General features: G+C 45.4%; 3 protein-coding genes across 14 annotated transcripts in view; 2 read left to right on the top strand and 1 right to left on the bottom strand.

The window, feature by feature from the left end:
- Window positions 1–12,962: 12,962 nt before the first annotated feature.
- LOC137534474 (zinc finger protein 154-like) lies at window positions 12,963–24,491 on the bottom strand. 3 transcript variants are annotated; one of them, XM_068255983.1, is made up of 9 exons: window positions 24,329–24,491; window positions 23,760–24,058; window positions 22,188–22,337; window positions 21,077–21,256; window positions 19,871–20,050; window positions 19,576–19,773; window positions 18,346–18,528; window positions 16,736–16,847; window positions 12,963–14,774 (listed from the first exon to the last, which is right to left on the bottom strand). In XM_068255983.1, the coding sequence occupies exons 3-9, from the start codon at window positions 22,263–22,265 to the stop codon at window positions 13,825–13,827; spliced, it is 1,881 nt and encodes a 626-aa protein (XP_068112084.1). In that variant the 5' UTR covers window positions 22,266–22,337; window positions 23,760–24,058; window positions 24,329–24,491; the 3' UTR covers window positions 12,963–13,824. The 3 variants fall into 3 exon arrangements, with proteins under 3 accessions (XP_068112084.1, XP_068112085.1, XP_068112083.1); XM_068255982.1 differs by having other exon boundaries at window positions 12,964–14,774; window positions 23,788–24,058; XM_068255984.1 differs by lacking the exon at window positions 23,760–24,058.
- LOC137534493 (oocyte zinc finger protein XlCOF7.2-like) lies at window positions 23,889–42,758 on the top strand. Of its 8 annotated transcripts, none has more exons than XM_068256013.1 (7): window positions 23,889–24,016; window positions 32,516–32,653; window positions 35,092–35,265; window positions 35,351–35,474; window positions 35,598–35,695; window positions 39,835–39,955; window positions 41,827–42,758. In XM_068256013.1, the coding sequence occupies exons 2-7, from the start codon at window positions 32,570–32,572 to the stop codon at window positions 42,588–42,590; spliced, it is 1,365 nt and encodes a 454-aa protein (XP_068112114.1). In that variant the 5' UTR covers window positions 23,889–24,016; window positions 32,516–32,569; the 3' UTR covers window positions 42,591–42,758. The 8 variants fall into 8 exon arrangements, with proteins under 8 accessions (XP_068112114.1, XP_068112116.1, XP_068112120.1 ...); XM_068256015.1 differs by having other exon boundaries at window positions 23,900–23,983; XM_068256019.1 differs by lacking the exon at window positions 23,889–24,016 and adding an exon at window positions 24,026–24,074.
- An 8,620-nt stretch (window positions 42,759–51,378) lies between these two features.
- The window catches only part of LOC137534486 (gastrula zinc finger protein XlCGF53.1-like), a 22,970-nt gene continuing 3,086 nt past the window's right edge, over window positions 51,379–71,262 (top strand). The window contains exons 1-10 of one of the 3 annotated variants that reach the window (XM_068256001.1): window positions 51,379–51,436; window positions 51,927–52,073; window positions 52,681–52,842; window positions 52,927–53,050; window positions 57,654–57,751; window positions 57,839–57,953; window positions 58,035–58,129; window positions 58,860–58,968; window positions 61,221–61,307; window positions 66,953–67,599. In XM_068256001.1, the coding sequence (XP_068112102.1) occupies window positions 51,389–51,436; window positions 51,927–52,073; window positions 52,681–52,842; window positions 52,927–53,050; window positions 57,654–57,751; window positions 57,839–57,953; window positions 58,035–58,129; window positions 58,860–58,968; window positions 61,221–61,307; window positions 66,953–67,599 (1,632 nt within the window). In that variant the 5' untranslated portion in view covers window positions 51,379–51,388. Of the gene's footprint in view, window positions 51,491–51,926; window positions 52,074–52,680; window positions 52,843–52,926; window positions 53,051–57,653; window positions 57,752–57,838; window positions 57,954–58,034; window positions 58,130–58,859; window positions 58,969–61,220; window positions 61,308–66,952; window positions 67,600–71,262 lie in introns of all 3 variants that reach the window. The other 2 variants (XM_068256002.1, XM_068256003.1) reach the window with 2 other exon arrangements.

A 71,262-nucleotide genomic window follows, 5' to 3' on the forward strand; every position in this document is an offset into this window, starting at 1 on the left:
CTCTGCACCGTCACTTTTTGCTCTTGGGGCGTGTGGTCATTCCTACATACATCTTCCAGCATGGGCATTTTAAGCTGTAAAAGACGTGTGCTGGAACATGAACATCTGCCTCTAATCTTTACAGGTGTACCAGCGTGTAGATGGGAGACTGTGCTTCCTTAAGGGATGGTTCACACGGATGCTTGGTGGCATCCGCTTGGAGCGGCGCCAGGCTTCCTGTGGCGATTGTCGGCATCCCGTCTGATCGGCGGTTTTTATCCCCACAAAGAGACATGAAGGCGCGGCGGTGGATCGACCCGCTTCTAGGGTCGCCTGAAACGACGCAGTAAATCGGGATCGTAACCAGAGCTATGGAGTACCCAAATTGGCTCTGACTCCTCGACTCCCGACTCCTTAGTCTAATACTTAACAGGGCTGTGGATTTTGTACAAAAATCATCCAACTCCCAACTCCGACTCCTCAGCTTATGAAACTCCGACTGCCCAAATTTGCCCCGACTCCTCGACTCCGACTCCAATTCCGACTCCACAGCCCTGATTGGAATGCCGCGTTTGCACAATCAGCGGTAAACGCACGCTCCCATTCACTTGAATGGGAACGTTTAGCCAACGAGGCCTGAACGCTTAGCGGTAATCGCCGCCAAGCATCCGTGTGAACCGGCCCTAAATGATACCACTGCACACGCTGTGATTGCAGCAAGCAACAGTGCCTCCTCTCACTGGAGCTTTCTTCGCTTTCTCACTGCCTATGTCAACTTTTCTTACCAAATTTTGAATAGTTTTGCCTCTATCGATGGCGAATAGGGGGCCATCCTGGCCGAGTGTTGTGGCCAAAACTGGAATCAAAAGAGATGCGTCTTTTGCTACACAGCAGAATGTTTTCAAAGCGAACTTCTCTCAATCCTGCATCATCCATTATTTTTAACATCTGATAGTGATTATTTCCCAGCCAGGTATACACTTTCAATTATGATTGGCCAATCACTGTCCAATTTTACCTTCATGTTGTATGAGGGTTTATCAACACAATCTGCTCATAATATTCAATATCTGTTGGCCCTCATATTGTATGGAGGTGGTAAAATTGGTCAGTGATTGGCCAATCATAATTGAAAGTGTGTACCAGGCCTTAGCCAAGTACACACTTCCAATTTTGATTGGCCAGTGATTGGGCAATGTTACCACTTCCATGTAGTATGAAAGCTTACCTGAAGAATCTGTTCAATTAATTTAGAATCTATGTGCCCTTGTACTACTTGGATGTGCTAAAATTGGTCAGTGATGAATTTTCTGTGTCCAGCAGCTAGTGATGGATCAGCTGCACTTTGCAATATTAGGGTAACCACTCCCTCACTGCACAGGTACAATATAAGGAATTGACTTAAACTGCGCTGTGGGACAATTGCCCACCTAATGTGCTGATATTTCTCAAGTGGCGTGGAAAGTATAGTGTTTAAACACCTAGTTTCTGTAAGGTGTACATATTACACTCTTATAATTGCTATGAATGAGCAATGTACAATACAGACATATTTCATAGTTTCGCAATAATGAATACTCCGTTTCCAACCCTCTGTAGTATTTTTGTGACGTACCTTAGAAGTTGAAGACCGATGTGCTGAGGACAGCGACTCTTGCAATTTACTAGCTGAGTACCCTGGAATGAGGACAGGGCCCTGCAGCTAATACAGGGCAGGAGCGCTAGCAGAACCAATAGGGTGACACCTCAGTGCGTGAGCAGGAAGGAACCAAAGTGCTCCCACGTACTGAGTCTAGAGGTGCAATGACCCCAGGCTGGCACTGAGATGATGAGTTGGGTTCCTTGACAGACTGGAATCGGTACAGAAACAGATCCTTAAACAAGCAGGAGGTCGGCAGTAGATCGGGTTCTCGGACAGGCAGAGGTCGGCAACAAATTGGGTAGTCGTAAGTAGCAGAGGTCAGCAGCAAGTCGTAAAGTCAGCCAGGCCAAGGTCAGTAACATGGAATCAGGAAAAGGCAGATACTGGATCAAGCACATGACCACACACTAAACTAGCTGCAATACTACAGCACCGAATGGTGGCATTCTCCAGACTAAATAGGCAGTTTGGCGGGAACACGCGTACGTCCGCACGCAATGATACACAGGACCATACACGATGACGTGGACAACCAGCCGCAATCAAACACACGCTTGCGCACAGCATCATACTAGCGTCCCATGGCGCCAATGCCTCCGCTGCCATTCACGATACCCAGTGTACACACCGCCAGGTCCCTGCACATAAGGACCGGCGATATGCAACAGGACACCTGCCAGCATCAGTGTATACCAGCCGCCTTGTTCGGACAGGTAAGTGACCATGACAATGTCATGATGGAGCATCTAACACTCCTCAGATCAGATAAGAGGAATTTTTCATTTCTTGAAAAGTATACTATGGGAGAAGAGTGTGTGTGTGTGCGGGGGGGTATCTAGGTCCTCCATCATAAGATATAGCAACAGTTAATATTAATCTGAATAACCTATTCTATGTCCACTAGAGGTTGTTGAGACTGTAAGTTTGTAAAGGTTGGAGCAGGGCCCAGGGCATAACTACAGATTATGGTTGCCCTCCCCAACCATGGTCGATATTCTGATCCCGGTTGGGAGGCTTCTAGGACTAAGGTCTTCAGCTTAAGGTCTGCTTATTTTTTTATACAATATTCATTTATAGATGATTTAGTCATTGTAAAATCTTTCCTCTCCCTGATTTACATTCTGAGATGTATCACTGGGGGTGACATCTTTAGTTCTGCCAGGTGATCTTTGCAGAATGTTCATTACTTAGAGTTCTATGCACAGAGGGAGATGCTGCTTGCTTGGCAGTTGGAAAAAGCTGTTATTTCCCACAATGCAATGAGATTTACAGACAGCAAACTGTCAGGACCATGGTCATGATATCACAGTGTGGGAGGGGGTTTCACTCCATACTGTGCATGCTTAGCAAGATGAAGACACTCGTGCACAGTTATATTCTACTGGGCATGCGCAGACTAAATGTGCATGCCCTCTTTACAGAAGCTCAAACTCAGATAGGAGTGCAGCCACAAGAAGCATATTCGACAAGTATGTCTAATGGGACCTAGCGCTGGAATGGTGTGGCATAGCTAATTTTACCATTTGTATAGCACGTTACTCTTGTGCTTGAGAGTTGAAGCCACTAAGGGCATGATCAGTGAGCCACCCTGGGGTGTAAGGGAGTCTTGCCCAATGACTCCTTACTGAATAGGTAAGAGGAACAGGACTATCTGGCAATGGCCGTTTTACATCCCTACAGACGCTGGGTCATCCTATTGCCCCACCACCCACCTCCGCACCGATGTTAAAGGCGCTGTGACACAAGCACATGTACAACTGTCTGGATTTTCCTGGACTGACACTAGAGTACATTATTGTTTTGCATTGGATGGTGCCCACATTCTGCTTCTGTGTATCGCATGTTCTGCCTTCCTTCTACCCACATGGCTGAAGCACACCAATAAGCCATTTCAGCAAAAAGAGCGGAGACAGCACCTATACACGGTGAGATCATCTCCAACCTTTATCTCGTTCGCCTTTAACCTCCCTGGCGGTATGATATGTGCGGCTGCGCGGCCGCGGGAGGGTTTTTTTCACTTTTTTTTTTAAGCATGTAGCTAGCCTAGCGCTAGTACATGCTTCCCCCCTCCCTGCGGTGTCCCCCCGTACTCGCCGATTGCCGCCGCTTGCCCATAAGGAAATCCCGTTCTGAACGGGATTTCCTTGAGGGCTTCCCCCGTCGCCATGGCGACGAACGTCGTGACGTCATCGACGTAGTCGACGTCGTGACGTCACAGGGAATCCCGATTCACCCCATAGTGCAGCCTGGCGGCGATTGGCCAGGCTGCGCAAGGGGTATGCGGGGGGGGCCTGTATCGCGACGGGTAGCGGTGCATTGGCGGTGGGCGGCGGCGATCAGACCAATCACGCAGCTAGCAAAGTGCTAACTGCGTGTTTGGAAAAAAAATTATGTAAAACGGCCCAGCAGGGCCTGAGCGGCACCCTCCGGTGGCTTACCCCATGTCACACATGGGGTTACCGCCAAGGAGGTTAAACATAGTGGGGAACATTTATCAATGCATAACCAACAGTTTTTTTCTTCTTAATATGTTCTAACCAGCAGGGAGAACAGTTCTGCATAATAATAATAACCTTCTTAAAGGGGCACTACAGAGAAAAACTGTAAAATTTAAAATATGTGCAAACATATACAAATAAGAAGTAAGTTTCTTCCAGAGTAAAATGAGCCATAAATTACTTTTCTCCTATGTTGCTGTCACTTACAGTAGGCAGTAGAGATCTGACAGACGTGACAGGTTTTAAACTAGTCCATCTCTTCATAGGGGATTCTCAGCAGGGCTTTTATTCTTTATAAATATATTCCCGAAAAAGGGTTTAAACAATGATGCTGGCCAGCTTCCCTGCTTCCTACACAGTTTTTTGGCAGATGGACAGAGCAACTGCCATTCACTAAGTGCTTTTATAAATAAATCCCTAAGAATCCCCCATGAAGAGATGGACCTATCCAAAACCAGTTGCTTCTATCAGATTTGTACTACCTACTGTAAGTGACAGCAACATAGGAAAAAAGTTATTTATGGCTCATTTTACTCTGGAAAAAATGTACTTATTTGTATATGTTTGCACATATTTTAAATTTTACATTTTTTTTGCCACAGTGCCCCTTTAACTCCTGTTCGACTGGTGAGCCTTCAACACTGCACATGGGCATGAGAGGGGGGAGCAGCTGTTACGGTAACTTTTCAACGCTGAAATCTGTTGGAAATCGCTAGGCGCTGTGTGTGAGTGGGCAAGAGATCCCTATCTGATCAGATTTCATCAGGGAGGGCTCTATCCACTGGACGTTATGGTGGCAGATTGAACAATGGTGCTGGCCAGCTTCCCTGCTCGCTACACAGTTTTTTGGCAGTTGGACAGAGCAACTGCCATTCACTAAGTGCTTTTGAAAATAAATATATCCCTGAGAATCCCCTATAAAGAGATGGACTAGTCCAAAACCTGTCACTTCTGTCAGATTTCTACAACCTACTGTAAGTGATAGCAACATAGGAAAAAAGTAATTTATGGCTCATTTTACTCTGGAAAAAAATGCACTTATTTGTATATGTTTGCACATATTTTAAATTTTACAGTTTTTCGCTGTAGTGCCCCTTTAAATCCTATGTAATAGTGGCATTTTAGCATGAATTTCTAGAGCTGCACTACAGTTAAGAAAAGTGCAAATCCATTCCTAAACTGGCGCAGATTAAGAAGTGCTTGATAGCAGTTCTACAGATGTAGAACTGCAGGCTAGACATGATTGCAGAGTGCAGGCGAGACATGATTTGTGATGTGCTCCTCCCCCCTGCTGAATTCCTCCTCAAAGCCTGCTGCTATCAATACAGCAGGTGTGTTGGTTACCTCAGCAACAGCAATTCCCCTCACACACTGCATTGTCTGAGAGCCCTTCCTAGCTTCTCCTATTTTACAACAGTTTTAGAAGCATTCTGCACTATCTAATGATTTCTTAAGATGCCTGAGACAGTTCTGCACGGATTTCTAAAAACCTACCAATGTTTTGTCTCAGACACTGTTGATAAATCTGGCCCAGTGAGTGTCGCACTGACCACACTCTGTTTCACAACTCGGTCCTCAAGGGCCCGTTTTGCAAAAAAAACATAAACATTCAGAGGTGGGGTAATTAGTGTCTCAGCAAAGCTCATTAACTACCTCTGTGGTTTTCTGCAAAGCAGGCACTGTTGGATGTACTTGAGGACAAGGTTGGAAAGTCCTGAGCTACAGTACATTCTACAGATATGCCAAGGGGGAGGTGAAGTAAGAAATCACCTCAGGAAAAACGCACAGGGACAACAGGAGCCCAATAAGGAAGGTGTCATTATTAACTGGAATAAATGAATCAACGACAGGAAATATACCCACAAAGGTGGGTTGCAGTGAGGGACAACCCACCACTTGAAGCAGGTGGAGAGAATCAGCCCGTCTCCACTTGGGCAACCAACAATTTTGTTGTTTATCATTGTTAATGTCATTAGAGAGACAAGCCACCTCCTATTTTTCATTTTATTGTGTTCTTAACAAAGTTTTATTTATTCTGGGCGCCTCTTCTCCTTTTTTATTCTACAGATATGTAAGTCTCTGATTTTCTAGTGATGATCATGTACAAAAGCAGGATGTGTTCTGTTCACAGCAAATCTATCAGCTGATCAAACAAATCACTTGCTTCTCCATGAGTTCTCCTAGACATAACCATCATTAGTTAAAGGACAACTGTAGCAAGAGGGATATGGAGGCTAACCTATTTATTTCCTTTAGGGCCCTTTCACACTGGGGCGGTGCGTCAAACTGACGCACTGCTACCGCAGCCTAAAGACAGTCTATGGGGAAGTTCATACTTCCTACATTGCAGTACGCTGCGCCAGAAGTTCCCGACTTAAAGTGGTATAAAACCCTGACATAATATTCAATAAAAACATGTTTTCCAATGTTTTTTATACCATAACATATCATATCTCATCATATTTGCATTTGTGCATGAGTATTATTATTCATTTAGAAATTACAAGTTCCCAAAAGTACAGTTTTTTTGCTTTGAGAGCTGACTTTGCATTTTATTTATAAATGGTTTTATTCATTATGTATTGAAGGCAGAAATGCTTTGAGTCTGAGTTTGAGTCTGTGTCCAGGAGCTTCTGCACAGTCAGAGAATGTGTCACATTCCTCACTTGATACAATTAGGTAAACACAAGATAACATTATCTACACTTCAGATGCGTCCAAATTTCTCTGCACTGAACTTATAAGTACTGTGTGTAACTCTTTGAATGCTGTTCTAGTAAAAAATTAATGCTGGTTGTATATAATATGCTGTAAATAATTTTTTAGAGCAAAGAAGAAATGCTAGGTTTCATTCCGCTTTAATGCTAGCACATACCTGCGTTACTGTGCGGCTCCTGCATCGATCTGTGTCGACCCAGAAGTCAGGTTAGTCTATGGCGAAACAGTTCATTTTAGCATGTTGGCGTTGTCGATGCCGCGGCGCGCATGCGTTGAAGCATCTTTTTACAATACGTTTCCATGCACTTCTGCATAACCGAAACAGGAAGTGACCGCAAGCGTGCGTCACTTCCTGTTTGGACGGATGCCAGACAGGGAACAGCGTGTACTAATGCGGTGTTCCCTGAAAACCTGTTTTTGGCAGTGCGCAACGCTAAAGCCAATTCGTAGTGTGAAACCAACATGAAGCAATCCTAGTTACCTGTCTATCCTGCTGATCCTCTGCTTCTAATATTTTTAGCCATAGTCCTGGAACAAACATGCAGCAGATCAGGTGGTTCTGACATTATTGTCAGATCTGAGAAGATTAGTAGAGATGGCCCGAACGGTTCGCATGCGAACTTATTCGTGCGAACTTCGGTGATTGGCGTTCGAACGCGAACTCTATGGCGGTTCGACCAGCCCCTTATACTACATCATTAGGGTCAACTTTGACCCTCTACATCACAGTCAGCAGGCACAGGGTAGCCAACCAGGCTATACTCCCTCCTGGTGCCCCCCCTTATAAAACACAGGCAGCATCAGCCATTTCACTCACTCGTGTGGCAGCAGTAATTAGAGAAGGGAGAGAACCTAGCTGCTGACAGGGAAAGCTTAGTTAGGCTCTTGTGTTAGGCTTGTTAGGTTGCTCCTTCTTGCACTGCAAGGCCCAGCACATTCAGTGACAGTGACTACTTTGTGTGTGACAGCTGCACAATTGTAATACAATCACTGCATACCCACCTGTTGTTCAGTGCATCTACCTACCTACCTACCTACAAAACCACACGCAGTGTCACTGCACCTCTTCACGGTACCTGTGTGTGTGTGTGTGACAGGTGCACATTTGTAATACCAATCACTGCATACCCACCTGTTGTTCAGTGCACCTACCTACCTACGTGATCGCATGCAGTGTCACTGCACCTGTTCACGGTACCTGTGTGTGTGTGACAGCTACACATTTGTAATACCAGTCACTGCATACCAGTTCACTGCACCTGTGTGACCGCACATTGTTGCACCAGCAGTCACTGCAACCTGTTCACTGAACCTGTGTAACCGCACATTGTTGTACCAGCAGTCACTGCAACCTGTTCACTGCACCTGTGTAACCGTACATTGTATTAGTCAAGTCAGTGCATACCTTTCACTTCATCCCCCCCAATATGGACAACGCAAGAGGCAGAGCCAGAGGCAGGCCACCTGGCAGGTCTGTTCGAGGTCGCGCTGTCGTGATTTCACGCGGCCCTCAACCAAAGTACAGTGTTCAGAAGAAGACACATGCCATCAACCCCCAATATTGTCAGGACGTAGTTGACTATTTAACACAAAACACCTCATCTTCCTCAGTTTCCGCACGGAAGCGTGACATATCTTCCTCCTCCTGCTCTGATTCTGGCACCCCACTTAACACTCTGTCGGCAGCAATCACCAAAGTGCCATCATCACAGGGCTCAGCGGTGTGGAAATTTATTTTGTGTCTGCCTCAGATGAGAGCAATGCCATCTGTACTCTCTGCCACCGAAAATTGAGCCGTTGAAAGACCAAGACTCACGTAGGGACAACTACCTTACGAAGGCACATGATTACAAAGCACAAACTGCAATGGGATGACCACCTGAGGAAAAGCAGCACACAAAAGCAAAGCCGCACACCGCAGTGTAAGATACCAGGCCACAATTATTTCTCAAAAAAGGCGATACCTAAACTGTACCGTGATGTTGAAAGGCAAGTGGTGACATCTCTCGCACACAGCGTTGGGTCAAGGGTCCATCTGACCACGGATGCCTGGTCTTCAAACGTCAAAGCACGGTCAGGCCTGCCCGAAGACTAAGAGACCACACCTTGAGAAAGAACCTGGGCGGTTTGAAACGCGTCGGTGGGCGGAGCTTCGCTCAGCTGTGTCTCTCAGCAGCGTGTGTCCGCCATCACCTCAAGCCCGATGTACTCCTTCCCCGCTGCCAGTGAACTTCCACTAGGAGATCCCCTGCCATGGTAGAGCAGGTGTGACGGGATTTCTGGGATCAGCTGGACCCCTGTGGAGCGGCATTGTCGGGGTAAACGGAGATTGTCAGCGCCAGTGTGGGTGAGATCTCCCTATATGATGCATAAACAGGATGAGACTGTCATCATTACCAATATCCAAGTGAATTGAGCTCGGATTCCTGTCGGTTTATGTTTTGAAAGGGGGCCCCCAACACTACAAATAAGCCAATAGGCACGGTGCAATTGGAGGTGGATCCGCGGGCGAGTGGTGGATGTATGTTTGATGTCACGCCATACACGTATTGCAATTATTGCAATTGTAGCAGACATATAACATTCTTCAACAGCTGGTTTATGAAGCAATCTGCTATGCTTTTGTTTTTAAACTCTATGTACTGTTGGCAATGATCAGTGGCTAAGTATGGTTCCTGAGGAGAACCTGTCAGTTTTGTATTCAATAAAGTTTTGTATTCCTTGATGACACGTGGAGCCCAAGCTTGCTTTGTTTTTCTATCTGCCCGAAGACTAAGTCAGTCCCCACACACAGCATCTCTGCCTGCACGCCGTGTGACTTCCTGCCCCAAGATTAAGTCGCTCCCCACACAGCATCTCTGCCTGCAGGCCGCTTGACTGCCTTCTCCGCCTCCACCAACAGGGTCCAGGACTCCAGGCGGATTCCTGAATTTTTAAGGCCGCTGCTAGCAGCGGTCACTATAATAATTTTACTGGTGCGTGTACATGCCTGCCTAATTTTTCTGGCTGCAGTGCAGCTGCAACAACAAAACAAAAGGCATGCACATGTGCCCATTCCCCTTCATGATCATTACCTTGCCGCGGTGAAGGGGCTTGCGTATCACAATGAAGCAATGACCGTCAGCTATATGAGTGTCTCAGGGAGGGGGCACACCCAAGATAATAAGGTTGTTGCTTCATTGTGGACAGACCAAATTCGATCAGCTGGACAGTCACTGTTATTCTGTCATTGAGCTACCTCAGCCCGGCGACCATATGGGCTTGAAAACCGCCATGGCCTGCACTCTCGCCATGGTGCGCACCAGACCAGCTCGGCCGTCACTACACAAACAGCTGTGTGCGGTGCGTTACACAGTGAGTTTGGTGTGTCAGTGTGAAGCAGTACTCTAATTACACTCCCTGATTGATGTATACACATAAGATGTTTTAAAGCACTTTAGGCCTCCAATTTAGCATGCAATGTGATTTCTGCCTTTAAAACGCTGCTTTGCGTCAAATCCAGATTTTTCCCCGGGACTTTTGGCATCTACCCCACTCATCCATGCAAAATCTCAGATGTTAGACCCCTTGAAACATCTTTTCCATCACTTTTGTGGCCAGCATAAATGTTTCTAGTTCTCAAAGTTCGCCTCCCCATTGAAGTCTATTGCGGTTCGCGGAAGTTTGCGCAAACCGAACTTTTGCGCAAACCGAAAATCGGAGGTTCGAGCCATCACTAAAGTTTAGCTGCATGCTTATTTCTGGTGTGTAATGCGAACACTACTGCAACCAAGGAAATCAGCAGGGCTGCAAGGCAACTGGTATTGTTTAATAGGAAACAATATATGGCAGCCTCTATATTCTCACTTCAGTTCTCCTTTAAGACCAGATATCAGTAAGGGAATTTTCATTGAATGAGAAGGTATGGTTTAAAGCTAATGGGTACCGTTTTAAAAATAAAAAAGTCAGATACTCACCTAAGGAGAGGGAAGGCTCGGTCCTAATGAGCCTTCCCTCTCCTCTCCCGGTGCCCGGTCCTGCGCAGGATCCCCCGTAGCAGTATTCGACCAGTTCGGTCAAATACTGCCACTTCCACCGCCGAAGGGAGGTTTCTGAAGTCTTCGAGAGCACTCGGGCTCCCAAAAAAAGGCTGCTCCATACTACGCATCCGCGAGCACCCTCTATGACGCACTCGCAGGTGCGTAGTATGGAGCGGCCCGTCTTCGGGAGCCCGAGTGCTCCCTAAGACTTCCGAAGTCCCCGCGGTGGGGGATTTGAGCAGAGGATCCACCGGGCACCCGGAGAGGAGAGGGAAGGCTCATTAGGACTGAGCCTTCCCTCTCCTTAGGTGAGTATCTGACTTTTTTTATTTTTAAAACGGTATCCATTCACTTTAAGTAAAGCGGAAACCACTAATAAAATCAGCGCTGCAAAGAATGATCCCAAGCCAAGTTGCTAAACTACAATTCCAGGGCCAGTACTACTGCATATTGCCCCATCATTTTATGAGCTCCCATAGTCATTGCAGTCATCCAGGCTCCCAAATTCACCTATTTGAGCTCCCTTCACTCCCAAGGGTGAGGGTGAGCATGGCGACTGCAGGGTTATGTAGTGGGCAGGACCTCCAAGGATTGAGCAGGGGGTTTCTGGGATACACTGCAGCGGCTGTGGGAGGGGCCACGGTCAACATGCCACTTAGTTTCCCTCCCATCCTTTTTTATGAAAGGAAGGTGTAGCCTAGTAACTGTAATTGCCTGCAGAGGACCCAGGCAGTCAACACAGAAGGGGAGACATATGACCCTCTAAAGTCCATGACTGCCATGGTTGAATGTGTGTGTCGGGGGGGAGGGGGGGGGGAGTTTGAAGGTGTTGGAGGAACATCTTTAGGTTAGGTGGTGGGGGAAGAAGGGAAAACAACATTTCTGGACTTGAGCTCTAAGTTGCGAATAAAGCTTTATTAAAAAAAAAAAACAGATGTGGAAAATTGAAGAGGGTTTATTTATTCAGCTTTTTTATCTGAAATATGGGAATATAATAATCAGACATAAATAGATCTGTAAGGATCAGTACACTGGTGTTTCAGTCAAGCAGAACATACTGTTCCTTAGAGAGTAGAGGAGGGAGACAGAGCAGAAAGACTCTTGTTGTGGACCAGTACAGGTGAGTGTATCAGCAATCAGCCAAAGAAATCCAATATTACATGCCTGACTTCAGAAGCGGCAGCAGCATAGGATGGGGATTCCAGCACTGACATAAAATGGTTTGGCTTACAGAAGTTACAAGGTTGTACAAAACTTGTTTTGACATTTATAGATTCTTTAATAAAGATGGGGTTTTAAGGGATAAGTGCATTTATATAAGGTACTTACATAAATATAACAGCTCATAATCCATAATGCAATTTTGATACTTTGCTGGCTTTACCCATCAAGAGATCTGAGAATTTCTTGGCTGACTTTCATTTGATGCACATTTCACTCCAGATAAAAAACAGAACAAAAAAACCTGCTTACCATGGCTGTGTGCGACAACAATACTCACATATCAGGAATACCGCAGATATTTACCCCTTGCCTCTCCATAGGACGGTACATACCTCTCAGTCTCAAATGTTCCAAAACTGCATGAACCGCCCTACCTCCAAGCACTCAGTCTGTTGGTCAAAACGAGTGGATAGCAAATGAGGATTTTAGTTGGAAAAAGTAGAATGCCTATACAAGTTTACCTATATGATCAATTAAAAGTAAAAAAAAAAATTCTGACTTGTTACTAAGAAAATGGAGGGGTTGACTTCTAGCTACCCCGTTTTATTAAAATCAAGTCAGCTTTTTGGTTTCAAGCCATCCACTGCTCTTCTATGTGCCATCCCCATGCATCAAATGCACAGAGGTACAGAGAAGGACTCTGAAAAGTATATTTACCTGTTCTCCATGGCTCCTTCCATTTAACTTTGGCAGGTGTGCCTGCTGCCAAATCCCAGTAGTCATGTGATATAATATGGCAGAGATGAGAAAATAGTGATGGTAGATGCAAATAACTTCAAGTTGATGTAAATGTATGCAAATTGTTATGCAAGTTTATGCAGCTTGAAAATGAAACAATCGAATTTTACCTCAGCAGGTTTTGATTGGTTCATTTTAAAGCTGCATACATTTGCATAAAAATGTGCATACATTTGCATCAACTGGAAGTTATTTGCATCTACTTGATCATCACTATGAGAAAACACACATGATGGAGGAAGAGATGAAGGGTGGGGGCAGGACTATACTTGTTTTGGCTGTACTGTTGTGTTGATGTTCTAATTTACAAATTAAGAGGGGCAAACACTAGGGGTGACTTATACCATGGGCACTAATACATATGTGCAGGAGTTGTACAAATGCAGGAGGAAGCCCAACAGCAGTCCTAGGGCCTGATTCACAAAGCGGTGATAACTCAGTTATCACGCCTAAAAGACTTTAGGAGTGATAACCTTTGCACCGCTGAGTTAGCACCGCTTTGTGCTGATTATCGCGCGCAAAGCGCGCACATGCAAAGTCCCATAGGGCTTAATGGGCGCGAAGCACGGTGCGCTGCCCGCGCGTGCAAAACTTTGCGCGAGTTTCTTCTTATCATGCCTAAACTGAGTTTAGGCCTGATAAAGGGCTTTTCACTGGCGTGCAAACAGTTTGCACCGCTTTGTGAATCAGGCCCCTAGTGTGCAATGGTGTATGTGTGCAGGCTGCCGTTGTTTGGGAAATGTTCATCAATAATAGCCAGCTAGTGGCTTCCCAGAACTCTTCAGAATGGCAAAACCAGTAATGAATTGCAATTACATTACTGATCCAGAGGCAATTTTGGGCTGATCAGACATATTTGCAAAAACATGCACTCTTCTGATCCATTTTCTTACAGTCTGGAAATGTTGAGTATTTCATAGTTTTTATAGTCTTCAGTTTAGCCAACTAGCTTCTGGGAAGCTAGCAGTACTCTTAGGCCATATTAGCAATGGAGTTGTGGCTATCATCATTTTCTACAGATTGCCCCAGTGTTTATGGTTGCAGAAGATGCCCCACTAGGTAAATATTGGTAGTTAGCTTGATGGACCCTTTCATGTAGAGCAAGAAGAAAGTCTGATGGGAACAGCTTGCCACACTGAGGGCAGGAACGTGGCTTCTGGTTCTGGTGGACCCTTTGGTGTTTGGCCAGAGCAGAGCCCTGTGTAAAGCACTTGCCACATTCTGCACAAGCATAAGGTCTCTCTCCCGTGTGGACTCGTTGATGTTCTGCGTAAGCTGACTTCTGTGCAAAGCACTTCCCACAGTGAGTGCAAGCATAAGGCTTTTCCCCTGTGTGAATTCGTACATGCTCATCAAGAGCGGCCTTCTGGGTAAATGCTTTCTCACAAATTGAGCACGCATAGGGCTTTACCCCTGAATGCATCCTCAGGTGTCGGGCGAGATTAGTCTTCTTGGCAAATGACTTTCCACATTCGGGACAAGGATAAGGCTTCTCTCCTGTATGAATTCGCTCATGTTCAGCAAGGTCAGACTTCTGCGCAAAACTCTTCCCACACTGAGAACATTCATAGGGCTTTTCCCCAGTATGGACCTTCTCATGTCGAATCAGAACAGACTTCACCCTGAACGACTTGCCACAAATGGAACACGAATACGGCTTTGCTTCGCCCTCCCAGTTTTGATCTTGATGTGACTTCTGAGTAAAGCCTTCTTCACCTTCAGACCAGGAGAACGTGTCTTCACCAGTAGGAGTTGTTTGGTATGACAGTGGCTCTTCAGTTTTGCTAAAACGCTCCTGTGGGGATATTTTATACGTTGGAGTTTCCAGCGATGATTGACAAGATGACAGGTTTGGATGACAAAGACCTGCAGAATCTAATATGGTGTCATCTTTTGCTTCACCAACTTGGAAGGCCACTGGACGTTTGTGCATGTTACCCAAGCTGTACCTTCCATCTGCAAGAAATAACATACAAAAGGCAAGGGAAACAGTATAAATATGCTGTAAAATTATACATAACTAAACTGAACTCCCAAGTTCACTTTTCTGGATTTTTCCTTAGTAAAGGGAAATAATGAATTATGCCATTTCTCAAACAGTCACCATATGCAGCTGTTCCAAAAAAAATTCCCTTTGGAAAAGTCAGTCATGTGACTTAGCATTGTGCTGGCAGAATTGGGGTTCCCCAGCTAGGCAGCAGCACCAAAGAAATTGCTGTGGCATTTTTATCTAAAGTGTTCTAAAGTTCTGTGCCTTTGGATAAAATTGGCCTCTAATATTTTATGGATGAGTGGGTGAGCTACTGCCGCTGACACTCGCCGATCCTTGCAACTCTGAGATAGAGCTACACTTTGAACGTTTTATAACATTTGTATAGCACTTTTCTCCTGTTGAACCTAAAGGATACCCGAACTGACATGTGACATAATGAGATAGACATGTGTATGTACAGTGCCTAGCACACAAATAACTATGCTGTGTTCCTTTTTTTCTTTCTCTGTCTGAAAGAGTTAAATATCAGGTATGTAAGTGGCTGACTGAGTCCTGACTCAGACTTGAAGTGACTACAGTGTGACCCTCACTGATAAGAAATTCCCCTTTTTATCTCTTTCTTGCTCTCAAAAGCCATTTTCTGCTAGGAAAGTGTTTTAATGTTTGACATTTCTTATCAGTGAGGGTCACACTGTAGTCACTTCCTGTCTGAGTCAGGACTGAGTCAGCCACTTACATACCTGATATTTAACGCTTTCAGACAGAGAAAGAAAAAAAGGAACACAGCATAGTTATTTATGTGCTAGGCACTGTACATACACATGTTTATCTCATCATGTCACATGTCAGTTCGGGTATCCTTTAAAGGAAACCAGAGCTGTAAAAAAATACAAGAATTGATACTTACCCAGGGCTTCCTCCAGCCCCATAAACACATGTGAGTCCCTCGCCATCCTCCTGCGGTCTGCCGTTCAGCCTCGATCAACCCCGGAAACTGGCTCAGTCACGCCAGGCGTGGTTTTCTGGGCATGTGTGGGAGGTCCGTGCATGCCCAGAAGACCACGAACGGACGCAACTGAGCCAGTTACTGGGGATGATCGCGGCTGAACAGCAGACCACAGGAGGATGGCGAGGGACTCACGCGTGTTTATGGGGCTGGTGGAAGCCCCGGGTAAGTATCAATTCTTTGCTTTTTGACAGGTCTAGTACACTTTAAAGGACTTCTGTCACAAGAGAAAGAAAATAAAGATGATTTTTTTGAATAATTTAAAATTGTTTTCATGAATAGTGCTATTTAATAGAAAAAATGACTGGGCATCATAAAATTATAGAAGAATGTCAATGTATTTAAACACTGATGACTAATGGACTAGGAATAAACTAAGTAAATAAGAGAGTTTGTTTTTACCTTCTACCACACATAAAATAAGGCCTCTTATTTTAGTATATCCCTGGATCTAGTTTTATGAGCAATAGCCGTCACTGCCTAAGGGTTCATGGAAGTCATGTGCTCTAGGTATGAGAGAAGCTTATATTCACCAAATAGGGAAGGAATCTATACATACAGATACTAGGGGTGGGTGTGGCCTTTGGAAACTAACATTGGGTGCATGATTGGCATATATTTACAGTGGACACCCATAGGCAAGTCTATAGGCAGTGGTACTGGAAAGCGTGAATATTAGAATGGGTGGAGTCTATGTTCTACATTTTGACACTGGTAATAAGTTTGGATGCAAACAAACTAGACATGGGTGGGGACTTCATGCATCAGTACTAAATAAGAAAGAGGTCTGTAGGTGCAGACCCTGGACATGGGTGGAACCTGTATGCATCAACATTGGGGTGGGCGGGGTCTGAGTAGGATGACCAGGAGGCATCAGTACAGAGTGATACTTTCCTGTATTTAGTGCTTCTCACTCACCTGAACCAATGTAAGTGGAAACTTGCTCCTCCCCTTCAGTCTGCTCATGACACCTCCCATATTCCTCTTCATCATCCATATCTTCCACTTTGACAACAAGCAAGGCTTCACTCTGCAGAAAGTATAAAACACTACAACCCATTAGACTATATTATAATGAATAGTCCTATCAATATAACATAATTAAGGTACTGGAGTTGAAAGTGGATTTATGTGGGATGGCAGGAAGAGAAAAACACTGGGGCACATTCCAGCCCATGCAGTGTGGTTTAATTATTGGTAAATGAATCACAACAGTAGCTCAGAAGTATTGCAAACATTTTGGTGGGAGTGTGTATATTATGCATTATTCTAGAGTACTGAGGGATATGGGGGGTTCTCACTGGCAGGGCAAGAGACGGTTAACTCCTATCCTCTGCCAGTTTGGACAACAGCCGAGGCCTAGACTGCCAGGATGGTAGGATTATGGGAAAGAAGACAAGGGCTGGACTTGAGGACCCTTTATTCTGCTAAGGTGTAAATGTACTTTAAATTGTATGACCCTCATCGTATGATCAGAGATTTATGTAGATTTATCCCTACCTGCGCATATCACTGCGATAAGCTGAGAAAACACAGCTTTCAGTCTGAATATCCCATGGGTATGCCCAAGTTCTAAAGGGGGAGGTGCTGGCATCAGCCTTTAGGCCTCTTTCACAGTGCGACGTTAAAGTCAAACGTTATAAAATACTTTAACGCAGAGTAACGCACAGCAATGCAAAGTCTGTGCGACAGTCACGGTGCACGCGTTGCGTTAGTGTGTAACATGTAGCGTTATTAAAAAGTGCTGCATGCTGTGCGTTTAGCAATGTATCTGTGTATGGGTGTTGCACATGCTCAGTAATGTTTTTTTTTTTTTAAATAATGCATGCGCCGTTTTCATTCCATCAGTATGCGACGAAAACGGCGCACCAAGAGACACATAACGCAGCGCAAAATAACGTCCAATTTCATAACCTACATGCACTGCGTTAGGGGCACGTTGTGCGACTTTAAGGTCGCATCAAACGCAACATCCCACTGTGAAAGAGGCCTTAGGAGTGTGGTTGGTAAGGTTTCCTGCTTCTGTAATGGTCAAAACATCACCAAGAAAACCCATAGGCTTCTTTACAGTGCGGCGTTAAAGTCGCACGTTAGAAAATGTTCCAACGCAGACTAACGCACAGCAATGCAAAGTCTGTGCGACATTCACAGTGCACACGTTGCGTTGTGTGTAACGTGTAGCAATATTTAGAAAGTGCTGCATGCTGTGCGTTTAGCAATACAATTGCTGCGTTATGTGTGTTGCACATGCTGAGTAATATTTTTTTTTTTAAATGTAATGCATGCGCCGTTTTCTTCCATCAGTATGCAATGAAAACGGCGCACCAAGAGACACATAACGTAGTACAAAATAACGTCCAATTTTATAACCTATATGCTCTGCCTTAGGGGCACGTTGTGCGACCTTAACGTCACATCAAACGCAACATCTTAGTGTGAAAGAGCCCTGAATCATAAATTCTAACCCTTATTCTGACAATATTGTTCCTATGCAAAGACATCTTCCGGGACATCTCAGGGATACTTGCCTGGGTGGTCTGTGAGATCTTCTGAAGTTCTTGTGCAGAATCTGGAGAACAAGGACGATTCTGACACGTCTGTGGCAGATCTCCGTCTCCAGATCCATTAGTGGGGACTTTCTTCTTCTTACACTGCACATTATTCCTCGCTTCCTCTGGGACTTCAACTTCAACATCGGATAGGCCTTCACCCTGAGGAAGACCAAAGAGTTATTACTGAGTGTCCACGTGGCCGTGGCCTGGAAATTAATCTTAGAGCACATTCAAAATGACTAAAAACAACTATTAAAGTTAAATTTCTAAATGCTTCATATATTTTCAGTAATTACTAGCGAATAGCAATACAAAGGCTTTTTTTCATTTTTTCATGTTTTATTTGAAGAAAATGAAATTTACGGAGAACAGTTCTTACTGTAGGCATTACTATGGAGGACTGGCTCTAATACTGTTACTGGAATCTGTTCAGAATGATAGAAAGCAGAAATATAGCTTGTGTGTAAATAATCATTAGCTGAAGTTCCAGTCTGTATGTCTCTCTCAGCTACGCAGTGTAAACAGTTTACAGCCAGGTTACAGTTCAGCTCTGCCTCCCCCTTTTCCCAGATGCAGACACAAATTGTTACAAACAGCTGGTAAACACAGCTTTTTTCACACAGGCTGCGCTGAGACCTCTGAAAAGCATTTTAGATGGCTAAAAGCTCTATAGGAATGTGGGGTTAACAGAAAAACAATTTCTTTGATAGTTGTTCTTTAAAGCGGATCCGGGATTAAAAAATAACTATAACAAGTAACATGTCAATATATCTTATCTAAAATTTAGATACTTTACACAGCATATCTAGCTACAAACAGCTTCAAAAGTTTATGGTTATTTATTCCTGTGATACAATGAGGGCAGCCATGTTCTGTTTGTCACAGGCTAAGGGCTGGAGATGCTATCAGCTTGCCTGTGTGTAAATTCAGTCCTCTCTCCTCCTCCCTCCTCCCCTCTGCCTCTGAAATCAATGGCTAGTAACCTCCTCCTCCTCCTGCCCAGACTGAGCTCCCGTATGCCCTTGCTACAGTGCCAAGGCACAAAAGGAGCCGTGGGCGAGGCTTGTTTCGTTTATAGGGAATTAAAGTATTAAAACAAAACAAACAAAGTATTTGGCTTGAGGAATGCCCTATAAACTATATGAAAGGAACACAATTATGCAACGAGTAAAAGTTTATCTCGGATCCACTTTAAGTTTCCTCTACCTGATCACTATATGTGCTATTGTGATGTTCCTGTGCAGGATCTGGGGAATATAGAGGATCTGTACAAATCTCTGGTGGACTTTTGTCTCTGGATCTCTCAGCAGGAGCTGCCTCCTCCTTAGCCAGCACATCGGACATCAAAGACATCTGTTTTTTTTCCGTTTGGGTTTCTCCTTTAACAATAATCTGGTGTTTGTCCTGAAAAGAAAAAAAAAGGAAAAAAAGGTAAGAACGTATGTCCACCAGGTCTATGGATCCACCAGGTCTATGGATGAGGACACTCAGTTCACTGTACCTGATTATCACATAAGCTCCTGTTATGTTCTTGTGCAAAGCCCTGGCACAAAGGAGGACTGGGGCATTTCTCCATTGGACTTCTGTTTGTGGATCCACACATAGAACTTGTCTCCTCATCCTCTGTCACATGTGTCTCTTCATCTCCTCCTGTGATCTCAACGTTTACATGATGCTGAGCCTGGACAATGCAAGACAGTTTAATGAAAGAGTTAGTTTACTCCTCCTTGAATGTGTTTAAAGTGGGGTTGTCAGCCACAAAATCAAATTCCATTTACCCACTACTCTGTGTTTATTATGCATCCTGCAACCTAACCCTGCATTGCAAGCATTCCAATCTAATCATAAATGTTTCTGCTGTAATAAATCCTATCTCAGTCAGCCTTGCTCTATTTGGTACATTCCTGTCCAGAAGGAAGCTTGTCATCTCTCCTACCACATTCCTGTTCCTCACTGATTGACTGAGTGCAGTTCAGTGTGACATGAGGCTGAGAAGAAAGAAGCAGCTGAAATCTGACCTATGCTGTACTCACAGCATAGTGAGAGTAAGGGAGGAACTGATATCAGGATTGGCTTCGGCCAAAATAAGTAAAAATTAAAAAATTTAAGGAACAGTTTTCTCTTAACCACTTAAGTACCAGCGGTCTCTACCCCCTTAAGGACCAGAGACCGCTGGTACAAGAAACTGCCGGATACAGCCAAATTGACAAAAATACCCGCCGCAATCGCCATCCACGTCGCACGCCGGGAACCTCAGGCCACCCACTCTGTCATCTCTTATGACACCAGAGCTCTGAGAGCCGGTCAGGAGCTGCTTTCATTGGTTCCTGAACGTGTGATCAATGAGACAAGATCATCAGAAGTGGCAGAATCGGCGAGAACGTGCGGTGGCGGTGAAGTGAAACCTGCCAGCGCTCACTATGCTACTCTGATAAGGCATGTTAACTCTGATAAGACGTGTTAACTCGGATAAGGCATGGTATTTGTCTTAGTGAATCAAGCCCAATCAGTTGGTATGCATTTTGTTTTTCTTCTTCATAGCAGTGTATTGTGAAAAAGATTTCAGTTAAAACGTGTTAAGTGTGAACTATGCAATAGGAAAACATGGGCATTACTTTGAAAATCAGCTGTCCTTTCAGTTATAACTGAGAGCAACTGATTAAGAGTAAACGGGGCCTTACTGGAACCTTCTGTAGGGAACACTCACCTCTCTTGTAAGCAGCTCAATAATTTTATTGGCGATTTCTAGGATCTTCTTGCCATTGTTTTTCTGGTGGTTTTCTGGTGTCAGGAATGGAGAAAAAGGCTCTGTAAAACATCTCTTCTTAAATCCTCTTTGTGAATGAGGTGTGTTGACGTTACTGGTCTCCTTCACAGGTTTGTAATTCTAAGAGATAAAATAAGTTCATAATAAATAAAATGTAGACCTTTATTAGTCTGCAGGTGCCTTAACTATGAAGGTTACAACAGTGATGTTGCTCCCAGAATCGTGTCCACCTCTTTCAAGGCAGGTTTTTTTTTTTTTTTTTTTAAGTAACAGAGATAAGAGAAATGTCCTATGACACTTCCAAAATCCAAATCATCTCTCCAGTTAGGTCTGGGTTTTGGTAATACAGAGAAGTGTGATGTCAAGTGACAATCTTGACAATCTCAGAATCCTCCTCACCTCTCCAGTCAGGCCTGTGTTTTATTAATAGACAGAAGTGTGATGTCAAGTGACACTCTCAGAATCCTCCTCAGCTCTCAAGTCAGGTCTGTTTTATTAAAAGAGAGAAGTGTGATGTCATGTGACACTCCCATAATCCTCCTCACCTCTCCATTCAGGTCTGTATTTTATTACTAGAGAGAAGTGTGATGTCAAGAGGCACTCCCAGAATCCTCCTCACCTGTCCAGTCAGGTCTGTGTTTTATTAACAGAGAGAAGTGTGATGTCATGTGGCACTCCCAGAATCCTTCTCACCTCTACAGTCAGGTCTGTGTTTTATTAATAGAGAAAAGTGTGATGTCATGTGACACTCCCAGAATCCTCCTCACCTCTCCATTCAGGTCTGTGTTTTATTAACCTCCCTGGCATTATGATTATTATATCCAGATTTAGGGTCTAAAAGCCGTGCAATATTTAAATAAGCTTAGACCCTAAAAACAAGAAAAAAAAACATACCACGGAGAGACCTGCAGCAGCTCCTGCATAAAACTCACTCAGGCACGGGATTACCACTCTGAGCTGCAGATTTCCGGCCCGAGCCTGACTCGGGATTACTAAGGAGATTAATAGAGAGAAGTGTCATGTTATGTGACCTTCCCAGAATCCTCCTCACCTCTCCAGTCAACAGGAAGATGATCTCCAGGGCAAGTTGCAATATCCTCTCAGTAACGTGACTTCTCTCATTTTCCATACTCAGTGATGAGACTGGGAATGGAGCCCGCTGCTCCACATAGGAAAGGCTACCGTAATCCCATTGATACTTCTGTAAAGATGAACATAGAAGCAATCTTAAATGAATCCTGAATATAGAGAATAGAATACATAAATACACTATACATTATCTGGAGACTAAAGGAGGACTTAGGTCTGCTAGGTAATATGGCTTCATTTCTGCAGATCGTCGCTAGATGGTACAGAGAGGAGGACTTCTATGCTTTATTTCATCTCTCTGCCTCTGGCCCTGTGGGTGAGGACAAGGCCTGACAGCTGACTCTCTGAATGAAGGATCAACTGCAGAAAATGAATTAGATTAATGCAATGAAATGTTGCTACTTATGTTGCCCATCAAAGTAGAGTTTGCTCTAGACTAGAGGAAGTGCCTTCTAGACACCGATGTGTGAGTGTGTAGGAGAGACAGGTGCTGCTTCCTGTGTAAGACAGTAATGGCAGAGGGAGACAAAAAAGAAAAAAGCATACACTGTAACAGCAGTCATATGGATGGGGTAATGCCCTATTTGGATCGGTCTCATTTTTATTAGCCATGCATTATGCAGGGGCCCTCAATGCCTTTTTAAACTGATATCAGCTTTAATGCTTGGCTAATAAAAAATAAAAGTATCAGATGTGAATAAAAGAAGAGAAATGGGGGGAGCAGGCATATACTATCACCTGTGCTGATGCCCACCGCTCCCCCCCCCCCCCCGTCTCCTGCTCACTGCGCCAGAGTGGCACTGGCCACGAGCGTCCTCGTTTGCACTTCCGTCGCTGGGAGTATGAGAAAACCTCGCCTGCCCAGGTCGCTCCCAGCAACAGGAGCGTGAACGAGGTTGTGTGCGACCAGGTGCCACGCAGGAGCAGTGGCCGTCGACCTGCAAGTAAGCGATGACTGGAGGATCGTTTTGTCCCTGCGTGGGAACAGGACATCTGCAAGGGGCTGGTGGAAGCCCCAGATAAGTGAAGCTCTTTTTTTTTTTTAAGTACTTCCAGGATTCCTTTAACTGGTTCCTTGCACCCAAATTGGTGTTAAACTATGATAGCGATTAGACTGTGAGCTCCTCTGGCTATGTTCTCTGTAAAGCACTGCAGAGATGTTAGCACTACATGATAATAATACAGTAATAGTAAAGTATACTAGCCATTTTGTGAACTGTGGAGGCAGAAGTGCTATACAAATGCATAATAATTACAATACATAATAACTAAAGTATAATAATAATAATAATAATGGATTATACAGTGCAGGTGTATATGTCTATACTTCTCTCTAATCTAATGATCATAATATCTATAAATTGAAAAATCTGCACATTTGCAGCCTCCCCAAGTCATGAACAAATAATACAGCCTACCAGCATTATGAGAATCACCCAGATCCTTCATAATGTAATTATTATTCCAGCTGTCCATAATACCTCATCACCCCAATCCCACCTTCTCATCTCACTTATCACCATATTGTACATACACTGCAAAAGAAACAAATCAGTCCTCACCAGCAGCCTGTCTCCTCTCTGTCATCAGGATAGGAAGCAAAGAATGTACTTCCGGTATGTGGATAACGGACTTCCTTTGTTTGCGTTCCAAGGTTGCCAGGAGACGCACAAGCTTTATAGACTCGTGCACAACAGTGGAAAATAAGGAAAGGGAGAAGCAGCACAAGTTGCTGTGGGTTAGAGCTAGCGTCCCGAGGTCAGGAGTGACAATAGCCAGCTATTTTCCAATGTAAACTTCTCCTAATATTAATCTGGAAAGTGGGCCAAGTGGCTGCACAGGAGGGAATGTAAAATGATATATATTATTTTATATAAATGTTATTTTATATAATATACATTTTATATATAATAGAAAATGTGTTTATGCTGTTCATTGTATACATTTTTAGGATAGCAAAAAAAGGTTATATTCCACCATTTTTACATTTTACTTTGCTTCCTTGAAAGAGGAACTTTAACCAAGGATTGAACTTCATTCCAATCCACTCATGAGCCGTATATACTAATAATATAATACCCCTTTCCCATGAGGAATCTTTACCTTTTCTCGAATAGATGATCATCAGGGGAGCATGTGTGGCTGATATTTGGTAAAACCCCTCTCCAACAGTATGATGTCACGTGTCGACTCATGACCATGGTCCTGACTATTTTGCTGTATGTGTACCTCCTTGCATTATGGGAAATAACAGCTTTTTACAACTGCCAAGCAAGCAAAATCTCCCTGTGTGCATAGAATTCTCAGTAACGAACATTTCGTACAGCTCACATGGCAGAACTAATGTCACCACCTGTGATAAATTTCAGAATGTAAATCAGGAAAGATTTTACAATGGGCAAATACTGACTAAATAATCTATAAAGGCATATTATAAAAAATAAGCAATTCCAATCATTAGGTTATACAATGTTACCATACACGCTGCACTGTAAATTGCGTTATAATTGCAATGCGCAGTGATGATCACAGTGGTGATTAGCGCGTTCACACGTGCACATTGCATTGGACTCTGTAGTAAAAATACAAGATGAGCTGGGCACTACCACACACCATCATGCACGTTACACCCGTCTTACAAATGACTGGTGACGAAGTGACATGCATTGCAACGTGCACACTACTGGAAGTCGCTAGTTTTTAACCACCTCCCGACTGCCTTACTCCAATGGGCAGTGGGAAAGTGGTGCCTCCAGGACTGCTTAACGCCAATTGGCGTAAAAGTCCTGGAGGCAGGACTAGCAGGCTCTCATGCCTGTTCCCTGCTGCTGTAAACAACGAGGATCCGTGATCAGCCTGCCAGCCGCAATCGAAGCTGGCAGGCTGCAATATAAAAGAAAAAAGACAAATAAACATTTGTACAGCGCTGCGATCTAGTGCAGCGCTGTACAGTGGACAGCCCTGTCACTTAACTGTCCCTCTGATTGGCTCACAATCTAATCCCTCTCATAGGCTGATGCCTATGACAGTGAAGTGTAGTGTACAGATCGTAGTCTATGGCTAATTTAAGGGGGAAGGGAGGGAATAAAAGAAATAGTGCTTTTAAAAAAAAATCAGGTCTTTATTCATTCATTAAAAAAAAAAATCGCAGCAGCAATCAAATCCCACCAAAAGAAAGCTCTATTTGGGATAAGAAAAGGAGGTAAAAATAATTTGTGTGCTAAGTTGTATGGCTGAGCAATAAAGCATTAAAGCTGTGAAGTGCTAAATTGTAAAAAAATCTACTGGTCACTAGGGGGTACAAACCTATGGTCCTCAAGTGGTTAAAACCATTGAAATGTACATTGCAACGGATTTTAACCTTCTGTGAAAAAGGGGGGCAGAAGAGAACTCCAAAGCTCCCGACCGAAGTGTAAAGACAGGGCTGTGCTCTAGTACAATGGAGATGCTAAAAACCCTTTAAGGCCTGAAACACACCAGAGGAGTTTTTCTGAGCGTTTTGAGTTTTTAAATCTGCTGCTAATGTTATCCTATGTGTCTGTGCACACTGGGGCAATGAGGTTTTGTAAAAAACCCCATAGCATTACATTGGGAAGAGCTTTTAGAGGTTTCAAAACCTCTTCCCAATGTAATGCTATGGGGTTTTTTACAAAACCTCATCGCTCCAGTGTGCACAGACACATAGGATAACCTTAGCAGCAGATTTAAAAACTCAAAACGCTCAGAAAAACTCCTCTGTTGTGTTTCAGGCCTAAGGGCTGGTGCACACCAAAACCCGCTAGCAGATCCGCAAAATGCTAGCAGATTTTTAAACGCTTTTTTTTATTTTTATGAGGCGTTTTGCTAGCGTTTTGCGGATTGCTGCTGCGGTTTTCAGTATAGTAGATTTCATATATTGTTACAGTAAAGCTGTTACTGAACAGCTTCTGTAACAAAAACGCCTGCAAAACCGCTCTGAACAGGCGTTTTTCAGAGCGGTTTGCGTTTTTCCTATACTTAACATTGGGGCAGAAACGCATCCGAAATCCAAAAAATGCCTCACCCAGGCATTTTTCGTTTCTGCAAAACGCCTGCCGCTCTGGTGTGCACCACCCCATTGAGATACATTGACCAAGCAGATCCGCAGCCGCAAGCGGATCTGAAAACGCCCAAAAAGCCGCTCGGTGTGCACCAGCCCTAAAAGAGAGTTGTGCGTTGGCTTGTCTCTCGTGCAGATACAACCAAGTAAGCTTGGATTGATAGTTTATTTGCACACAAAAAAAGCCAAGTCAATGGAAAATGCGAAAAATCTGACCAGAATTACAAGTTAGGGCTGAGACACACCAGAAAAGCTCCCCAAACGCTAGAGGTTTCAAAAGCTTTTCCCAATATAATGCTGTTTTTTTTTTTTACAAAACCTCATCGCTCCAGTGTGCATAGACACATAGGATAACATTAGCAGGAGGTTTCAAAAACTCAAACGCTCAGAAAAACTCCTCTGGTGTGCACCAGGCCTATATTAGAAACATTCTCATGTAAACTTCATTGCTATGCACTGAAATTTCTCAATACGAAAAATCGCAACAAAATGCATACACATCACAAAGAAAAAAAAAAAATCAAAAGAAGAATGCCTGAAACCAGAGGCGGCCTTAGAGTGCGCTGGGCCTGGGGGCGAGTGTCATATGTGGGTCCTAGAAACACAGATATGCGGTGGATACACACATGCATGCTGTATATGCACATACACGCACGCACGCGCACAGGTTAGGTGCCCCAGTATAGGTTAGATAGGTAGGTGCCTCCCGTATAGGTTAGATAGGTAGGTGCCTCCAGTGTAGGTTAGATAGGTAGGTGCCTCCAGTATAGATTAGATAGGTAGGTTCCCCCAGTATAGGTTAGATACCGTAGTTGGTGCCTCCAGTATAGGTTAGATAGGTAGGTTCCCCCAGTATAGGTTAGATAGGTTGGTGCCTCCAGTGTGGGTTAGCTAGGTTGGTGCCTCCAGTATAGGTTAGATAGGTAGGTGCCCCGAGTAAAGGTTAAATAGGTAGGTGCCCTGCAGCGGCGGCGGAAGCGGGCATAGTAATAGAGGCTGCAGGGGATCGGCGAAAGGAAGATGAGTTGTAACTACTATGTCCACTCTCCCGCCGCAGAGGGTGCGGGACCTTCTTCAGGCGCAGGGCCTGGGGCGATTATTATTATTATTATTTAGTATTTATATAGCGCCAACATATTACGCAGCGCTGTACAGTGTATATATATATCTTGTCACTAACTGTCCCTCAAAGGAGCTCACAATCTAATCCCTACCACTGCCATATGTCTATATTATGTAGTGTAAGTACTGTAGTCTAGGGCCAATTTTTTTTAGGGGGAGCCAATTAACTTATCTGTATGTTTTTGGAATGTGGGAAGAAACCGGAGTGCCCGGAGGAAACCCACGCAGACACGGAGAGAACATACAAACTCTTTGCAGATAGTGCCCTGGCCGGGATTCGAACCAGGGACCCAGCGCTGCAAGGCGAGAGAGCTAACCACTACGCCACCGTGCTGCCCAAGTGATTGCCCCACTTGCCCCCACCCCAAAGGCCACCTCTGCCTGAAACATTTTAAAACACAGATTCAGACATACGGATAAGAAACACAGAAAGTCGCATGCTTTTTTTACGGTAGCCACTTATTTTGCTACAGAACCAGCCATGCATCGATTGCCATTTGTGGTGCTGCTATTACATTATTTTTGATCTGCTGTCGATATTTTTATTGAGCAAGTCAACCCACTTAATAAAGCGTAAAGGTGAAACATCCTATATACTAACCGAAGGATGTAAAGTGCAGTTAAACTGCACAGTTAGCAAGCAGCACCTGCTCATTCAACAGCTGTTCTACCAGAAATCCTATATACTAAATGAAGGATGTAATTTTGCACGTACACGGAAGCACCTGTGGACGGCGCAGTTGTGGGCAGTGGCTTAGTGTGAGAGGTGGTTCAGTGAGGAACTGAGTAAGGGGAGGAGGGAAGCTACTACACACCAGGGAACTGAATAGGGAGGGCAGGGGAGCCACTACACACCAGGGAACTGTATAGGGGAGGGATGGGGGCCACTAGGCATCAAGGAACTGTGTATGGGAAGGGTGGGATGACCACTACACCAGGAAACTGTGTAGGGGAGGGAGGGATGACCACTTGACACCAGGGAACCATATAGGATAGGGATAAGGACCTCTGGACACCAGGGAACTGTATAGGGAAGAGAAGTGGTCACTAGATATTGAAGTTGGCCCACGACTTGGTCTCTGTTTTCAATTTCATCCGACTGTGTACCATTTGAGTCTGACACTCCTGATATACACTAAACAATGTGTGCTTTCAGAGTTTAACAACTTCAGTTTTGGGGCTCAGTTAGAAACTGAGTTAGCATTAGAGTATAGCTTGTACACTACCATCCACACCATTACAACAACAAAAATAAATGGATGGATCCACTCAGGCTGGGCTCACACATAGTAGAATAGTGTGCATTTTACTGCACATGGCGAGTGACATCTGTCAACAAAGATCAGCTGATGTCTGGCTATGGAAATCACACGTGCAATATTATACTACAGGGATTTTTTTCTAACCATGCAGGAAACGCATAAATTGCAAAGCTATTTTCCAAATGCCACATCCAATAGAAAACCATTGTGTCTCCTGGCAACCTTGGAATGCAACATACATGATTTGCAAGTGAGGTCTCTGCCTCAGATCTACCACACCTTCTATCACACCACTGGCCAGGCATATTAATGGGAAAAAAAGATGCATATAAAATATTATAACCACACCTATTTATTTTAGTATTTATATAGCACCAACATATTATGCAATTCTGTACAGTATATATTGTCTTGTTACTATCTGTCCCTCAGAGGGGCTCAAGTCACAATCCATTCCCTACCATAGTCATATGTCTATGTGTGTATCATAGTCTCTAGGGCCAATTGAGGGGGAAGCTTATTAACTTACCTGTATGTTTTTGGGATGTAGGAAGAAACCAGAGTACCCAGAGGAAACCCACACAGACATGGGGAGAACATACAAATTCCTTGCAGATGTTGATCTGGCTGTGATTCAAACCAGGGACCCAGCGCTGCAAGGCAAGAGCTTTAAAGAGAACCCGAGGTGGAATTTAATTATGTTACTGGGGCACAGAGGCTGGTTGTGCACACTAAGACTGGCCTCCGTTGCCCCATGGTGTGCCTCCATGTCCCCCCTGCGCGCCGCTATACCCCCCGCAGTGCTGGCGACACGCAGCGCGTCGCCAGCACAATGTTTACCTATGCGCTGTCAGTCAGCGCCGCTCCCCCGCCTCCTCTGCATCGGCGCTACCCGCCCGCGTCACGTCCCTCCTATCAGTGGGAGGGAAGATACGGGCGGGAAGCGCCGATGCGGAGGAGGCGGGGGAGCGGCGCTGACAGACAGCGCTTAGGTAAACATTGTGCTGGCGACACGCTGTGTGTCGCCAGCACTGCGGGGGTATAGCGGCGCGCAGGGGGGACATGGAGGCACACCATGGGGCAACGGAGGCTGGTCTTAGTGTGCACAACCAGCCTCTGTGCCCCAGTAACATAATTAAATCCCACCTCGGGTTCTCTTTAACCACTACACCACCGTGCTGCCCACTTACTTTATATCTCTGCTTTTTCTTCGTATGAGTATTTGAAAAATCAATATATCAATTTAAAATACAATTTAGAGTTTCATAAGCACATTTCTTTAGTGGAGAATTAGAATCCTCTTTTAAAGTAGTTCTCCTGCAGACTATCAACATACAAGACAAAGACAAATAACATTTATATCATGCTTTTCTCCTGGCAGACTCAAAGCACCAAAGCTGCAGCCACAAAGACCTGCTCTATAGGTGGTAGTGGTGTTAGGGAGTCTTGCCCAAGGTCTCCTACTGAATAGGTGCTGGTTTACTGGACAGGAAGATTCAAACCCAGGTCGCCTGTGTCAAAAAACCAGTACACTATTCAGCCACAAACAGCAGCTATCTTCTGTACTGGCACTTTTTATTTTACATTTCACAGATGCATTTAATTTATTTGTTATCACATTAATAAGCAATAAGAAATGTGTTACTGCACACAACTTTGAATTGATGTAGTGACTATTTTAGAACACTGAGCGTCTGCCCTTCAATGATCTCCTGTGGAAAATATTCGCCCCCTAGTGGTTTATTTGGGACAGCGCTCAATAAGCGCCTTATCTCTTTGTCCTGGTAAACTTCACTATGGCAACCAGAGCTGCATCTGGCCAGCTGTGAGACGCACAGAACGGAAGTGCGAGAGCCACAGAGAGGAAGTAAGCCATGTGTTTCCGGTTTTGGAGAGTAGAACAATAATAATGATGATAGAGAAGAGAGAGATGCAGCTCACGGTGAAATCGGTATTACAGTGTGTGTTTATGGTTATTATGTGGTGTTTTATATATATATTTTTTAATTAAATATTGGAATGGTTACTTTGTTGTACGGTTAGGGTATGGCTAATGTGTTCAATATTCTCTGATCAGTACTGCTACAGTCTGTTGTGTAGCTGATTGCTGTAACTATGCATTTGATTAATCTGATGAATTTTATGCATTTGTGCTGATTTGGGACCACAGAGGAGTGAAGCTAGCCAAAGAGGGTTCAAGCCCCTCAGGGCCCCCGATCTGTCTGACCCCCATCCTCCCCATTCTCAGATCCTCCCCCCCCCCTCAACTTTACTGTGCTCCCCAAGGCCCCTGCATTTGACAATGTTTGTCTACATGATCTTAAAGGACAACCGATGTGACATGATGAGGTAGACATGTGTATGTATAGTGCCAAGCACACGAATAACTATGCTGTGTTCCTTTTTTTCTTTCTCTGTCTGAAAGAGTTAAACATCAAGTGACAGTTTCTATCCGAGTCACACTGGGTCAGTATATAGCATAATCCTCACTGACAAGAAATTGCAGCCATAAAACACTTTTCTGTCAGTAAATGAGTTCTGAGAGCAAGAAAAGAGATAAAAAGGTCAATAATTCATAGATTTGAGCTCTGGCATACTTCAATTAAGGTGTCATTGAGCAGACAATGAAACAGTATTAAAAACTATTTAAATATAAAATAAAACTGTGAGATATCTAAAAAAAAAGTCATTTTTAGGAGAAGAAGTATAGATACAATTGTTTTTCTCATAAGTTTATTTTCACCTCAGATGTCCTTTAAGCTTTTATACAGTTCTGTATTTCACATGACATGATCTGAACTGTGCCTTGACAAAGGGGACCCTGCGCGGCCCCAAAATGATCATTGGTGATACACTCGGTTGTGTATTAGTGATGGAACAATAAACGCAGTTCATTGAAGTGTGTGGTGAGCAGATCTTTCTTGGATGATTGAATGTACTATTGCCACAGGGTCCAGCACCCATTAATGATGTCAACGTTGGTATGTGATCCTTTGGACTGACTTGTTATCGCATAATGACAAGCAAGGGGTCATAGAGAAGAGGCAGCCAGCGGTAATGAAAATAGGGAGCATGGAGAAGCGCATCGAGACAGGTGAGTTGCTATGCTGACAAAAATGTACAAGGGCCCTAAGGAGCACAAATCGGGGAGACCTGGGGCATACATTTGCAATCGGCGCCGGTAGACTTGGGAGCAGGATACCGCCGGGATATGGCTGATCCTGCTTCTGCACAAGTCCGGGCCGAATTAATTACTATTCCCCCTCCAGGCCGCCATGGATGGTGGGGAATGAAATAATTTGGCTTCCAGTGATTGCTGGAGGCCGAATTATTGTGTTTTTTAAGCAACCTCGGCTCCGTCTTCTGACGGCGCCGACATTACTCACTGAGCGCCGCTGTAGATGTGATTCCCATTATGGTCTATGGTGGCGCCAGCTGCGCCCAAATCTAGCAGCGCCGAAAAGCACTGCTCCGGACCTGGGGGCCCGGCAGCACTCAGGGGGCCCTGTGGGCAACTGCTTCCTTTGCTTCTATGGTAGTGCCATCCCTGAAGCTAGACAATGGAGGGCAAAAAAATGACTCACGAAGGCAAGTGTGCTTCAAGTAGTAAAGGGATGAGCCAGACTGAAAGAGGGGATTTAATTTTATCCAGTGTATTCATTTTCAAAGTTTAGGTTGTGTAGACAGGCTCAGTAGCACAACTGAGTTATTTATTTCTGTATTTGCATCCTGATTTATAAAATCCACATCTTGGTATTCGGTTAGACATAATACATTAACTCTTACATTATTTATTCATTTTAGTGAATCCAGTTTTTGCTGTTGCAGAGGGATCCTCACCTCATGGTTGATCAGTGGAACATTTAATCTTCCATCCCAATAATGAGGACGGAGAAAGACCAGAGTCATGTGACTGAGAAGATATTACAGCTCACCCTGGAGATCATCTACCTGCTGACTGGAAAGGTGAGTAACATTGGCTTTGCCAGGTTATTATATTTGGGGCCATTCCCCAAATACTTAGTAGGGAGCCCTGGATCCTTCCATGGAACTCAATTATCCTGCTTCCTATTTGTGCTGTAATAAAGGCAGCATGCATTCCTAGCCTGCAATATAATCACAGTTTGGTGGTGTTAAGTGATATGTGATGCACGGGATTACCAAAATCTGTAAATAAAGCACAGTCTTGGTATACAGAAGCATTGCTGCTGCAGGAGATGGGGATGGTGAAGGCTGCATGATACATGAGTATGAAAGTGAGTATGGTGTCTCTATTTTTTTGGAGTTAGCACTGTACACTACCTTTACAAGGAGCCAGAGAGGGACACAAGATAATTATGGTTCAGGGGACATTCTGACTTATGCTGTTTGGATGGTCATGCTGCCTAAATATGTTATCTGGATACACACTGGCTAACTATGTTGTTTGATGGGACATTCTGCATAATTATGTTGTTTGGGGGCACACCGTGTCTAATTATGCTTTATGGAGTAGTTTATACTGTCAGGTCATGTTTGGGAGACACGTGCAACTGAGTTTTGCTGTGTGGGGGGGGGGGGGGGGATATGGTGCCTAATTATGGTATTTGGGGGCATTATGCCTACTTTTGTTTGGAGGGGGGAACATTATGCCTAATTATGTGGTGTGGTCAGTACATGCTGCCTAATTTAGTTGCTTTGGAGAAACGCTGCCTATTTATGATGTTTGTGGGTATATGCTGCTTTACGTTGTATTTTTTTTTTACTTGGCTCTGCATCTGCAGCTTAGCATTTTTGCACTGCTTAGTGTTCAGTAAAGCATTTAACTGTTCCTACTTTTTATACACCCTCCTCTTTGTAGTTATGAAAGCCACATGTATCTCTCAACACCCCTCCCTCGCTGCAATAGGAAATCATTTTCACTGATCTTTTTTCTTTGACTCTGTTTTTATATTTGAAGAGAAAGTGCTCACTTTATGTAAACTCAAAGGTAAACCTGCAAGAAAACCCAGATACTTATCTAGGGAGAGGGAAGACTGGATCCTCCAGTGGCTCTTCGCTCATACCACCACTGTCCAGGACCCTCTGGAAATTTGCATCTGTGCTCCTCTTAATGCACAAGCATGGATGTATAGTGCCTGTGCGTGTACGGCCGCGCTCATCATGGTGGGGAACACAGTCATGATAACATATGCCACAAGCTCTTGTCAGATATGTTGGGGGAGCTCGATTGGCAATGGTGGGGGTCAGGAGGACATGGGGAGCCTCTGGACTTCCTTTTCATAGCAACCCTGATGAGGAGAATTCTGGTACTGTCACATGATATCTCCGTTGTCTATGAAAGCAAAAAGAGTTTTTAAAGTTAAAAAAAAGATACTTATGGAAGCGGAAGGCTCTGGGTTCTACAAAGCCTTCCCCTTCTTCTTCCGGATCCCCTCATTCCAGCATTGTCTCGCTGTTCAAATCTCCTGCCACGGGAGGCTTCGGCAGTCTTTGGGAGCCGGAGTGCTCCCGAAGACGTGCTGCTCTGTACTGCGCATACACAAGTGTATGAGAGAGTGTGCTTGTGCATGCGTATTACAGAGCTGTCCGTCTTTGGGAGCACCCGGGCTCCTGAAGACTTCCAAAGCCTCCCGCAGTGAAAGAGAGCAATATCCAACTCATGGGTAGGAGACTACTAACAGTGGAGACAGTGCTGGAACAAGGGTGCCGGGGGAGGTACAGACAGGAGAAATACCGACTAACAGCTTGTTCAATTAACTAGCTGACTTGGGAGTTGATTAACTTTGTAGGACGAGATGCCCGCACTTTAGCCCAATAGGCTGCCTGTCAAGTGACAGGCAGCCTACTGGGCCAATCAAAGTGCAGGCTTCGGCAGTCTTTGGGAGCCGGAGTGCTCCCGAAGACGTGCTGCTCTGTACTGCGCATACACAAGTGCATGAGAGAGTGTGCTTGTGCATGCGTATTACAGAGCCACCTGTCTTTGGGAGCACTCGGGCTCCTGAAGACTTCCAAAGCCTCCCACAGTGGAAGAGAGCAATATCCAACTCATGGGTTAGAGACTACTAACAGTGGAGACAGTGCTGGAACGAGGGGACCGGGAGAGGTACGGTAAGGCTTTATACACTGGCATAGGGCCCAGGGTCGCAGCAGTTGTAATTGCAACCTGGTCCTAGCTCTTGGCGTTCCGTGCATGCCCAAGACACTGTTCCTCCTCCTCCCTACCAAGTTTCGATATTCCTGGTGGGAAATCACATGCAGGGGCCAGCTAAGGACATGGCTACTTGCTAATCACAGCTGGAAGCAGAGCTGCTGTGTAAGTTAACCCCTCTGGCTGTGTCAAAATGCAGTGGTATTTTTACCATGAGCAGAATTAGAAGTCTATTTGTCATACATTTTTTTTAATACTAAATGTTTTTACTTAGCATTATGGACCTCTTAATGATTCCAGTCAGAAAGAGCACCTTCATGTGCCAGACCAGAGCAAGAGCCAGAGTCCAATCATGGAGCCTTCACTCCCTTCTCTGATAGCTAATGAAAAGAATGACATGAAGATTCTGGGTGCCACCAACAAGATAACCGAGCTGCTGATGGGTGAGGTGAGCGGTGCTGGGAATTATGGGACATCAGCCCATAGCAACAATGAATGTGTCTGAATGATTACTGTGTCATTGTATATGTCAGGTTCCTATAAGGTGTCAGGATGTTGCTGTTTATTTCTCCATGGAGGAGTGGGAGTATATAGTAGGACACAATGGCCACTACAAGGAAGTCATGATGGGGAATCAGCTGCCCGTCACATTACTGGGTAAGAGGGGACTTTTATTTCTTGAAGACATCTGTAGAGTGGGTTTACTTAGATACAAGCATCTTCTGATATACATGTAAAGACATAGAAACAATGTATTTAGCCAGTGTGTGTTCCCTACAGATGGATCCAGTAACAGCAATCCACCAGTGGGATGCACAGGTTCTCTTCATACTGAGGATTCTACAGAGAAAGAGCACAACATCTCATCAGATTTTAATGTAAGCCAATCTCGTTGTAGCAAAGGTTCTTCTTAATAGAATGTAGCAGCAGTAGACAGTGGGATGCGAGGGATGGGTGAAAAAACAAGGGCTGAGGGAGAGCGCACTCAGGTTGTCATCCAATAAAAGTGGCCAGCCGGCCGAGGAATACTCTCACCTGGATCTGTGGTTGACTGTCCCATACGGTATGGCCAGCAGAATGGTTTTGTCCCACTTGGTCTGCACGCCTTGTGGTGGAGGACTTCTGCCAAGACTCGGTCCCCGGTCCAAGTTGGACAAAGCCTTTTTGCTGGCCATACCGTATGGAAGAGTCAACCACAGATCCAGGTGAGAGTATTCCTCGGCCGGCTGGCCATTTTTATTGGATGACAACCTGAGTGCGCTCTCCCCCACCCCTTGTTTTTTCACTCATCCCCCGCATCCCACTGTTTACTGCAGATTATATGCCACCTAGAGTAGCACCGATGAGAGCCGCACCATTTGACGACAACTACTCAGACTTGCACAGTATTGTCAAGATCACTCTCTGTCCAGCACAGGGGTTTAGGCTCCTTTCCTCTTTGCTCCCGTGTAGCACAACGCATGGACAAGCATGTGATCAGTTCCACTGGGCCACAGATTTTTTTATAGTTTACCCGAGCCAAAGGTCGAGTACAAAATCACATACTTGCACAAAAGAGGAGGAGGGAGGGATCGGCACTGCAAGTGACTTTTATTTCCAGAGTGAGGCACAATAAGCGTTGCACAGAGTGAAGTACAATAAATATTGCATACACATATGATCACATACGACATACCAGTGCTGCGGGGTGTGGTGATGCGGTGGGTGCTGGGCACTATTTGCCTGACGGCCGTTTCCATGGAGGCTGTACAGCCGATCCCTCCCTCCTCCTCTATTGTGCATGTACAGTCTTTCAGACTGGATCAGAGCACACAGCTGCATCCTAGTGAGGGAAGTGTGTGAGCCCTGCCTGTTACCTCCATCATCAGCTATCCCATGCTGTAGTGCCAACTTCCCTACCTCTGTATATCAAAATCACATACTTACCTAAGGAAAGGAATGCCCCTGAACCCTAAAGCCCAATCTACACGATACGATTCTTTGTGCGATTCGATTGCGTTTCTATTTACAATCCGCTTAAATCCGACATGTCCGATCGGGATTTGATTCGATTCAATTTAATTTGCCATTGCAAAACAATGGCAAATCAAATTGAATCGAGTCGAATCCCGATCGGACATGTCGGATTTAATCGTATCGTAAATAGAATCGTAATCGAATCGCACCGTGTACATGGGGCTTAATAAGGCTTCCCATGGTGCCTTAAAGGGGCATTATGATGAAAAATTATAACATTTAAAATATGTGCAAACATAAACAAATAAGATGTACATTTTTTCCAGAGTAAAATGAGCTATAAATTAATTTTCTCCTATGTTGCTGTCACTTACAGTAGGTAATAGAAATCTGACAGAAGTGACAGATTTTGGACTAGTCCATCTCTTCATAGGGGATTTTCAGCAAGGATTTTATTCTTTATAAAGATATTCCCTAAAAAGGATTTAAACAATGATGCTGGCCAGCTTCCTGCTCGTTACACAGTTTTTTGGCAGATGGACAGAGCAACTGCCATTCACTAAGTGCTTTGAAAAATAAATAAATCCCTAAGAATACCCCATGAAGAGATGGACCTATCCAAAACCTGTTGCTTCTATCAGATTTGTACTACCTACTGTAAGTGACAGCAACATAGGAGAAAATTAATTTATGGCTCATTTTACTCTGAAAAAAAATGTACTTCTTATTTGTATATGTTCGCACATATTTAAAATTTTACAGTTTTTCGCCACAGTGCCCCTTTAACTCCTTTTCGACTGGTGAGCCTTCGACACTGCACATGGGCATGAGAGGGGGGAGCAGCTGTTACGGTAACTTTTTAATGCTGAAATCTGTTGGAAATCGCTGGACGCTGTGTGTGTGAGCGGGCAAGAGATCCCTATCTGATCAGATTTCATCAGGGAGGGCTCTATCTACTGGACGTTATGGTGGCAGATTGAGTGATTAGTAGCGGTAACAGCCATATTCCATATGTACCTAATATCCTCTTCAGAGAGACAGAATGAGGTTCTTAGTAGTCATCATAATTTAGCAAATCTATCCTGATGGCTTAGTGTGGGCAGCGCAGTTGTCGGTGCCATCTTAGTGCACCAGTTGTGGTCTGCATGTGCTTTTTTACAGAATCGGGGGGTTCTTCTTTAAAGCGGACCTGAACTCAGAACGTCCTCTCTGCTCTAAAGGATATGCAACAGCATAATAACCTTTAAATAAAAACATGTCTTTGTTACAGCTGATACAAGTCCTGCAATAAATCTGCACTGTTTCTACCGGATTCATGGAAGCTGACATATTGTTATAACATCCTGTGCTTTAAAATGAGCTTATCTGCCATCTCTGCCATGGCAGTCATGTGACACAGGGGAGAGATCAAATTGCAGGTGCATAGATTTCGGCACCACAAAAAAGAAATGAAATCAATATTTAGTAGATCCTTCTTTTGCAGAAATGACACCCTCTAAACGCTTCCTGTAGGTTCCAATGAGAGTCTGGATTCTGGTTAAAGGTATTTTGGACCATTCCTCTTTACAAAACATCTCCAGTTCATTCAAGTTCGAAAGCTTCCCGAGCATGGATAGCTCTCTTTAACTCACACCACAGATTTTCAATTATATTCAGGTCTGGGTAATGAGATGGCCATTCCAAAACATTGTACTTGTTCCTCTGCCTGAATGTCTTAGTGGATTTTGAGCAGTGTTTAGGGTTGTTGTCTTGTTGAAAGATCTAGCCCCGGCACAGCTTTAGCTTTGTCTCTGATTCCTGGACATTGGTCTCCAGAATCTGCTGATACTGAGTGGAATCCATGCGTCCCTCAACTTTGACAAGATTCCCAGTCCCTGCACTGACCACACAGCCCCATAGCATGATGGAACCACCACCATATTTTACTGTAGGTAGCAGGTGTTTTTCTTGGAATGCTGTGTTCTTTTTCCTCCATGCATAACGCCCCTTGTTATGCCCAAATAACTCAATTTTAGTTTCATCAGTCCACAGCCCCTTATTCCAAAATGAAGCTGGCTTGTCCAAATGTGCTTTAGCATACCTCAAGCGGCTCTGTTTGTGCAGTGGGTGGAGAAAAGGCTTCTTCTGCATCACTCTCGCATACAACATCTCCTTGTGTAAAGTGCGCCGAATGGTTGAACGATGCACAGTGACTCCATCTGCAGCAAGATGATGTTGTAGGTCTTTGGTGCTGGTCTGTGGGTTGACTTGACTGTTCTCACCATTCGTCGCTTCTGTCTATCCGAGATTTTTCTTGGTCTGCCACTTCGAGCCTTAACTTGAACTGAGCCTGTGGTCTTCCATTTCCTCAGTATGTTCCTAACTGTGGAAACAGACAGCTGAAATCTCCGAGACAGCTTTCTGTATCCTTCCCCTAAACCATGATGGTGAACAATATTTGTCTTCTGGTCATTTGGACAGTTGTTTTGAGACCCCAATCTTGATAATCTTCATAGAAAATTAAAAGGAGGAGGGAAACTTACAATTGACCGCCTTAAATACTCTTTCTCATAATTGGATTCACCTGTGTATGTAGGTCAGGGGTCACTGAGCTTACCAAGCTAATTTGAGTTCCAATAATTAGTTATAAAGGCTTTGGAATTAATAAAATGACAACAGTGCCCAAATTTAAGTACCTGCCTAATTTTATTTAAACAATTATTGTGCACTTTCTGTAAATCCAATAAACTTCATTTCACTTCTCAAATATCCCGGTGTGTGTCTCCTATATGATATATTTAACTGACATGTTATATCGTAACAACCAACAATTTATACAGGAAAATCACGATGATTAACAAGGTTGGCCAAACTTTCGCATCCCACTGAATAAAGCACATGCTTCAAATGGGCCTATAAACTTTGTATTACAATGAGGATTTTAAGTGACCTTAGACTGAATAAACAGTATGTGAGTGCAAAGATGCAATTATTATGTTGCTTTATATCCTTTCTCATAGTTTCAATGTGTAAAGAAACAGCTATACCATTCTGTTATTTAAAGTACATGTATCTTATCAAGGATGAAGACATCTTTATTATCAAAGTTGAAGATGATGATGAGCGGGCTTATGGCAAGGGTGTACAAGAGAGCAAACATGAAGAATTACCTGTACAAGCTACCAAACAAGAGTCAGAAGAAGGTAATGGGAAGAGGGAATGTACCCATTGAGAGAATAGTTGAAGAATTGTCAGCACTTAGAAATAATGGGTGATCAGTGGATGCACAGAAGTAATGGGGGAGACAGTATGTGCCCAGTGGGGGAGTCAGGAGACATCAGCCCCTATTAGAAGTAATGGGGAGACAGTATGTGGCCAGTGGGGAGTCAGGAGACATCAGCCCCTATTAGAAGTAATGGGAAGACAGTATGTGGCCAGTGGGGGAGTCAGGAGACATCATCCCCTATTAGAAGTAATGGGGAGACAGTATGTGCCCAGTGGGGGAGTCAGGAGACATCAGCCCCTATTAGAAGTAATGGGGAGACCGTATGTGGCTAGTGGGGGAGTCAGGAGACATCAGCCCCTATTAGAAGTAATGGGGATACAGTATGTGCCCAGTGGGGGAGTCAGGAGACATCAGCCCCTATTAGAGGTAATGGGGAGACAGTGAGTGCCCAGTGGGGGAGTCAGGAGACATCAGCCCCTACTAGAAGTAATGGGGTGACAGTATGCGGCCAGTGGGGTAGTCAAGAGACATCAGCTCCTATCAGACTCAAAGCACTTGCGAGGCAGCCACTAGAGCGCACTCAGCAGGCAGTAGCAGTGTTAGGGACTCTCACCCAAAGAACTCCTTACTGAACAGGTACTGGAATACTGACCAGTATGAGCCAAGATTTGAACCCAGGTCTCCTGTATCAGAAGCAGAGCCCTTAACCATTACACTATCCAGGGCTCTCCTTTCTTATGAATGGTAATATGGAGACAGTATGGGCCTAGAGGGAGAGTCGAAACCATTATCACTTATTAAGAGTAAACGAGAGACTGTCTTTTGATGGATCACCTCACCAGTTAATGCTAACATCACCAATAGGTTTTCACATGAACAACGCCAAGAGCGTGTATCTGCGCCAGAGTACTGTGGCACTGGATTCAACACTTCAGTCTAGTAATGTCAGCCCCAGTAGTGAAAATGGGGTGACGTTGTGTGGCATGTAATGAGCATTAGTTGGCGCCCTTAGAAGAACAAGGGTGACGGCATGTACCCAAGTAGGGGAGTTATCGCCCATTATCCCCTATAAGAATTGGTGTCTTTTCTACTTATCACTTTATTTCCAGTGATAGAAAGAAATAATTTGGTTTCTTTGGGATTTCCTAAAGGGAATATGCAGTGAGAGGAATGCCATATTTATGTCCTTTTAAACAATATTAGTTGACTGGCAGTCCTGTTGATGTTCCTGGCATCACTAGTGTTTGAATCACAAGCATGTGACTAATCCAGGCTTCAATCTCTGAGCTGCATGCTTGTTTAGGGCCTATGGCTAAAAGTAAGGATCAGCAGGACAGCCAGGCGATTTCTATTGTTCAAGACAGCCTCCATACTTATATATTCTTTCATAGATTGTGGCCAAGATCTCAGTATGTAGGACGGTTGTGACTGTATGTGGTTGACCAAATGATCCTAGCTTCCTTTTTAATTGATTTTAATGTGTCTTACCCAGTGGGTAAGTGGTCCTACACCTGACATGTAACATGCAAAATACAGTTTTTCTACAATTTTTTCTACTCGTTCTCGAATATCTTTTGGTCTCTAGTAAGTTTATGTAACTTGTTCATTCGAGCCCAGATACTATGTGATGGTTGAGACACGGGTGTGTCCCTACCACATTTAACAAATGTTAGTTCTGAGAAATGTATTTGACATTAAGGGTTGATTTATCAATGTATTTAGTGTTATCCTTACAGTATTGCCATCCTTGATTTCTGAGCAGTAGCTTTTTAGACAGTTCTAATACTTCTGTTCAAGTCCTTCTGGAGTATGTCTAACAATTTCCCTTTCATCTGTTCTCTCCTTCAGATGGAAGCCACTTCCAATGTACTTCAGAGAACATTCCCATCATCTGCTTAGATGAGGATGCTGAAGATGATGACTTGACCAATTCTTCAGAGGAGAACTTTATTTCCCCAAATCTCCAGCATGGTCATCATGAACCAGATCTATCACTTGACCCTTCCACACATAAGAGACATTTCCATAACTATGCACATTCTTCAGAGGAGAACTTTATTTCCCCAAATCCCCACCATGGTCATCATGAACCAGATCTATCACTTGACCCTCCTACATGCAAAAAACATTTTCATAACTACGCACACCCCATTACAAATTATAGATCTCAGAGAGAGGGCGACATGTCCCTACATTCTGATTGTAATGAACATGTTATCCAGAATGATAATGTAAGTCTGCATCAGAGAACCCAGATAAACTCAAAGAGGTTTCAATGCAACGAGTGTGGAAAATGCTTCACGCAGACCTCTCACCTGGTGACCCATCAGAGGATTCACACGGGGGAGAAACCACACTCCTGCCCTGTGTGCGGGAAATGTTTCAATGACAAATCCTATCTTGTAACGCATAAAAAAATTCACACTGGAGAGAAGCCTTATTCATGTCCGGATTGTGGAAAGTCCTTCGCCAAAAGGTCCAACCTTGTGAGACATCAAAGGATCCATACAGGGGAGAAGCCTTATTCCTGCACTCAGTGTGGGAAATGCTTCACTTGGAAGCCCTCTCTTCTGTATCACCAGATGAAACACTCCAGGGCCATTTCCTGTTGAAATGGTAGCAAAGTTTTCCTCCGCAATCGTTTCCAGTAGGACTCTGGAGAAAATGCTCAGTCTCTGGCAAGGGCGTAAATAGGCCCCACCGGGCCCCCCTGCAGATTTTCAGAGCGCCCCCCCTCCATGGGGCCCACACGGGGGCCGTTTTGTGGGGGCTGGCAGCATGAGGGGAAAGCCATGGCCACAGTCTGCGGGGAGAGGGGAAGTTCCCCCCCCTCTCCCTCACCTCCGGGCTCTCCCCTCTGCACTCCCCTCCAGCTTAAATGTGTGTCCGTGGGCAGCGGCGGGCAGGAAACAGATACATACCTTCCGTGCGCTCCACCCAGTGCGTTCCTCTCGCTAGCCTCTGACGCGACTTCCTGTTATACTGGAAGTCGCGTCAGAGGCTAGCGAGAGGAACGCAGGCTGGTGGAGTGCACGGAAGGTATGTATCTGTTTCCTGCTCGCCGCTGCCCACGGACACACATTTAAGCTGGAGGGGAGAGCCCCGAGGTGAGGGAGAGGGGGGGAACTTCCCCTCTCCCCGCCGACTGTGGCCATGGCTTTCCCCTCATGCTGCCAACCCTCCAGCCCCGACAAAACGGCCCCGTGCGGGCCCCAGGGGCTGCAGGCCCTATTGTTACGCCAGTGGTCTCTGGAATGTTTTCACATGTTGACGTTGGAGGACTTTGTAAATGTGGTCAGCTCTTGCTTTACATCCAGGAAATCATGTTCATGCTTTGGATATGGTAACTGTTTGTCCAAGTAATTACCTCTTGCTCCATGTTTTAGGAGTCACGTCTATGTTGTGGATGAGTAAAGTGTTGGACAAAGTGATCCTCTCTTGCTCTACATGCAAGGAGTCATGTTCTTGAGACAAATGTAGGACATATTTGGCCAAGTAGTCACCACTTGTGTGAACGTTCACATCCATGCCATGTAACCTCTAATGTATGTTAGGAGTCACATCAGTAAGGACTATATTCTTGTTTTTAACTCAAAAACAACATCAGGAGAGTTAATAATCCAAATGTATGAATGTCTTCAACAACTGCTATTTATTTGTAAAATAATCTTATGACAATGTCACAAACGTTTTAGACACACTACAACCCATTCTATGAAATGAATTTTGTAGTAACGAGTGTAAACAAAGAATCAGGGTGCTACTTAACCACTTCACAACGGAGGGGTTTCACCCCTGAAGCACCAGCGCGATTTGTACTTTGCAGCGCTGCTTCTATTGATTTTTTTCAGTGATATGATTGGTTATGGGGACCCCAGTCCCCAATAACCAATCATTGCACTGCAGAGCGGGGGTGTGTGCGCGCGCGGGTCGCGGGGGCGCGCGATCGCGCGCTGCACGTTTGTTTACATTTCATTGTTATCAATGGAGACTGCTTCTGTTTGAAGCAGTCTCCATTGTGTCCGCAATCGGCGCATCTAATTGGATTTAGGAACGCTTGTTCCTAACATCCAATTAGTCACCTGCTGTGCTGGCTGGCTGGAGTGTGCGCGCGAGGTCCCCGCCCACTCCCAGCCAGTAAACAAACAAGTGCGCCTTTCTCCGTCCCTGGGGGTGAAGCGGTGCGCAGAGGGACGGAGAAATTTAGCACTGGGGGGGTGAAGTGGTTAATCTGTAAACCAGCAGGTAATATATTTGTTTTATGGTGACCCTGTGAATACTTTTACAATAAATCATTTTTTTCCTTTACACTGCTACAGATCTAGTAAAGACATAATTCAAATAAACATACAGCACCTCCATTTTACCTTACTTAAAGAGACTCGGAGACGATTTAACTTATTAGATTTATACATACCTGGGGCTTCCTTCAGCCCCATCCGCATGGATCGCTCCCACGCCGCCATTCTCAGCCGTCTCTATTGCCAGTACTGGGTCTAGTAACTTGGGCCAGACATGGCCAGTTTTACGCATGCGCAGTGACTCCCTCCGTCTCACTGGCACCTGCCTTACGCATGCGCCTGCACAGTACGGAGAGAGCGCACTGCGCTTGCGCCGACTGGCCCTGACTGACCGAAGTTACAGGACCTGGTACTAGCAATAGAGATGCCTGAGGACGGCAGCGTGGGAGCGATCCATGCGGATGGGGCTGGAGGAAACCTCAGGTATGTATAAATCTATTATTTTATTCGTCTCTGAGTCTCTAGGTGTTAGAGGTGAGCCTGGATTCTGTGTCTCCTTGTGGCCAGGGTTAAATCCTGTGCTCCCACTCTGCCTGTCCTGTAACAATTGTCAGCTTTTACACAACTCACACTGCTGTGTGTATGGTGTATATGGATGCATATTGTAGCCTACAATTTGTAGGGCTCTGGTGGGGTTAGTCTAAAGCCCTATCTGTGAGAGGACATTAGGTAGATGCCCTGTATGCTTGCATGTTGTATTATGTATATTATGCAGGGCCGGGCCGAGGCATAGGCTAGAGAGGCTCCAGCCTCAGGGCGCAGTGTAGGAGGGGGCGCAGAATTCATTCAGCTGTCATTCCTAATTGTGTTTGAAGCAGAAAGAAATAAGAAAAGGGGATTCATGGCAGTGACTGCAAGCCATATAACTAGATATTAAAGTGTTGGGGAGGTTGTGGGCCCTGTGGCGCCTCTTAGTCTGATAGCAATCAGTGTGTGATGGCTGGGGTGGCAGGGATGGAGGGGCACACTTTGGTGTCTCAGCCTTGGGTGCTGGAGGACCTTGTCCCGGCTCTGATATTATGTATATTATAGGGACAGTGGTAGAACTCCCTGTATACAAATACAGGGGGTCCTTATGTGGCCTATGTAACTACACTAAATGCATTTTTTGCAAACTAAGACCTCTGCTTTTAACTTAGCTGTAGTAGTAGTGGTTCTTGAATGGTTGATCTGCAATGAGTATTTGAATTAAAGTGTGTAAACGTGTCTGCTGCACAACGAAGTGGCTTCTGAACGGTGGGAGGAGGAAGTGAACAATGTGCTCATAGGTCAGTTGGACATCAGTGGACTCCTGTACAAACTCTATATCAGTGATGGCTAACCTTGGCACTCCAGCTGTTGTGGAACTACAAGTCCCATGAGGCACTGCAATACTCTGATAGCTCTAAGCATAACTCGGGGAGGCAGAGGCATGATGGGATTTGTAGTTTTGCCACAGCTGGAGTGCCAAAGTTACCCATCACTGCTCTATATTGACGGGTGAGATGGCCATCAACAGACATCTTGGCAAAGTTTAATCCAGAGTGTGTAACTAGCTGAATATCTCCGCTCATTAATGATAATTAGGTATGGTCAATGAGGTGCCAATCCTTCCGCATTCATACAGGATTATGCGAATTAATCCATCTTGAAAATGGACCAATCAAATCCTGCTAAGGTGGAACTGGCTTAATACATGATTGATTACTCCTGATCAGTGTTGGGTTCTGTTATAAGTTGCCTATTCTGTCTAGAGATATAACATGCTAATAATTCTGTCTTGCATGCAAATTGAATCCAGTTTAGAAGTTCACCAAATCAATTAACTCTCTGATTATTTTGATTGGCCCATTTCCAAGCTGCTTACAATTCGCATTAACCACTTATGGTTTTTGGACATAAGTCTCATGTTCAAATTAGCAGATTCCTGGTAGTGATGTAGGCGAACCGCTCGCTTGCATAGGAGAACAGATCGCCTGCGAACAGCATTGGCCCTGTACTACTTCCGGGTCGCTGTCTCTCAGTAGTATGCATGCCCTGGCCTGGACGCGTTCAGTAGTACGCATGCCCGGGTCCAGCGGTGCGCGTCCTTGATTGCGCACCTGTGGCCGGGCACGTTTTACGCATGTGTGTGATGTCACGAAACATGCCCGGCCATAGGCATGCAATCAAGGACACGCACTAGTTCCTGGATGTGACACTTACGTCCAGCACTAAAAAATCGCGTCACAATTGTGCGCGCACACCCTTACGCATGCACGTGTGTGCCCCCGCCGCTTGTGCATGTGCTTGTGCACACACATGCATGTACATACTCGTGCATTGATCCCCTTGTGAATGATTGCTGCTAGCAGCAGTCATTCACATAAAGTTACAGTGATTTTTTTTTTATTAAAGTGACAGTGTAACAAAAAAATAAAGTCTGGGGTTTTTTTACATTTTAACCCCTACCAAGCTAATAAATCCCTTGTGTTAACTATATTTGGCTGTAGGATTCGTGTACACCTGTAATGGCTGTCGCCAATAACAATGGGATGTGATCACTATGGCGAAAGCTCCGGGACCCATCATTTTATAGATGCCTTGAAATGTTGTTGCCTAGCAATTCATCTATACAGCACTGGATGTGTTGCATGCTTGTTTTAGGTGTGTGACTCGGACATTATTGTAGCCAGAAAGATCAGCAGGACTGCCAGGCACTTGGTACTGTTTAATAGGAAATAATTATGGCAGCCTCCATATCTCTCACAGTTCTGGTGTCCTTAAAATTAAATACAAAAAGGAATTATCATTATCTTTTACCCTTTCTATTCAGCATCCCATGGGCATCTCACAGACAGGCATGTGCGAGGGGGAAGGGGAGGATTGGGGGAGGGGCTCTGGGTGCCCAAGCACCCCCCCCCCCTTTTTTTAATATCCATAAAAAGCCCCTTTGGCTGCAAAATGGAAACCCCACCCTGACTGCAATAAGCTATGCCCACTGCAGGAGGGAAGCCCCATCCACCACCTGCAAAAAGTTCCTACCCCATCTGGGACACTTTGGAGTAAACAGGTCCCATACAGGAATCTTAGTGTAACCATCCTTGCAGCTGTGTGGGAGCAGGTAAGATGGTGTCTTCCTGACAGAATTGACCTCCCCCAGCATTCACAGTGACATCTCCCTACACCTGGGACCCATACTGACCTCTCCCTCGCCAGCATTAGCACCGCAGTGATCCTGCACTCCCCAGCACCTACACTGACCTCTCACTCCAAATTACTTCCTCTTCCTGTAGCACCCTCTACTTCTACTCTCCCAACATCCACCCAAGATATTTATATACTTGTTTTGGGTATGCTAAGAGTTCCTCTGTCCAGATGCTACATGGTTCTTGGCCTAGGTGGTCAGTCGGGGCCATCTCTGCCAAGCATCTAGCCAGTGTACGGTGGCCCTGATGCACTGGCAAGAGATCTTGTCTGTCAGATCATCTCATCCAAGCACAGGCTAGGCCATTGTTCTCCTCCTTACCCCATCCGCTCTGTTGTGCGCTGCAACATTTTCCCTCTATCCCCCTCTATAGCATCAGAACACTTTGCTAGCCTATAGGCAAGCAACACATCTGTAGCAGCACTTAGCTCCTAACTGTCACCCAAGGTATCAAATCCCAGATTCCTGTGAGCAACAGCCCTCGTATCTGGAGAAATTGATGAAGGAAGAGACAGAGATGATATTCTACTGTCCGTGCAGAAACGTATGTGACTTGTGATTTCTTACAGGATTTCTCTCAACACTCCATTGGCTGCAGAAATTTGGTGATTTGATTTTTCACAACAGCCAAGCGATTTCTCTGGGTAAAAACTTTTTTGTTTGTTTGTTTAACCCTTCCACCTAAGTTTGGTGCTGAAACAGGTAAATACTGAATGGATTAAATGAAGAAAAAAAAAATCTTTCTTGAATCTGAGAGGGGTACATTTTTAGGTTTCTCTTAGAGAAATATATTTTCATTTGTTAGAAAAAAATGGACTCTTTATACAAAAGAAAAGTTTTCAGCCAGAAAATCTAGATTTCTAGATAATTCCATTGTTCTTCTGTCTTCAGACTATATTGGCAAGTAACCCGCCACACATGAATCCCCACCGCTGTAGTGCCATATCTCCACTGGACACCACCACAATAGTGAAAATGGCACCCTGGCAAAAGCATATTTAAATTTCCCAGCAGGGCCCCCCATTGGTTCATTGATTGGACCAAAGAGAGGCCTGCCTGAGGAGGATTCCGATTGGTCAGATCAAAGGACCAATGAGGAGCCCTGGCAGCAGATTCAAAGGTGCCTTAGGCTCGGTTCCCACCTATTAAAAAACGTACCCATTTGTTTTTTGCAGCTTGGCTCACCGCAGGACACGGATCCTAATATTATAAATAGGATCTGCTTCAACTTGTTAAAAAAACTGGACCTAACCTGCTCTGTTTTTATGAATGAGTGGATGTGTTGCCCATTTCCACCTATGGCGCAACACATCCACCTGCAGATACAACGCAAACATGATGCTTAAATGGAGCAGAGTGGACCTGAACTCAGCGCCACAAGGACTCCTTACAAGTGGGAACCAAGCCTTATGCTGGGGGCTCCCTTCTCTCTGCTATTGTAGCAGTATAAAGAACCCTAGCAAATACATCTTTGAATTACCACTGAGGATCCCTATTGGGCATGCACAGTCCAATGAGACTTATTACTACAGAACAAAAAAAAACCTCTTTCTGTCAGAGAGAAAAGACACAGCAGGCATCTGCTACATTTGATTTTTCCCAATTCCAAGTTGGATATAGTCACACAAAATGAACATAGTAGCAAAAAAGTTTCTGGATCGTGTTAGCCAAACAAATTATGGAGGTAGAAAAAAAAAAGTTTCATAAAAGTAATACCTTTTAATGCTTAACTAATAAGAGTTAAATGATGCAAGCTTTCTGGGATCTAGTACCCTTCTTCAGGCATATTTCCAGATGTTAGCTGGAGTAAAACACTGAAGTGTTTATTAAACACTGAACACTGGTGTTTTACTTCAGCTAACATACGGAGATATACCTGAGGCCGCGCATGTGCACGATTCCTGATGAAGTCGCACAGTTGACGGAGTTGGCGAAAAAAGAACAGAGGGTGCCCAGAGGACACCGAGGGACCTCATGGCATACGAGGGGCTGGGGGAAGCCACAGGTAAGTTCAAATATAGCATTTCCGGGTCCTACTCAGGGTCCCTTGAAATGCAAAATGTATGCAATTTAAAATTGGGCTAGTCCAGTTTGGCAAGATTAGCCTAATTCCAAGCAGCATACAATACATTGGGCTCTATTCACAATCATTTTCCGCATGCGGAAATGCACTTGCGGTAAATTCCCGACTGAAATGAGACCATCTTGACATTCACAAAATTGCACGCATGAACATTTACCGCATGCGTAAAATTTTACGCATTAATTAACCGCATGCGTAAAAAATGCGGTAAAAGTCCGCAAAAGTCAGTAGTTCCCGCAAAAAAATTTAAATTTCACAACAAAAAAAATCGGTGCCTTATTTCTGACTTAACTACCGATTTTTTTCATCACCTACTAGTATTTGGTGATATATTTCGCTTCCGATTGACTTAAATGGAGTCTGTAGCCTTAAATGCAGTGTTTGCAGGACTTTAATTTTTTAGGGGGTGGGGAGACAATTTTTTTTTATGCCACTTTTTTTCCGCATGTTTACAATGTAATTACGCATGTTTCCCAAAAATGTTTTACGCATTGTTCCCTCATGCGGTAAACACGCGGAGCATTTTTAGTGAATGTGGAAAAAATGCGGAAATTATCACTGGCGGTAATATAGCGGTAAAAAATCTCTTACCGCATGTGCGAGTGTGAATATAGCCCTTTCTCAGCAAACAAGCAAAATCATTAGAATTCCATTGATCCTTTCTAATTAAATCTATTCTCTGTCTGTATTTTAGCCTGTGTTGTGCCACTGAAGATGGAGGCTTTAGAGCCATATTATCATTGCTGGCATCATCATTATCATAAAACTATAGATAACGACAGCTGAGGTTATGAAATTTGTTTTTTGTACATTCCCTCTACTGTTATCTTTTGCTCAAAAATCTTGAGCTGCTGTATAGGACCATTGGACTACAATAAAATGGCCGCCGCACTCCGATACTAGAGATGGGAAGTTCGGATCTTTTCAATGATCCGGATGATTCGAATCGGATCATTGAAGAGATCCGGATCTTTGATCCGAATCTCGGATCATTTTACTACCGGAAGCATTCGGGGGTGAAATGAACAGCAGGACAGGTCTGTGGACAGGAGAAGGGGAGGGGGGTGGACACACAGAGAAGGGGAGAAGATGGACAGAGGGCAGGGAGTGGACAGAGGAGGGAGGAGGGACGAGCAGAGAGCAGAAATGTTTGCACGTAATACCCACATGCTGAAGTCATATGCTTTACATGTATTTCACCTATATGTTCATCTGTACACTTTGAAAGAAAAGGTCGCACAGTGAAAGAAAGCATTCCCAGAAGATAAGTGCAGCTGTTTAGTGCCGAGTGCAGGAGGATTATATTGCCTTTCAATCACACTGTCTGCAAAGTTACTGAGCTGTGCTGAGCCAAAAGCTTCCAATGTGATCACTGTGCAGCACTACGGAACAGCCAGCCTATAATGGGCAGCACATTGCAGCCAGTATGTGTGCTCTACACATATCTGGCAGTGGCACCCATGTCCCCTCTCTCTCTCATCTACCTGTCTCCCTGCAAGGCTGGCTCCCATCCAACTCAGCGATCCATCCCTGCTGTGCTTCCAGGACCCCTCTGCCCGCTGAGAGGGGGCGTGTCGCTCCTGGCCCCGCCCCTTTTGCGATCCGAATCGTTCATTTTGATGATTCGGATGATCGACTCATAAAATAGATTCGGATCAAAGATCCGAATCGTTCATGATCCGGACAACACTATCCGATACTGAGAATACTCTTCAAAGAAATGCGTTCCTCCGCGCGGGACTCTAATAAACGAGCAGTATTGTAATAAAAAAAAAACCGAATATTCTTTTCTTATTCGTCCTAGAAGTCACTATGGCAACGAGGACAGCGCTGAGCAGCCGTGGAACGCACACAAAGCGGATGTGCGAGAGCCACAGGGCGGAAGTGAAAGGATTGTTTCCGGTGAAGGTCAGTGGGGAAAGAAAAAAATGATGATGATGATAGAGAGGAGACAATAAGCTGGTTAGTGCTGATGCCTTTTTGTATTGTAGATGGTTCCATCCTCGTTCTTCACAAAAATAAGTATAACAATGATGATGTTCATATTATTAACTATGTGTTTCTGTACCAGTATTGATGTTATATGTACATTATTTTTCTCTTTGTAGTCCTGCCTGTGGCAGCCAATCAGTTAGAAGCTGTCATTGTTCCACTAGAGATTAGCAGTGAGGGGTCAGTGTCTAATTGGTTGTGGTTGTTAAGGGCAACAGCCCAAATTCCATCACTCTCCACAAAAGTCTAGTACGTTATAAATAATGTCATGACATGTATGTTATTGCTGGGAGGAGATTTAGATGAGCAATTAATAATGAAATATTTTAGACTGCTTATGCAGAGTTATTTTATCCACAATGATGGTGAAGTGGATTTATTAATTGTCACATTTTCCTTGTAACAGAGAAGTCAAGTCTTTGTTGGTCCCTTCCACAAAGAACAGCACAGCCCATTCCTGGTGCCGTCAGAAAGGATGGAGAAGGACGGGGGTCACATGACTGAGAGGATGCTGAACCTGACCCTGGAGATCATCTACCTGCTGACTGGAGAGGTGAGGAGGATTCTGGGAGGGTCACATGACCTCACTCTAATCTCTATTTACATGACACATCTGGCGGGAGAGTTGATGGTTATTCTGAGATTCACAGACCATCACTATTATCTCTGTCAACCCCTTCCCTACTGCTGTACGCATAAGGTGGCTAATTTTTGGGAAATTGCTATAAGGCCTCTTTTCCACAGGAAGCTGAACTGCTCACTTGTTGGGCAATTAAACCTCCTGGCTGCCAGCCACAAGTGCCTTTTGGTTATAATTACAGCAAAGATACATGTGCTTGCCAGTTGTTTGTGCAACCGGCAATAATAGCACAAACCTCCCCCCTAAAATACTAACTGAGGCTCCATCCATGTCTGGCAGTCGCCCTCTATCTCTCCCCGGTGCAGCTTTCCGGCTTCCCAGTGCATGGAACCCAATGTGTCAGCTGACCCGATTCGGAGACTTTGCTGCACATGCAGCCAAATGGTAGTATTTGGTAACACCACATGCGTACCGTGCACAGGACACGTGGGGATAACACTAGTTTTATTGTACAGCACTGAGCATGTTTGCTTTATATATAGTGATAACATAAAGTGTTTTATTTGTGTTTTAAATGTAGAATTATATAGCTTTCAAGTTATCTGAAGGATTGGCTGCATCAAATTTAAAGATAACCCAAAGCTCTGATACAAAGCCTGTCCCTGCCTCTCTTATACCTGAGAGCAATGACAAGAAGATTCAAGAAGTCACCCATAAAATGATTGAGCTGCTGACAGGAGAGGTGAGCAGTGCTGGGAACTATGGGCCATTTTCCAGTAGCACAAGGGATCTGTCTGTGTGGTGACTGTATCATTGTGTGTTTCAGGTTCCTATCAGGGGTCAGGATGTCTCTGTCTATTTCTCCAAAGAAGAAAGGCAACATTTGCAGGGGGAAAAGGATATCTGCAAGGATGTCACAATGGACATTCAACCATCCCTCCCATCACCTGGTAAGTGAGCAGTTTGGAAGGTGTACTTAGAAACATACATCCTCAGATAGACAAAAAATGTATCAGCCCTTTGTGCTTTCAAAAGGATAACATACATATCTTCAGACTTTAATCTAAAGAAGAGTGTAAAAGTGCATACACACTTTTGACTGATGTCGCCCGTCAGGGATCGGGACCCGGTCCCCTTGGGCGACATTGCTGGGTCGACCTGCACAGACACGTGTCAGCTGTGTAACTGACAACGCGTTCTGTTGCTATGTGGGGTGGCTGAGAGATGACAGAGCAACTCGTATGTGACGTCACTCGGTGGGCGGGGGAGCGGCGTGCACAAAAGAGTTGGGCGTGGCTCAGCCAAGTTGATCCACCAGGTGGACTATCAACTGAGGCTGTCATTATCAGCCACCTCAGTCGACTTTATTCATGCGTGTGTACCAGGGCTGTGGAGTACAAAAATCATCTGACTCCTCAGTTTATGAAACCTCCGACTCTAGAGGACTGAGCTGATAATGGAAGCCGGTGAAACTCTGATGTTCCTCAAACCAATTTGAGACCGATCGAGTGAGGTGGCAAGGTGCATTGTTGTCATTTATGGGTGCACATCAGGCGTCTTTTCCTATTTTTCTGTGAAACCAAAGGCTCTCTTGATGGTTTCCTGCTGCTAAAGCCCATCCTTTGCAACGTTCATCTTGTTGTACATCGGGACATCGGGATATGCTTTGTGATGCACCTGCATTGAATTCAGCTGTAATTTGTCGAGTTGTTGCCCTTCTGTTGCTACTGACTATGCTTGCTACTCGCCTTTCACCTCTCTTGCTCACTAGCCTTTTTCGACCAGAATGGTCCTTATTGCTTGAATTTTTTTCTCAGTTGCCACCGGAAATACTGTTGGGTGAAAAAATCCTAAAAGAGTCATCATTTCGGAGAGCTCCTCTTGCACCGATAGTCACTTAGATCATTTGTTCTTACCCATTTTGACATTAACTTCCATAATACATACGTCGCCTGAAGTGGAATGTTCCTTATATAAGCAACTCTGCATTATTGCTTCACTGTTGGACTGGTCTACTTTCAAATAAGGGGAGTCTAATTTTTTTTTTTTGTTGGCCACTCAGTCTCTGTGTTACACTGCTTGCTATATGTGATCTCTGAAGTATCTCTCTTGTGCTGTGTCCACTCTTCTTAGCAGGGTAATTCTTTGGGCTAGAGACTGGCAGCACTATGCTGCTGACAGGTTTTACACCAGCCTTCAAGTAACAACTCCAGAAGTTTGTTTGACCTGAAAATAAAGGTGCTTATTTTATTTGTAGTGCATTTGTAGTGCAACTTTTGGCGTGGTGCGTCAGTGACATCAGGTGACATCTGTACGCCCCTTTTTGACCAAGAAAATTAGAAGCGCTTTTTTTTTGTGAAATATAAAGTGTGTATGAGATGTAAAACTCTACTCCTAGTCGCTGTAATGTTTGCTCTGTGGACTAATACAGATCAGCGTCTAATGATATTTATTCATTTATCATACAATATGATATGTATATGATATATGTTAAAGAGAATCTGTAATGTAAAAAAAATCCCGCTGGGGGATACTTACCTCAGGAGAGGGAAGCCTCTGGATCCTATTAAGGCTTCCTCCGGTGGCCTGGCATTCCAGCGCTGTGTCCTTTGCTCCTGCGCAGTAGAGCGGGTACAATCAGACTCGGCTATTTCCGCCTTACCCGAAAGAAGAGCCGCTAGTGCACCTGTGCAGGATCCCGGAGAGGTAAATAAATCTTCTCTTGTCAAGCTTGTGGGGAAGGTTTCGAGGTAGCAAGTGCTGGATTCTTGCAGGCTTCAGAGGTCAGGGAAGGCTCATTGGGACCCTGGGGCTTCCCCCTCCCAAGGTAAGTATCCCCTAGAGGTTTTTTTTTTTACATTACAGAGTCTCTTTAAAGGACAACTGTTGGGGGGGTCAGAGGAAAATGAGTTGAACTTACCCGGGGCTTCTAATGGTCCCCCACAGACATCCTGTGCCCGCGCAGCCACTCACTGATGCTCCGGTCTCCACCTCCAGTTCACTTCTGGAATCTCAGACTTTAAAGTCGGAAAACCACTGTGCCTGCACCAGGGCTGTGGAGTCGGAGTCGTGGAGTCGGGGCAATTTTGGGTGCCTGGAGTCGGAGTCGGGAAAAAATGCACCGACTCCGACTCCTAATGAATTCAAACTGTAATTAAAATAGAAAATATGATAAAATGTTCTATTTCTCAGATAATAGTCATCATAAATAATTTATACGTACAGTAATAGCTGTGCTTAGTCCACAAAAATGAAATAAACTAATTGTTAAAATTTGGTTTGGTGACTACGAATTAAATGGTACCTGAGAAGGATGAAAAGAAAAGTTTTATACATACCTGGGGCTTCTTCCAGCCCCCTTCAGGCTAATCAGTCCCTCGCTGTCCACCTCCACCACCTGGATCTTCTGCTATGAGTCCTGGTAATTCAGCCAGTCAGAGCAGTCCGGCCACATGCTGCTTCCACAGCCAGGAGCGTTCTGCACCTGCGCAATAGTGCTGCGCAGGGATAGTACGCTCCCGGCGGCGGAGTGTGTGCATGCACACTACGCCAGACTGGCTCAAGTACCTGGACTCATAGCAGAAGATCCAGGTGGTGGAGGAGGACAGCAAGGGACTGATTAGCCTGAAGGGGGCTGGAGGAAGCCCCAGGTATGTATAAAACTTTAATTTCATCTGTCTCAGGTTTACTTTGTTACACAGTAGTACTATACATATGCACTCTCCACAGAGCTGCTGGAAATCCAATGTGAATGTTGTGCACATTGAACACAGAGGTGTTGTCTATCACCCATAAACCTGGTTCAGATTGTGCATGAAGAATGTATAATAGAGGAAGAATCTCCTCATTCCCCTGCAGAGTACCTGCATACCATTCTTTCATGTACCCACAGTTACATTGCCTAGGCTCTGATAGATGTTCTTTGTTCCGGTCTGTACCTTTTACAAGTACTCTTACCAAGGACTAGTTTGTCTATGGCTAAAGGGAATAAATGTGGCAGTCTCCATATCCTTCTCACTTCAGTTGTCTTTTAAAATTCCTAAGCGTTGGCAGTTAAGAGACGAATTTCATGTTACATACTTTCAATCAACAAGATTGTAATATGCAAATTAGAGGAGTCTGAGTCGAGGAGTCGGAGTCGGTGGAATCCTAAACTGAGGAGTCGGAGTCGGTGGATTTTTGTACCGACTCCACAGCCCTGGCCTGAACGGCTGTGTCCTCGTTCCCTCTGACGTCACCAGGAGTGTACTGCGCAGGCACAGACCATACTGGGCCTGCGCAATACACTCCTGGTGACGTCAGCGGGAGGGAGGGCGTGGCTGCTCAGGCAGTGGTTTTCCGACTTTAAAGTCTGAAATTCCAGAAGTGAACTGGAGGTGGGGACCGGAGCATCGGTGAGTGCCTGCTCGGGCACAGGATGTCTGCGGGGGACCATTAGAAGCCCCGGGTAAGTTCAACTCATTTTCCCCTGCCCCCCCCCCCCCCTACAGTAGTCCTTTAAGCCTTGTAAACATGCTAGATGGTTCTCAGCCAGTTAGGGCCGCTTCTACAGAGAATCTAACGTCTGTACAGCAGCCTCTGATCCCTCCTGATGCGTCGGCGAGTGATCAGACTGGTGGATTGCCTCAACCAAGCGCAGGCTTAGGGTATTGTTTACCTACACATCTTGCCTGTTCCATAGCAACGTAATGTGTCGCTAACCTGCAAGCTAGTGATGCCTCTGTACAAAATTCAGTCCCAAACAGATGCCTAAGGGATGGAGTGCGTACAGAGCTTTATTTATGTGATCAGCAGTGGAATTTAATGGTCTATTGTTTATTTTATCACTCAAAGTAAACCTGAGACGAGAATAAAGAAAGATTTGATACTTACCCGGTGCTTCCTCCTGCCCCCTATGCACAGCTGAGTTCCTCGCCGTCTTCCCGAGTTCCTCTGTTCTCCGGCTATCCGTCCCGATAACTGGCTCAGCCGTGCCAGTCGGGTCTTCTACGCATGTGTGGATGGGCCGAGCATGCGCAGGAGACCCCAACTGACGTGATTGAGCAAGATTACTAGGACCAATAGCCGGAGAACGGAGGCACTTGGGAGGACGGAGAGGGACTTTCTTTATTCTCACCTTAAGTACACTTTAAGCCCCGTATACACGCCTGACTTGAGGCGGCCAAAAACAATTGATCCAGCTGTCAATCAGGCGTGTATATGGCACCCGACGCCCAACTCGTGAATGATCTGCCGGACGGATCTACCCAATCCCAGCAATGCCAATCCACCTGTCGATCCCACTGTTTGCGCCGTTCCCCCGCCTGCCATGTGACATCACACATGCGGCACTCGTCATCCCTCCATCACATCTACCCCCAACCCCCCCCCCCCCCGCATAGGAAAACAGCACGTCGTCAGCTACACAGCTGACACACGTGTGTGCAGCCAGGCCCAGCCCTGTCAGCCAAGGGAATCAGCACCTGATCCCCAACAAGCGACATCAGTTGGGCATGTGTATGAGCCATTAGGTTCTTCAGCTCAGTGTATTCAATCAGTGTTTGTTTCCTGCAGATGGATCTGGTAACAAAACCCCGCCAGAGAGATGTCCAAGTCCTGTTTATGCCCAGCATCCCACACAGGAGGATCAGAAGACCCCACAGGACTTTCAGGTAGATGAATGCCAGGATGATAAAAAAAATGGAAACTGATTTTGTGATGTAGAAGAAAATTATATTAATGCTTGGCATTTGATGTAGGACGAAGACATGAATGATGTTAAATTAAAAATTGAAAATGTCAGTTCAGTGCAGACGAATGCAAGGAGTGATGAGCCGTGTAATGTACAGAAAGTAGCCCCAGAGGTCAGCACAGGTGAGGAATGATCACTAAATACAGAAAAGTGTCGCACCTTCTCCTTGGTGTCCAGAATAACTCAGTGTGTGTTCCCTACAGAAGGATCCAGTAACGGAGCCCAAGAAAGATGTCCTGCTCCTGTTTATACTCAGAGATCTTCCAGGAAAGACCACAAGACCTCTCACCATCCTCGGGTAAATAAAATGAGAATCTGCAAGGAAAAAAGTACATCTGTAGGGTACTTGAGAGGAGGAAACCTCTGGATCCTAATGAGGCCTCCCTCGCCCCCGAAAATCCGCTGAGGTGCAGTAGGGGTTTCAGTATGTGGCAGTATGTGCCAAGCCTTGTTCCTGTACAGCGGCAGTACAAGCTTTTCCTTGGGCTTTGACAGAAATAACCGAGCCCGATTGGGTCAGCTCTACGCCGCAAGTGACTCGCTCCTCCGCAGTAGAGTGAACCCAGTCGGGCTTGGTCATTTCCACTGGAACCCAAGGGGAAGCTTGTACTGCGGCTTCGCAGGAGTGAGGATTGGTAAATATTGCTACACGCTGTTGGGGGGTTGCCAGCGCTGTATCCCCAAGTCTGAAGAGGACGGGGGAAGCCTCATTAGGGTCCAGAGGCTTCCCCCTCCCAAGGTAAGTACCCCATAGGGGCATTTTTTTCCTTAAAGCTTTTATTTAATTAATACAAAATCTTGTATTGTTTGAATGATAGCTGTGTTCACCTTTTTTTACAAATGTATATTTCTATGGGCAGAGACACTGCAGAGCGATCTGTTTTAGTTTTTCAAAACATGCTGCCATTGACTTGCATTAAATCGTGTCAGAATGCATCAAACAGATCGAAAAAGTACTCTGCAGTGTGTCTCTGCACTATCTCAGTTTTGACATCCTAATACTCACAACTCTTTCACTCCTATTCTAGGGTCAAGACCTGATTGTTATTAAAATTGAAGACACGGATGATGAAGAGACAGATGTCAGTGGTGATGAGGAAAACCGAGAGGAGGAAATTCCTCCAGAGATCAGCGCAGGTGATAATAATGGGCACCAAATACAGAAAATAATATTACATTCTCATTGTTCAGTCTTGGCTTCACTCTATTTCCTTCTCTCCTTGTCGTCTGTCAGTAGAAAGTAATGGGAGACAGTATTTACCCAGTAGGAAGACAGGAGCAGTTAGCTCCTGTTAAAAGTAAATGAGATAAAGTATTTGTCCAGTGGGGGAGTCAGGACACATCCGCTTCTATTAGAAGTAATAGGGAGACATTATTTGTCCAGTGAGGGGGTCAGGGTACATCAACACCTATTAGAAGTAATGGGGAGGCAGTATGTGCCCAGTGGGGGAGCTAGGAGACATCAGCCTCCATTAGAAGTAATGGGGAGACAGTATGTGGCCAGTGGGGGGGGGGGGGGGGGGTCAGGAGAAATCAGCCTCTATTAGAAGTAATGGTGAGACAGTATGTGCCCAGTGGGGGAGTCAGGAAACATCAGCCCCTATTAGAAGTAATGGTGAGACAGTATGTGGCCAGTTGGGGAGTCAGGAGACATCAGCCCCTATTAGAAGTAATGAGGAGACAGTATGTGGCCAGTGGGGGAGTCAGGAGACATCAGCCCCTATTAGATGTAATGGGGAGACAGTATGTGGCCAGTGGGGGAGTCAGGCGACATCAGCCCCTATTAGATGTAATGGGGAGACAGTATGTGCCCAGGGGGGGAGTCAGGAGGCATCAGCCTCTATTAGATGTAATAGGGAGACAGTAGGTGCCCAGTGGGGGAGTCAGGAGACATCAGCTCCTATTAGATGTAATGGGGAGACAGTATGTGCCCAGTGGGGGAGTCAGGAGACATTAGCCCCTATTAGAAGTAATGGGGAGACAGTATGTGCCCAGTGGGGGAGTCAGGAGACATCAGCCCCTATTAGAAGTAATGAGGAGACAGTATGTGGCCAGTGGGGGAGTCAGGAGACATCAGCCCCTATTAGATGTAATGGGGAGACAGTATGTGCCCAGTGGGGGAGTCAGGAGACATCAGCCCCTATTAGAAGTAATGGGGAGACAGTATGTGGCCAGTTGGGGAGTCAGGAGACATCAGCCCCTATTAGAAGTAATGAGGAGACAGTATGTGGCCAGTGGGGGAGTCAGGAGACATCAGCCCCTATTAGAAGTAATGAGGAGACAGTATGTGGCCAGTGGGGGAGTCAGGAGACATCAGCCCCTATTAGATGTAATGGGGAGACAGTATGTGCCCAGTGGGGGAGTCAGGAGACATCAGCCCCTATTAGAAGTAATGGGGAGACAGTATGTGCCCAGTGGGGGAGTCAGGAGACATCAACCCCTATTAGTAGTAATGGGGAGACAGTATGTGCCCTGGGGGAGTCAGGAGACATCAGTCCCTATTAGATGTAATGTGGAGACAGTATGTGGCCAGTGGGGGAGTCAGGAGACATCAGCCCCTATTAGAAGTAATGGAGAGACAGTATGTGGCCAGTGGCGGAGTCAGGAAACATCAGCCCCTATTAGAAGTAATGGGGAGACAGTATGTGCCCAGTGAGTGGGTCAGGAGACATCAGCCCCTATTAGAAGTAATGAGGAGACAATATGTGGCCAATGGGGGAGTCAGGAGACATCAGCCCCTATTAGAAGTAATGGGAATACAGTGTGTGGCCAGTGGGGGAGTCAGGCGACATCAGCCCCTATTAGATGTAATGGGGAGACAGTATGTGCCCAGTGGGGGAGTCAGGAGACATCAGCCCCTATTAGAAGTAATGGGGAGACAGTATGTGCCCAGTGGGGGAGTCAGGAGACATCAGCCCCTATTAGAAGTAATGGTGAGACAGTATGTGGCCAGTGGGGGAGTCAGGAGACATCAGCCCCTATTAGATGTAATGTGGAGACAGTATGTGGCCAGTGGGGGAGTCAGGAGACATCAGCCCCTATTAGAAGTAATGTGGAGACAGTATGTGGCCAGTGGGGGAGTCAGGAGACATCAGCCCCTATTAGAAGTAATGGGGAGACAGTATGTGCCCCGTGGGGGAGTCAGGAGACATCAGCCCCTATTAGAAGTAATGGGGAGACAGTATGTGCCCAGTGGGGGAGTCAGGAGACATGAGCCCCTATTAGATATAATGGGGGGACAGTAGATGCCCAGTGGGGGAGTCAGGAGCTATTAGCCCCTGTTTGACTCCAGCTTGCCTCCTCACGCTGTGTGCTACCAGTCAAGATATAACGCTCTACAGTGTTTCTCTTACATCTCAGTACAGTGAGCATCACTTCTTTATTCACAGATCCCAGAGTGACTCAAAGAAGTCTCCAGGCTGATGAAGAAAGGCATGTGATGACTCAGCATGAAGAGATCCCAGAGATCAGCACAGGTGAGTAGTAGAATGCTAAATAAAGAATAGAGTCACACTTCTACTCGCTTAGTCACTACTGTCTTCTTCATGCTCCTCTATGAGTGTGAAGTAATGGGAAGATTGCATTTGTCCAGTGGAGACTCTGAAGCCATCACCTCTGCTAGAAATAATAGGCAGTAGTGTTCAGTGGGGAATTCCACCTCTTTTAGGAGGTATTAGGAATTTGCTGTGTAATCAGTGATGGGTCCGGAGCCATTGGGTGCGAGTATAACTAATTTTCTGCATTTACGCCTAATTTTTTCAGCATAAAATGACTATAAACTAAAATATATTTGAGAGAAAAATATGAGCTAAACAAAAACAAGATATACCATATATATATATCACTAAGATGGTATAAGTAATTAAAAAGTTACAGCTGTATCAAAACGACACAGCTAAAGTGTCAAAAATGTCAGGAACCTTAAAGACACGCGGTAGCAAAAAAAAAGTGCCACTGGTGGGTCCTGTCGAGGCTTCCCCCATCCTCCTCCGTCCCGGGGTGATCTTGCTGGGCCCCTCCGAAGCCACAAGCTGACAATTTGTCAAGCTGTGGCTCAGGTGCAGTAGCGCCTGCAATATTTACCTTCCCCGGGTCAGGCGCAGTAGCGGCTCCTCGATGGGCCAAGGCAGAAATAGCCGATCCCAATCTGGTCCGCTCTACTAGACCCGACTGGGATCGGCTATTTCCACCTGATCCCAAGCCAAGAACCGCTACTGTGCCTGCCCTGGAGCCGGGAAGGTAAATATTTACATGCCCGCCGTTCGAGGGGCGCAGCGAGACCACCGTGGGATGGAGGAGGACGAGGAAGCCTCAATCGGATCCAGAGGCTTCCCCCTCCTAAGTTAAGTACCCCCCAGGGGCACTTTTTTCTGTTACAGATTTTCTTTAAGGGGTAAAAACTGTGGAATGCGAACCAGTTAAGCAACAGACGAGTGGAAGTTGTATACAGAGACACCAAGCTATAAAGATGTTTTCTATACTGTGAGCATATGAGTACAGCATGTTATTAACCGGTTTCATGCAGCATTGCAATGTGGGTGTGTCAGGACTTAGCCATTAGGTAGTAATTACTTCATGAGCAGTAAATAACTACCCTTGTGCTAATTTATGCTGATTCATAGCCTTGAATTGTTGTTCGGTGAGTTGTATACCTGTATTTGGGCACCCCATGCATTCACACTTGTATAATTTTTTTTAACCACTTCCGGACCATGTTAATTTAAATCTACGCCATGTTTGTGGCTTCTTATTCCTGCCAAGGCGTAGATTTCAATTACCACGTGCGGACTCGCTGCTCCCACCGATCTCTCTCTTTCGCCACAGGCCCCTCGCTATGATGGCAGAGCTTTGTGAGCCGGCCAGGAGACGATTTCATGATCACTGTGAGCCAATCACATTGATGACAGTGTCAGGAGACAATGAAATGGGCTCACAGAGCTCTGCCATCCTAGAGATAGCACAGCGAGGGGCCTGCAGTGTTGGGTGACTGATGAGAGTGACGGGTCTGTACGGCGATTCGTTCATCTTTGGTACCATCCTTAAGGGACCAGAGAAAGCTGGTAGGCAAGTAATTAAAAAGTATTTCAGTAAATTATTTAAAATGTCTATTTCAGAGTGAAGTGGGCCCTGAATTTTAAGGTAACCTGAAGTAAAAGAAATACAGAGGCTGCCATTTTCATATCCTTATAAACACCAGTTGCCTGGCAGTCATGCTGAGCTTTTAGCTTTAGTTATTTTTGAGTCACACGTGTAAGGAATGCAGCCAGTGGAGTCACAGCCTCTGATCTGCATGCTCATTCTGGGCCGGTGAGTTGTTGTGTTAGAGGCAGAGCTTCAGCACAGAAGTCAGGTAACTGACATCATTTATTAGAGAATGGCAGTCTCCGTAATACTCTCTCTTCGGATTCTGTTTAAAAGCCTGGGAGGGGAAGATACAGGTAGTCCCCGGTTTACGAACGCCCAACTTACGAACGACCCGCCGCTACGAACGCCCACTGATCCGCCGTGATGACGTTACACAGCCGGGCACTACCTCTTCTACTGCCGTTTTTAAAGCAGAGTAGGTGCAGCGGAAGCCATATCAGGGACATCTCACCTGTTCTATGGTGGTGTAAGGTCCCAGCGTGCTAGCGGCGGCTCCTCCTGGTGCGTCATTATGTGACGCATGAGAAGCCGCCGGGGGGGGGGGGGGGGGACAGTGAATGGAGAGAGGACAGGCAGCTTCCAGGCAGCACACTGGAACCTTACACCACCATGGAACAGGTGAGATGTCCCTTATAAGCCTTCCGCTGCGCCTACTCTGCTTAAAGAATGGGGGCAAACGTGGCACGTGGGAGACACAAGGAGGCATATGGGAGACACAAGGAGGCATATGGGAGACACAAGGAGGCATATGGGAAACACATGGGAGACACAAGGAGGCATATGGGAGACGCAAGGGACACACAAGGCATATGGAGTCACATGGGAGACACAAGGAGGCACATGGGAGACACAAAGAGGCATATGGGAGACACAAAGAGGCATATGGGAGACACAAAGAGGCATATGGGAGACACAAGGAGGCATATGGGAGACACAAGGAGGCACATGGGAGACACAAGGAGGCACATGGGAGACACAAGGAGGCACATGGGAGACACAAGGAGGCACATGGGAGACACAAAGAGGCATATGGGAGACACAAGGAGGCATATGGGAGACACAAGGAGGCACATGGGAGACACAAGGGGGCATATGGGAGGCACATGTGAGACACACAAGGAGGCCCAAGGGAGACACAATGGAGACCAAGGAGACACAGGGGCCAGAGATGAGCCAGAGGGGGACACTGGAGGCACAAAGGACAGAAATTGCACAGTGTCCCGACTTAAGAACAGATTAAGGTTAAGAACGAACCTGACAGTCCCTATCTCATTCGTTAACCTATTGTTTTTAACCCAAACATATGCAATCAAGCTTTGCATGTATGTTGTATGAATATGTTCCCTGATAAAAATAGGGAAATATTTATTTAAAGATCCACATTAGAAAGGAGGCAAGCATGATGGCCATTGGCGATTCCCAGAAGTGACATCTAAGAGTAAATTGGTTGAGACTGTTGGCTAGATTTCTTGCATTCCTCCACAAAGCTAATGCTGGGTACACACGTTAGGTTTTTCCGTACGATAGATGGCTCCGATTGATAAATTCCCTCATGTTCGGTATTACTCCCGATCGATTCTGTGCTCGATTTCTCATAGAAGTGAATGGAAAAAGATAAGAAAAACAAGCGAAGGTAAGAGAATCGCGTGCAGAATGTAGCGGAAAAAACGATTGGGTGGGAAAATCACCCCAAAAAAAGTAACATGTATACCCAGCATCAGTCTTTGGCCCTTTCTATATTCTTTGGAAAGCTGAATGCTTTTCTGTAAATGATTCACTTCTCATTGTCAATCTTTTATAAACAGACTCACCCACTAAGGGCCCTTTTCCACGACCCTGCGTTTTGCGACCTGATTCCGATTGCTAACAGATTGCGAAACACAGAGTGCATTAAAACGAATGGAAATGACAGCGGCCATTTCCATTAGTGTGATTGCGTTGCGATTTTGGCCCTAGCCCAGTCGTTGTCCTGCCACGTTTTGGATGCGATTGAGCTCTACTATACAGAGTATAGAAGCTTAATCGCAATTGCATAGTGGTAATTGGTTTGAAACGCGATTGCAATTGAGTTTCATAGTGGAAGAGAGCCCTAACAATGGCTGGGAAAACAGGGATGCAGAGATTCACCCACTAACAATGGCTGGGCAGACAGGGATGCAGAGATTCACCCACTAACAATGGCTGTGCAGACAGGGATGCAGATATTCACCCACTAACAATGGCTGTGCAGACAGGGATGCAGAGATTCACCCACTAACAATGGCTGGGCAGACAGGGATGCAGAGACTCACCCACTAACAATGGCTGGGCAGACAGGGATGCAGAGATTCACCCACTAACAATGGCTGGGCAGACAGGGATGCAGAGATTCACCCACTAACAATGGCTGGGCAGACAGGGATGCAGAGATTCACCCACTAACAATGGCTGGGCAGACAGGGATGCAGAGATTCACCCACTAACAATGGCTGGGAGAACAGGGATGCAGAGATTCACCCACTAACAATGGCTGGGCAGACAGGGATGCAGAGATTCACCCACTAACAATGGCTGGGCAGACAGGGATGCAGCGATTCACCCACTAACAATGGCTGTGCAGAGAGGGATGCAGAGATTCACCCACTAACAATGGCTGGGCAGACAGGGATGCAGAGATTCACCCACTAACAATGACTGGGCAGACAGGGATGCAGAGATTCACCCACTAACAATGGCTGGGCAGACAGGGATGCAGAGATTCACCCACTAACAATGGCTGGGCAGACAGGGATGCAGAGATTCACCCACTAACAATGGCTGTGCAGACAGGGATGCAGAGATTCACCCACTAACAATGGCTGTGCAGACAGGGATACAGAGATTTACCCACTAACAATGGCTGGGCAGACAGGGATGCAGAGATTCACCCACTAACAATGGCTGGGCAGACAGGGATGCAGAGATTCACCCACTAACAATGGCTGTGCAGACAGGGATGCAGAGATTCACCCACTAACAATGGCTGTGCAGACAGGGATGCAGAGATTCACCCACTAACAATGGCTGGGCAGACAGGGATGCAGAGATTCACCCACTAACAATGGCTGGGCAGACAGGGATGCAGAGATTCACCCATTAACAATGGCTGTGCAGACAGGGATGCAGAGATTCACCCACTAACAATGGCTGGGCAGACAGGGATGCAGAGATTCACCCACTAACAATGGCTGGGCAGACAGGGATGCAGAGATTCACCCACTAACAATGGCTGTGCAGAGAGGGATGCAGAGATTCACCCACTAACAATGGCTGGGCAGACAGGGATGCAGAGATTCACCCACTAACAATGACTGGGCAGACAGGGATGCAGAGATTCACCCACTAACAATGGCTGGGCAGACAGGGATGCAGAGATTCACCCACTAACAATGGCTGTGCCGACAGGGATGCAGAGATTCACCCACTAACAATAGCTGGGCAGACAGGGATGCAGAGATTCACCCACTAACAATAGCTGGGCAGACAGGGATGCAGAGATTCACCCTCTAACAATGGCTGTGCAGACAGGGATGCAGAGATTCACCCATTAACAATGGCTTGGGAAAACAGGGATGCAGAGCTTCACCCACTAACAATGGCTTGGGAAAACAGGGATGCAGAGATACATCCACTAACAATGGCTGGGAAAACAGGGGTGCAGAGATTTACCCACTAACAAAGGCTGTGCAGACAGGGATGCAGAGATTTACTCACTAACAATGGCTGTGCAGACAGGGATGCAGAGATTCACCCACTAACAATGGCTGGGCATACAGGGATGAAGAGATGGTGAGTATGTCACATTGTTTGTGATGTGACTGAATTAATGCGACATTCCTTCATTCTATGACTTTTGACCTGCTTTGTAACATCATCTGAAAATTTTGTGCAGTGTTTGGGTGATAATGTCAAAAATTAAAAAGGAGCTTAACCATTTCTATGTTCTTCTTTGATGCAGATGGACGATATGTCACAAATAACTTGGAGAAACACCCAGTTTTCTCACCAGGTGGTGAAGTGGAAGATGATAACATAGCAGATGCTGCAGAAGAAAATGGCATTATTCCGAACTACCACGGCCTACCTCACGGTGCAGATCTGTCATCTGATCCATCTACGCATGGAGGCTCCTTCCCTGATCAGCCCCTCCCTGTCAGCAACCCTTCAATTTCATGGGGCGATATCATGGGTCAATGTTATGAGATGAACGACTGTTTTCCACAGAATGCAAAGCTTCACGCCCGTCGAAAAGCTCAGAAGGTCACAGAGTCCGTCTCGTGTTCGGAATGTGGAAAATCCTTTGCGCACAAGTCAAACCTCGTCACACATGAAAGGATCCACAACAGTAACAGGCCGTATCCATGTTCTATATGCGGGAAACGTTTTACTCAGAAATCCCACCTTGTGACCCACAAAAGGATTCACACTGGGGAAAAGCCATTTTCATGTCTAACTTGTGGAAAAAGCTTCACAGATAAGTCCAATCTCGTTGCCCATGAAAGGACTCACACAGGACTCAAGCCTTATTTCTGCCCCGAGTGCGGCAAAAGCTTTGGCCGGAGAGCTTATCTCCTTGACCATCAAAGGGAGAAGAAATGCGACAAGGTGTGGTATTTTAAATGACGATAATGTTGAATTGGAGATGAGCAACTTGGCTTGCCTTCTGCAGGATGTCCATCAAGTCTAACTCTGCATGGACAGATCTGATGTCATGCATTTCCCATTCTGGTATGGTTTGCTTGATCCATGATGTTCGTGGTTCTAAGTAAACCAGAACCAAAATGTGTATGTGGAGGAGGGATGAGCAAATCCAGACTCACATAGTGGAATTGTGATTTGCATATTTTATTGAATGCCAGCATTTCAGTGACAGGCAATCGATTGGTGATATTTTATGACATGCATAGATTGCTGATAAAATAAGTTAACAGCCATATTCTTAAAAACATCTCCCCGCAACTTAGGTGGCTTAATCAGTTCAGGAGGGTTTTTTGTTTGTATTTTATAGCTGCTTTGACTTGGCAGAACATCCTCCATTTTTTTTCCCAAACAGGAAGTGTGTAAGCGACCATGATTAAAGCAAACCTAAAGTGAGAAATTCAGTTCAGGTTTGATACTTGCCTAATTAGGAAAGGCTCTGGATAGTATAGAGTCTTCCGATTCCTTCCGATGGCCCGTTGTTTCTCCACTAACAGCCAGAAAAGCTGTTCCACTGAACAGCCCTTTGGAAGTACTTTTGTCCTTGTGCCATACAGCTTTACCGGTGGATAGCAGAAGAACAACGCACCACACGGAGGAACAGAAAGGCTCTATACTATCAGGAGCCTTACCTCTATTCAGGTAAGTATAACTTGAAGTGAATTTTCTCACTTCAGGTATCCTTTTAATGCATTTTTTTGTAGCGCAGAGAAAAGTCAGATCCTTAAAGCTAATGTAACCCCAGTTTAAAAAAAAAAAAAAAAAGGCAGATACTCACCTAAGGAAAGGGAAGGCTCGGTCCTAATGAGCTGTCCCTCTCCTCTCCCGGTGCCCCCGGTGCTGCGCTGGCTCCTCCGTTCTCATCCCACGCCGAGGGGACTTCGGAAGTCTTCGGGAGCCGAGTCCACCCGAAGACAGGCGGCGCACAAGCAAGTGCGTCATAGAGGACGCGTGCGCAGTGTCACCGCGGCCCGTCTTCGGGAGCACTCGGGCTCCCAAAGCATTTCCGAAGCCTCCCTTCGGCCGGGAGACAGCGGTATTTGACTGAAACAGTCGAATACCGCTACGGGGGAACCAGGACAGCAGCGGGCACCGGGAGAGAAGAGGGAGTACTCTATGGGCCCCAGAGCCTCCCTCTCCTTAGGTGAGTATCTGATTTATTTTTTTTTAAACCGGTTCCCATTAGCTTTAACCTTTTGGAGACCGCTCATGGTAAATCCTATGCCGCACTTGTGGCTGTCTAAGCCTGATACGGCATAGAATTTATGCCACCTGCCATTTTCGCTCTCAATGCGATCGTGTGCACCCGAGAGGAGAGATTAAGCTTTCATATGACAGCTGACATCTCCCCTCAATGATCAGGTGCCATCGCGATTGGCTCATGATCATGTGATCACTACGATCGCTGGCGGATTGTAGTGATGACTATTAGAGCAGTGGCGGTAGGAGGGGAAGAAGAGGATTCACTCACCTTCCTGACGTTCTCTCTGCGATCATCGCTCCCCTCCGCTCTGGCCGGCATCTCTGCTCGCTCTGACGTAAGTTTCGGGTCCCAGCTTGATGACGTCATCAAGCCACGACCCGAAACTTAACGGCAGTGCGAGCGAGGATGCCAGCCAGAGCGGAGGGGGCTAGAGCTGCTCATCGCTGGAGCCTGGGAGGTGAGTAAAGGCTGCTGGCATTTCGGGGGACACTGGGCTACACTGGGGACACCACGCCCAGCTAGCTACACTGGGGATATGGCTGCTTGACCCCCCCCCTTCCCCCACAAATGTGCCTCCCCCCCCCATGTAAAATGGCTTGGTCCTTTAGGGAGGGGTTAGGCAGCCGGTCCCCAAAGGGTTAATCTAGTTATGTCTACAAAACTACTGTGGTTCACATGAAATCTGCAGAGGACACAGGGACACGAAGTGAAGGAATTTTACTTCAGAGAGGACAAAGCAGCAGGAAGTACCAGTACCTGATAAAAGCCGCAATCCTTACCCACTATGTTCAATCCTGGTTTAGCTGGATTTGGACTTAAAACTTAGCTTCTCATTGTGACTCACCCTTAATCCTTGCCCTAAATTTCTGCTATTTTGGAAGTATATAGTTTATACTAAGGTATCTGGGATTAGCAAGACAATGTTTTTGGTAGAATATTACAGTTTAATACCTTACATTTGCACTAGATTGCCTGTGTTTCATATCTAAAAAAGGTAGAAAACCGAGAGCCCAATATAGTGTAGCTTGTGTTGGAGGAGTGCGAATGATAATAATGAAACGTAAGTATTGTACTTACAAACCAGGGTTACCTCCAAGGCAACCACTGAAAAGGCAGGTGGGGAGAACACGCCTATCCCCACTCAGGATTAAGACGTCGCTCTCTGTGGATAAAGGAAAAAAAGAGGGTGTACCACCCTTCCACCAAGGGTGGATTCTTGATGTGTAGAGCTGTACAGAGGCGCCAGTAGGATAAAAGCTCTGGCGCCTCTGTATTTCATATGTGTACTAGAATATCAGTCTTTGACATAATGTTTTGACTAGGTTAACGGGGATTCCATATAATGTTTACACAACACCTGTACACCCTGCAATACAACAGATTAGCACCATCATTTATACTCTTTACAACCAGGGATAAAGACAGTAGTATTTACAATAGACTATTAGGAATTGACTTCAAAATATTAATTGTAAACTGCCATGGATTGCAACTATAATACGTTCGACTATCAGGGACTGTCACAATTACATGAGCAGTAGGGTTTAGTAGGCTACCAGGGATCGGCACAATAATACTCAGACTAGACTTTCATGGAGTATACCCATGAAGTCTAAATGTGACAAGTTAAATATTTATACACAATTATGGAGAACTCCTAATACATATGTTAGACCTGAACTCAGAACTTCCTCTCTGCTCTAAAAGATAAGCAACCGCATAATAACCTTTAAGCTGGCCATACACTGGCCCGATTTGCCGCCGTTTCGACAGCAGATTCGATCACTGGGATCGAATCTGCTGCCAATCATTCACGCTACACGCCGAATTTCGATCCATTCAGTCCAATCCCGTCGATCACGCCGTGCGGAAAATAACCATCGATCGCCCGCGGGTAAAGAGCGCATCGCTAGCGGCGTTCGAGTGCCCGACGACCGACGCAATAGAGCTGCATACATTACCTGCTCCGCCGGCGCGACTCCCGGGTCTCCGCTCTTCTTCTCTGTCTCCGCTCTGGTCTGGTCTCCGGCATGCTTCCCTTCTTCCTGTCCCGGCAGGAAGTTTAAACAGTAGTGGGCGCTCTACTGTTTAAACTTCCCCCAGACAGGAAGAAGGGAAGCATGCCGGAGACCAGACCAGAGCGGAGAAGAAGAGCGGAGACCCGGGAGTCGTGCCGGCGGAGCAGGTAATGTATGCGGGATGGGGGGAAGCGGCGGCAGCACCACCACCACCACAGATTGTGATCGGTTCACAATCTGTTTGCAGTAAGGTAGCCATACGAACCCTCTCTGATCAGATTCGATCAGATAGGGATCTATCTGTTGGTCGAATCTGATGGCAAATCGACCAGTGTATGGCTACCTTTA

Source organism: Hyperolius riggenbachi, chromosome 10 (assembly GCF_040937935.1).
Source record: "Hyperolius riggenbachi isolate aHypRig1 chromosome 10, aHypRig1.pri, whole genome shotgun sequence".
Taxonomy (NCBI): domain Eukaryota; kingdom Metazoa; phylum Chordata; class Amphibia; order Anura; family Hyperoliidae; genus Hyperolius; species Hyperolius riggenbachi.

Bases quoted from the DNA above. Each gene is read 5' to 3' on its own strand.
- LOC137534493 (XM_068256013.1), top strand. From the start codon at position 32,570: ATGAGGACGGAGAAAGACCAGAGTCATGTGACTGAGAAGATATTACAG. The intron at 32,654-35,091 runs GTGAGTAACATT...GTTTTTACTTAG, and splicing joins TCTACCTGCTGACTGGAAAG to CATTATGGACCTCTTAATGA. The intron at 39,956-41,826 runs GTAATGGGAAGA...TCTCTCCTTCAG, and splicing joins CAAACAAGAGTCAGAAGAAG to ATGGAAGCCACTTCCAATGT.
- LOC137534474 (XM_068255984.1), bottom strand. From the start codon at position 22,265: ATGGAAAATGAGAGAAGTCACGTTACTGAGAGGATATTGCAACTTGCC. The intron at 21,257-22,187 runs GTGAGGAGGATT...TTTATCTCTTAG, and splicing joins TCTTCCTGTTGACTGGAGAG to AATTACAAACCTGTGAAGGA. The intron at 14,775-16,735 runs GTGAGTGAGAAG...TATTTCTTGCAG, and splicing joins TTCCACTTACATTGGTTCAG to ATGGAAGGTACAGCTTGGGT.